This window comes from Nicotiana tabacum, chromosome 6, assembly GCF_000715075.1.
Source record: "Nicotiana tabacum cultivar K326 chromosome 6, ASM71507v2, whole genome shotgun sequence".
Classification (NCBI taxonomy): Eukaryota; Viridiplantae; Streptophyta; class Magnoliopsida; order Solanales; family Solanaceae; genus Nicotiana; species Nicotiana tabacum.
Window position 1 is genome coordinate 149,953,931 of NC_134085.1, and position 72,089 is coordinate 150,026,019.

Sequence of the window (72,089 nt, forward strand, 5' to 3'; positions counted from 1 at the left end):
GAGAGAATCAGACCCAACAATGTCTGTGTGTGTGCCTTTGATGGCATAAAGAGGGATACAATAGGAGAGATTGATCTGATCCTGACTATCGTCCAGGTAAACTTCGAAGTAACCTTCTAAGTTTTGGACATGGATATTGGGAAGGTCGTGGATTCACGCAGCGGGGGTTGTGCCTTCTACTCTCCACCAGATAGTGAAGTTCGAACATGTGGATCAGGAGATTGTGGTTCATGGGGAAGATGAGCAATCGATTTATCGGGACCCATCAGTCCCATGTCTTGAAGTAAGAGAGGCGAGTGAGCTCATAGTCTATCAGGATTTTGAGATCGTGGTCGCAGACCAGTGTGAAGAAGGAAACTCTTGCCCTCAACCCTTCCTTTCAAATGCATCAATCATGGTTGCCAAAGAAATGATCAGGCATGGTTACAAACCTGGGAAGGGGCTCGGAAAATCATTGCAAGGAATAGTTGAACCTATCACCCTGACTGCCAGTGAGAAGTTCTTTGGGGTAGGCTTCCGACCCACGCCAGTTGATGTAAAATGGGCAGACGAAAGAAAGAACGATGGTTGGGTCTTACCTCAGCCGGTTCCGCATCTATATAGGACATTTGTCAAGCCCATATACAATGAGGAAGAGGAAGATGAAGTCTTTACGGCCAAAGAAATTGAAGAAATCTATGGGGCTATGAGGAAGATACTGTATGAAACCCAAATGGTCCAACCAGGGGAAGGCTCAAGCACCGCTGAGGTGTTGTATATGGGACCTAATGCCAAGATGCATAATTGGAAGGCTACGCCATTCCCAATCAGGTGGGAGTCCTGGTAGACCAGTCCTGCCACTTTTTTTGCATCTCAAGTTATTTCAGGGTGTAACTCGGATCTTTTCTTTAGTTTCCTGTCTTTTAATTTCCAATGTAAACCCTGTTATCTTCAAATTCAATGAAATGAAATCAATATTTCATCATTCATTTTTCTTTATTCCTTCTGATTTTTGTTATTTTTTCTCTTTTATTTCTTCTTTCAGTTCTAATAATGCGGCTTTAAATAACATGACATGCTTGTGGACTTCATGCCCAGATTCAAACACGCTGTCTAAATGTGAAATAATGAACCAAGAACCAGAATATGATGAAGAAGAGGCTTTTAGGGAAATAAATCGAGAATTAGAACAATTCGAGAATAAATCTAAGCCGAACTTAAATGATAATGAGCCGGTTAACTTGGATAGTTCTGAAGAAATCAGGGAAACCAAGATAAGCATTCACACAGATGGAAAAACTCGGGATGCATTAATCCAACTCTTGTTTGAGTTCAAAGATGTGTTTGCTTGGTCATATGACGACATGCCAGGGCTAAATATTGATTTGGTGGTTCATAAGTTGTCGAATTACCCCGATTGCCCCCTTGTCCAGCAAAAGCAAAGAAAGTTTAAAACTAATATCAGTAACAAGATCAAAGAAGAGGTCACAAAACAGTTGAAAACGGGGGTGATCCGAGTGGTTCGGTACACCACATGGCTAGCCAATGTAGTTCCAGTGCCAAAGAAAGACGGGAAAACCTGAGTGTGTGTGGATTACAGAGATCTAAACAAAGCAAGTCCCAAAGACAACTTCCCTTTGCCGAACATCCACATCATTGTTGATAACTGTGCCAAACATGAGATACAGTCCTTTGTGGATTGTTACGCAGTATATCACTAGGTGTTGATGGATGAAGAAGACGTAGAAAAGACAGTTTTTACCACACCCTGGGGCACATACTATTATAGAGTCATGCCATTTGGTCTGAAGAATACCAGGGCAACCTACATGAGGGCCATGACTGCCATTTTTCATGATATGATGCATCAAGAAATAGAGGTGTATGTAGATGATGTGATCATCAAGTCCAAGACTCAGGATGACCATGTTCGGGACTTAAGAAAATTTTTTGAGCGGCTACGCAAATATGATTTGAAGCTAAACCCAGCCAAGTGTGCATTTGGAGTCCCATCTGGCAAACTCTTGGGATTCATAGTCAGTCGGAGGGGCATTGAGTTAGATCCAACAAAGATAAAATCTATTCAGGATTTGCCTCCTCCGCGAACCAAGAAGGATATTATGAGTTTGTTGGGTAGATTGAACTACATCAGCTGGTTCATTGCCCAGTTGACCTCCACGTGTGAACCCATATTCAAGTTGTTGAATAAAGATGCGGCGATCAAATGGACAAACAAGTGCCAAGAAGCTTTTGATAAAATCAAAGAATATATGTCGAATCCGCCAGTGTTGGTCCCACCTGAGCCAGGGAGGCCTCTGTTCTTGTATTTGACAGTCTTAGAAAATTCTTTCGGTTGTGTCCTCGGGCAGCATGATGTGACCGGAAAGAGAGAGCAGACCATTTACTATCTGAGTAAGAAGTTTACCAGTTATGAAGACAAGTACACTTTATTGGAAAGAACTTGTTGCGCTTTAACTTGGGTCGCTCAGAAGCTGAGGCATTATCTGCAAGCCTACACCACTTACCTCAGAACCAGGTTGGATCCTTTAAAATATATATTCCAGAAGCCAATGCCTACTGGGAGATTAGCAAAGTGGCAGATCTTGCTCACGGAATTTGATATAGTCTACGTCACTCGCACGGGAATGAAAGCCCAGGCGTTAGCAGATCATTTGGCTGAGAACCCGGTTAATGATGAATACCAACCTTTGAGCACTTACTTATCAGATGAAGAGGTAAATTCAATCGAGGCAATATCTAAAGACATCAATGCTTGGAAAATGTTCTTCGATGGGGCGGTAAAGGCAAAAGGTGTTAGAATTGGGGCAGTCTTGATCTCACCTACTGGTCAACATTATCCAGCCACAGCCTGGCTTCGGTTCTTCTGCACGAACAACACTACCGAGTACGAAGCCTGCATTATGGGTATGAACATGGCAATCGACCAAGATGTCAAAGAATTGTTAATCATGGGAAACTCGGATCTAATTATCCGACAAGCTCAAGGAGAATGGGAAACCCGAGATGTCAAGCTTATTCCTTATAGGCAACATGTGGAAGAACATGGCAAACGATTCAAGTCAATAGAGTTCAGGTACATCCCTCATTGCCACAATGAACTAGCTGATGCACTTGCCATTTTAGCCTTGATGCTGTCGTACCCGGGCAATGCCCACATCGATCCCTTGGAAATCCAAATCATGGAAAGGCACGGCTACTGTAATACGGTTGAGGCAGTATCATGACATTAAAAGATTTTTGAAAACTAAAAAATACCCCGAGCAAGCTAGTGGAGACCAAAAGAGAACCATTAGATGGCACGCAAGTGGTTTCTTTTTGAGTGGTGATGTCTTGTACAAAAGGACCCCGGACCTCAACTTGTTAAGATGTGTTGACACCGAAGAAGCCGGGAGAATCATATATGAAGTTCACGCAGGAGTGTGCGGACCCCACATGAGCGGGTATGTTTTGGCAAAGAAAATCCTTTTGGCAGGTTATTATTGGATGACTATGGAAAAAGACTGCTTCAGTTTCGTTCGGAAATGTCATCAATGCCAGGTGCATCGTGATTTAATTCATGCACCGCCTACAAAACTGCATCCCATGTCAGCGCCTTGGCCATTCGTTGCTTGGGGCATGGATGTCATTGGGCCGATCGAGCCTAAAGCCTCAAATGGGCACAGATTCATACTGGTCGCCATCGACTATTTCACGAAGTGGGTTGAAGCAATCACTCTCAAATCTGTCACCAAGAAAGCTGTGGTAGATTTCGTGCACTCCAATCTTATATGTCATTTTGGTATCCCTGTAACTATCATCACAGATAATGCTAAAAACTTGAATAGTCATTTGATGGGGGAGATATGTGAACAGTTCAAGATAACGCATCGAAACTCTACTCTTTATCGGCCTAAAGCCAATGGTGTCATCGAAGTAGCAAACAAGAACATCAAAAAGATTTTGAGATAGATGATTCAAAGTTCCAGACAGTGGCATGAAAAGTTGCCTTTTGCATTGTTGGGGTATCGCACTACTGTGCGCATATCGGTCGGAGCAACCCCGTACCTTTTGGTTTATGGCACTGAAGCAATAATACCTGTGGAAGTAGAAATCCCTTCTCTCCGAATCATTGTTGAAGCTGAAATTGAAGACAGTGAGTGGGTCAAAATTCGTTTGGAACAGTTAACCCTGATCGATAAAAAGTGAATGGCCGCAGTCTACCATGGGCAGTTGTACCAACAAAGAATGGCTCATGCCTACAACAAGAAAGTGCGGCCTAGAAATTTTGAAGTGGGGCAACTCGTTTTAAGGCGTATTCTTCCCCATCATCAGGAAGCAAAAGGGAAATTTACTCCTAATTGGAAAGGCCCATACATCATCAGAAAGATATTGCCAAGAGGGGCATTGTACTTGGAAGATTTTGAAGGAAATTATCCCGAAGCAGCTGTGAATGCAGATGTAGTTAAAAGGTACTATGTTTAGTCTTTCTACAGCGACGACATTATACAATTGGGATGACGAAGGCTTTCATTCTTGCTACCCCCAAACACTCCAATCCTTTGCTAACCCTTTGAGCCGGTTATCTTTCTTTCATCACCCTCTTTGGAACTTGAAGATATTTGTAAAAAAATGATGAAAATGAAATGATGAAAAAAAAAAAGAAGAAGAAACAAAAGAAAATAAAACAAAATGTTTCTCGTGAACTACGTTCGACTTGATTCTGAAAGGATATGTAGGCAGCCTCTCTCTGGGGTTCAGTCACACCAAAACAAAAATCCAATTTCCCCCAAAAGTGAAACTAAGGTAGACGTTATAATGGTTAGGCAATGATCCCGTTTGAACGGGTCCAAAGTTGTAATTCCATCCAGATTATTTTTACCCAAACCTTGTTCAAGTCCTTCCGATCAATCGGTGAAAGGTTTTCAACATCAGAGAACGCAGTTGTTTGGATTCGATGCAATCAAGATGAGAGAAAAAAAATGAGAGTCTTATTAGTGAAAACTTACGGGCACCATAAGTCGATGGTGAGCAGAGAAACTGAAAAACGAGAGAGTCTTGTTAGTGAAAACTCGTAAATAACACAATAAGGCGACGGCGAGAAGAGAAATGAGAGAGGTCGATTGGCGGAAACCCGCGAAGGGCGTTGTTGATCGAAAAGAAGAAACCCTCACCACCATTGGTATTGAAAGAGTCCTGGCAAGGTTTCTCGGTTTTAAAAACACGGGTCGCAATGGGTTTCTGAGAAGTTGGATAGTTGTGTAGATCGGGTATCCAGTCCAAGGAGCATGTCATGTCTATTGAAGTCTGCATGCACCCCAGATAAGTCCTTCTTTCCTCCCGAAAGGGACACTTCTCTTTAATTCACTTTCTTGTCCTTTGTTTACTTTTCCTTGAATCCCTTTCGGTCTAATTCTGCTCCGAAACTAGTACAAAGAAAAGGTGGCAAGATTGGTTTTACAGGGTTCTGCTTAATAAAAGCCAAGCCCAAAGAAAAGTACCCAGCCTCAGCGGATGCATCAAGTTGATCCCAACTGGCCATGATGAGTGATGCTCTGAAATCGGAGTCAGTCAAAATGAAAAGAAATCCAAAGTCAAAAGTCCCTAGAGGCAGAATAAAGTGAAAAGGCCAAAGCCCATACGGTTGAGCAGTCATGAGAAATCCTGAAAAGTTGAGTTCCTCGGTTTTAGGAGAGAGATCAATCCTCAGAAAAGCCAGCAAGCAGCAGAGGTTCTCACCAAAAGAGTTGGGCCGAGATCAAGTGATTAAAACAATCAACGCCACAAAACCAACTGCTGTTTCAAACTAACAATTGTTCATTGTTTGAAAAATTGAAACAGATGTAATCCAAAACAACCGTGCAAGAAGCAGGTGCAACCAAAAGGGAAAAGATGCGCAAGAGCTAGAAATAGCTTCGCAGCAATAATCAACCCAAAAGGGAAGTTTTCTCCAGATTCTTTCCTGCATTTTTACTAAAAAAAAAAGAAAAATGAAGATAAAAAAAAGGAAAGAAAGAAAAAGAGGAAAATCCAAACAAAAATGATAGTTTAGAATCTCCAATATCTTTTTTTACGCTTTTTCAACATTAGGGCTCCAATCCTTGAGTTGAGATTTTTAGACATAGGGTTGCCATTCCCTAGTCGCCTTTTTGCCAACATTAGGGTTCCAATCCCTGAGTTGAGATTTTAGAAATAGGGCCTCCAATCCCTAGTCGCCTTTTTTACCAACATTAGGGCTCCAATCCCTGAGTTGAGATTTTTAGACATAGGACCTCCATTCCCTAGTCGCCTTTTTTTTTACCAACACTAGGGCTCCAAACCTTAAGTTGAGATTTTAGATATAGGACCTCCACTCCCTAGTTGCTTTTTTTTACCAACATTAGGGCTCTAATCCCTGAGTTGAGATTTTAGACATAGGGCCTCCATTCCCTAGTCGCCTTTTTTACCAACATTAGGGCTCCAATCCCTTAGCTGAGATTTTAGACATAGGGCATCTATTCCCTAGTTGTCTTTTTTACCAACATTAGGGCTCCAATCCTTGAGTTGAGATTTTTAGACATAAGGGCCTCCATTCCCTAGTCGCCTTTTTTACCAACATTAGGGCTCCAATCCCTAAGTTGAGATTTTAGACATAGGGTCTCCATTCCCTAGCCGCCTTTTTTACCAACATTAGGGCTCTAATCCCTGAGTTGAGATTTTAGACATAGGGCCTCCATTCCCTAGTCGCCTTTTTTTACCAACATTAGGGATCCAATCCCTGAGTTGAGATTTTAGACATAGGGCTTCCATTCCCTAGTCGCCTTTTTAACCAACATTAGGGCTTCAATCCCTAAGTTGAGATTTTTAGACATAGGGCCTCCATTCCCTAGTCGCCTTTTTTTCTTTACCAACATTAGGGCTCCAATCTCTGAGTTGAGATTTTAGACATAGGGCCTCCATTCCCTAGTCGCCTTTTTTTTCTTTACCAACATTAGGGCTCCAATCCCTGAGTTGAGATTTTTAGACATAGGGCCTCCATTCCCTAGTCGCGTTTTTCTTACCAACACTAGGGCTCCAATCCCTGAGTTGAGATTTTAGACATAGGGCCTCCATTCCCTAGTCGCCTTTTAGCCAACATTAGGGCTTCAATCACTGAGTTGAGATTTTTAGACATAGGGCCTCCATTCCCTAGTCGCCTTTTTTTTTTGCCAACATTAGGGCTCCAATCTCTGAGTTGAGATTTTTAGACATAGGGCCTCCATTCCCTAGTCGCCTTTTTTTCTTTACCAACATTAGGGCTCCAATCTCTGAGTTGAGATTTTAGACATAGGGCCTCCATTCCCTAGTCGCCTTTTTTACCAACATTAGGGCTCCAATCCCTGAGTTGAGATTTTTAGACATAGGACCTCCATTTCCTAGTCGCCTTTTTTTTTACCAACACTAGAGCTCCAATCCCTGAGTTGAGATTTTAGACATAGGGCCTCCACTCCTTAGTCGCCTTTTTTTTACCAACATTAGGGCTCCAATCCCTGAGTTGAGATTTTAGACATAGGGCCTCCATTCCTAGTCGCCTTTTTTACCAATATTAGGGCTCCAATTCCTGAGTTGAGATTTTAGACATAAGGCCTCCATTCCCTAGTCGCCTTTTTTACCAACATTAGGGCTCCAATCTTTGAGTTGAGATTTTAGACATAGGGCCTCCATTCTCTAGTCTCCTTTTTTACCAACATTAGGGCTCTAATCCTTGAGTTGAGATTTTAGACATAGGGCTTCCATTCCCTAGTCGCCTTTTTTACCAACATTAGGGCTTCAATCCTTGAGTTGAGATTTTACACATAGGGTCTCCATTCCCTAGTCGCCTTTTTGCCAACATTAGGGCTCCAATCCCTGAGTTGAGATTTTTAGACATAGGGCCGTCATTCCCTAGTCGCCTTTTTACCAACATTAGGGCTCCAATCCCTGAGTTGAGATTTTTTATATATAGGGATCCATTCCCTAATCTCTTCTTCCTAAAGACACACGACCCTTATTTTATTGCTTTCAAAAAAAAGGAGAAAATAATTTAGGTTTTGTTACAAATAACTCACGAAATTTTCCTAGTGAAAACTGGGGCAGAAAAATTTCGTTCGTTTGTTTGTTTTGGTGTCTGAGCAGGTTTTACCTCGAGGCACAGGATTCGAGATGACCGAAACAATGAGTCTCAATTCAAAATAAAGAAAAGAATAAAAAAGAAGTGAACTCAAAGTTCTTAAGTGGAGAAGGATGCGGACTGTTCAAGATATGATTGAAGTCATAAGCTTCGCATGTCCCGCCTTGACCCAAAGCTGAAGAAAGAACCAATACCTACAGCTGACGAGCATCAAGATTCAGATCGGAGTCCACAGCAAGAACCAGTTGAGACTCAAGATCAAGCTTCAAGAGATTTATAGATAGGAATCTTGTAACTCGTAGTTGATAGGTTTAGCTAGCTTAGCTTTTTATTTTCCATTTTGGTGTAATAAGGAGTTCAGCAAGCAGTAGCGGCAGCAGCAGTGAAATCACAGCTTCCTGGTAGTCCCAGCTACCAAAACTTCCAGAACTACACTGACCTGATTCCTTTATAGCCAATGATAGACTCTTTTCAAAAATGCTTCTCATGGAGTGTCAAACGGGCAAAAATCCCTCATAATTGCTCATTTTATCTTTGCCCGAAACCCCTTCATGTCTCCGAGCAAGAGGGGCAGCTGTGAGCACGTGATTTTTCCCTCACCTAAATTGCTCCTACAGAATCCCAAGAATTAGATTTTTCCTTTTAATTATTTGTTATTTAGAAATTATTGTAGAATTTTTCTTTCTTTTTTCATTTTTTGTGCGCATGTTTAATTTTTGTTTAAGTCATAAAAATATAAAAATACATTGCATTTGCATTTAGGACTTAATTTTACATTTTTTCTTGATTAATTAGTAAATTAGTGTTTTACAAAAATGGAAAAAATCACAAAAAAATAACTTATTTTTGCATTTTTAATTTTAGTTTTTAGTTTTGGTAATTTTCTTTTAATTTGGCATTTAATTAGTTGTGGTAATTATTATTTAGAGTCCATTAATTTAATTTGGTAGGACAATCTAGTTTTGAGATTTAATTTAGGTTTTATTTTATTTGGAAAATGGAATTAAAAAGAATTTGAAAATAATAAAAGAAAAGTAAAGGAGTTGAAGAGGACCAAATTTTGGGCCAAATCTTTAAATTCTCCAAGCCCAAATTGATTTACACTTTGAAACCCGGTCAAATTGGCCCAAAATCATGTAATACCCGGTCTGCCCCCATAGATAATCCAAACGCCCCCGTTTTGATGGTTTTTAATCTGAGTCGTCGATCTCCCCATTGATCTAACGGCTCATAACTGAGTCCCTTTTTAATATTTAAGTGTCCGAACCCCTGCACCCCCCTCCCCCGGTCTCGTCTCTCTCAACCCCTCATCTTCTTCAGAGATTAAACGAAACCCTAAGCCGCACCATGATTCCACTGTCCTCCGGCGGCGGCGCCACCACCAAATTCGCCCAAATCAACACCATAGAACCCCCATTACCTCCCCTCTCCAAATCTCTACTCCTTTACCTTCGAATCTCCCCAGAACTTGTCGAATCTTAAATTGAAGACATGAACCCTAAATTCCCAAAACTAAATCAGTGAGTCTATTTGAAGATTTGAAGTCGAAATCGGCTTTTTTCATGTGTTTTCGTTTGAGAACACATGATTAAAGCCCATTTTGCTCAAAATCGAAAGCTCGAGGTTTAATTTCAAGATTTGGACGTCCGAATTTAGGTATTTTCACTTCCTTTTCTTGCATGTTTCCTTTTCTTCGTTTAAGTTCATTTTCTATCTCTTTTCTGCGTCTTCTTTTCTTTTCTTCATTATGTATTCACTTTCTCGTTTATTCTGTTTTTGCATAATTAGCTTAATAACAAAGTTTAGCTTATTTGTTTTGTTAATTGGTTCATTTTCCTCTGTCTTTTGTTTTTAGTTTCATTTTTAAAGGTTTCCGGGATTTTTTTTTTTGGGGAAATTTTGGGTCAGTCTGTTAAATTGGAATTTCGATTATAGATTGTTTGTTTGCTTGAAATCAAAAACCCAAAAGAAGGGATTCAAATTGGGTTTTGTAAGACGGATTTGGGCTGAATCATTGGGTCAAATTGACCTATGAATTTTTTGAGGGTAATTAACAGGGCTTAAAGGGATAATTTAGGAACTCTAGGTAGGGGGAATCTCAGCAACTGAATTAGGAAGCTGCTAGGAAGGTGTCATTGGGACTTAACTAAAAATTTAATTTTTTTAAGTGAGGGTACTTGAGCAAATACCAAAATTGCAAAAGGTCTTAAGTGTAAAAATGAGCTTGTTTCTGCAGCCCTAAAACCTTGCCTATAAAGACATCATTACTTGAGGTTGAAGTAAGATTTTAGAGATAAAAAACTCCTGAAAAACTAAAACGGCTAAGAAAACTCTGAAATATCTTTGAATTCCCTGCATTTTCTTGCTGAGAACTGCTTGAATTTTACTTAGTTTTTGGGTTTTGATCTTCATTGCTTGGTTAAAACCACTGAAAAATGACAAATTCTTGTATCTGGGTTGAAATGGACTGAGTTTGGATCTTTAAAGTTTGGGTTGGAGTTTTACTGTTACTTTTATTGTTTCATTGTTGGGTTTTTAAGTTGGTTTCTACTGCTGTTCCTTGATGATTCTTCACCCTTTCTGTTTATCTTTCGATTTCCAGGTATTCATCATACCTCTTAGTGTTTGAAAATGGACGAACATGAAGTTTGTTTGATCAAGCTAAAATCTGTAACAGAGCAGTTGATTAAATGCTATTTTTGCACCTGTAAAATTAGTTGATTGTTGCATTTTAGTTTAGTTTCCATTATGTGGATGTTTGACCCTTTTGTTGTTTAAATCCCTTTTAGTTCTGAAAGTTTCAAGTAGTCATTTCAATTTAGATGATTTGTTTTGTTAAAAGGCCATGAAACTTGTTGAACATAAGAACGTCTGGTTTTCTGTATATTTAAGTACTGAAGAGACCAATGTGAGATTCAGAAATTTTATTTTTGACTTGCTTGATAATCCCCTGTTGACTATAGTAATCAAAAGGGGGTGATGAATTATAATGTTCTGAGGCATATTCATTAGGTGTATTAGCCTTAGCCATGGCTAGTAATAGTTCTGATTCTTAAAATTGATATAGTTCTAATTTTGGCGTAAGCTTGAAATGATTGTGTATAGTTTGCATGGCTTTAATTTTGGGTATTGAATGATAAAATAAGCTGCATACGAGTTGTTGCTGATCACAGATTGTATGCTCATTTTGAATATGCTTTAAATTCGTTCAATGATTGGCAGTATTGGTGCAAATTTTAAGGCCTTTTCGTAGAAATTGTTCTTGTTTTAAGTGTTGATGCTGAAATATCAAACTGGGCTACCTGTGTTGGCCCAGTTGTGTTGAATTTTCTCATCAGCAATTGTTTCCTCAATATGGGCTTCGTATTAAGCCAACTGAGTCGTTGTGCACGCCAAGGGAAGTGGCGACGGGTAATGAAGCCCATCGTTGGCCTGGGCCTTTTTAACAAATCAAATTCTGGTGGCGTTTATCACCTAGCGGACCATTCATTAATTTGAGATTAGCCATTAGCCTAGAAATAAATTAGAAATTTCCTTTAGCCTTTCATAAATTAATTAGGTCTCTAATTAGTCGAGGTGTGCCATGCCAAATAAAATCTCAAAATGCATGGCCCTCATTTAATTAATATTTTAATTCTTAGAAATCGAGGCACGCTATTTAGTTGAATTTTTTATGGCCCTCGCAAAGTTGAAAGTGCGTAGTTGCTTTAGGCGCGTTATTTTAAAAAATTACTTTCCTAAACTCGGGTGTGCATTTTATGTGACCCAAATCCAAATCTTAACAACGTTAAATAAAAATATATCGCGGACCGCGGGTGCATTTCATGTGGCGTGGTTCAAAGACGTGTTTTAGATAACGTTGAATCTTCATAAAATTAATTAAAAGCAGTTAATAATTTAAAATTATACCATAGGCTAAAACATGTATTAAAATCAGATAATAGGTCAATTATGATAGTTTAAGCGACCGTGCTAGAACCACGGAACCCGGGAGTGCCTAACACCTTCCCTCGGGTTAACAGAATTCCTTATTCAAAATTTCTGGTTCGCAGACTTCAAAAGGAAAGTCGATTTTTCCTCGATTTGGGATTTAAAATAAATCGGTGGCTTGGGACACCAATTAAAATATTCCAAGTGGCGACTCTAAAAAATAATAAATAATCCAATTTCGAATAATGTTAGTTAAAGTGGAAAAACTCCCTTATACTACCTTCGGGTGTGTAAAAAGGAGGTGTGACTACTGCTAGTATCTAATACCCACAATGAAACATCAGTAGTAGTTAAAGAAACTTTGAAAACATTTTTCAATTAAGTCTTACCTTGTTTCTTATCATTTAGAGTTGCAAGATACTCCGGGCAGTTTCTCTTCTAATGTCCTATCTTCTTACAATGGAAACATTCAGCATTAGATTTGTCAGTTTTGCATGTCTTGCTTTTGGGTTTGGTCACACCACCCTTAGACGCAATAGGTTTCTTCTTGGGTTTATTTTTACCCTTACCCTTCTTCTTAAAAGAGTTTCCAGCCAACATGACATTTCCTCTCTTCTTCTTAGATGCAAGTTGATTCTCATAATCAATAAGCATGTTAAGCATCTCATGAAGATCACAATCCATTTTATGCATATTAAAATTAATAACAAATTGTGAAAAGGATTCAGAAAGTGACTGCAAGATCAAATCTTGAGAAAGCTCTTTACCCAATTTGCACCCCAACTTCTCAAGTTCTTCAATAAAATCAATCATACGATTGACATAGGGTCAAACTGGAGAGTTTCCAGTCAAATTGGATCCAAATAAAGCCTTAGATAGCTGGTATCTTGCTGCCCTGCTTTGTGTACCAAACATCTTATTAAGATGTTTAATGATTGCAGTTGGATCCATATCCTGATGTTTCCTCTGGAGCTCAGAACTCATAAAAGCGAGAATGAAGCATTTGATAGTAAGACATTCTTCCAAGTATTTTTGATAAATCTTAGTGGCATCATCATCATTCTCATCTGGGACTTCCTTGGCGGGCTTATCGATCACATCAATAAGTTTTTCATGCATGAGAACAATTCTCAAATTTCTGTACCAATCATCGAAGTTTGGTCCTACCAACTTGTTGGTATCAAGTATTCCACGCAGTGATATAACAGACATATTGAGAAATCTACAATTTAAAAAAAGAAAAGGCAATATTATAAGAACATATTTAAACATATCATAAAGACATGAACTTTTATCTAAATGATATTTCAACTAATATTTTAAAATGCTTACCCTCATTATAGTTTAAGAAATCTTTATTTCTATTAGTGGAGTAAAGAAAACCTTCAACAATATGTATGAGCCACTTGAAAGTCAAGTCGTTTCTCACATATATTTTAAAGGTAGGTACACTTAACAATTGTATCCCCATACAATTTTCTTAAATAGCTTTATGTCAATTAGTCCCCTGGTGGTCAGGTCGATCTTATTGGCATAGTTGAGTTCAACCATCATGATAGCAAAGAACTTATTAAATTTTATACTCCCCGGGTAGTACAGGCATCTAGTGTAAAATTAAATAATTCTTTCAATCCATGCACCTAATGCGATAAATAATTTTAACATATTCTCGAACTATAATTCTCCTGGTTGTCAGGCCGCTCCTTATAAACAAGAAGTAACTAAAATTATTTATTTTGATGGATAGCTTTACTAATAAAATATATTATTCAAGAACTCAAATTTTAGTAAGAGGGAATTGTTACTAAAATAACTTTTAATAACATGATGATCAAATCTTTCATATCACATGAATTTGGCTTAAGTTGTCTGCATGCTTTGTCCTAAATTAATTTACATCACATGTAATAAATAATTTAAAATTATATATCGAACAAGCATGTCACATAAAAATGAAATTCAACATACTTCTACATGTTTATCTAATATATCACATATATCACATAAAATAATACATGCCAGAAAATTATTATTAGTTAATACCTTATAAACTAATAACAACTAAAACAACTATATAATTTAATAATCTATTACAGATTACCATCGTATCTTATATGAAATTTCAAATTCAAGTTACGAACTATCTTAGTAGTTTAACTTATATAAATATATATTTTATTCACAATAAAATAATATCAATTCATGTATTCAAACAATTTGTCTATTCCACAAGATACATGTATTATGGTTTGAACTTTTCAAATGCAAAAATATTCGTAAATAAATTTTAGACACGAGAAACCAAGGCTCTGATACCACTATAGGATTGCATAGAGGTGTTCATAACACGCAACGGAAGATAATAACAATCCTCGGTAGAACTTTTCGTGTTTAAAATTTATTTACATATCAAAGATCGGATCTAAGACATACCTAGTGAAGAGAATCTTTTTTCAAAATTTCTTCGATAGTGCGAAGACCCTATGCGTATCCACACCGAGACCAATCCTTGCTATCAACTCTTTGATCAATGAAACCCGTGAACAAATTAAATGAAAATTACAGTGCTAAGTTTTTAAAAAACTTCAACCTTACTGTAAGTATAGTATTTTCCTTGAAATGAATATTGCTCTTTTTTATTTTTGTAGCTCTGCCAAACATTTTTTTTCTTTTTCACAGCTTAGTGTATATTTTCACCGTGATATATATATATATGCATATATGTAACACCTTTGTAATACTTTTCAAATAGGTAGGAAAGGAAAAGTCACAAACGTTGATTTTTTCCTTCGTAAAATCCATTCCAAACGTTGGAATTATGCAACCTTTTTCATTTGGAAAAATTTGAATCCCATTCCAAATGGGCATACGGCAGTTAGCTAAAAATTCAATTCACGTTAGTCCAATTTGGACTTTCACATTGAATTAATTGATCCAATTCAAAATTGGATTACAAGAATAAATTGATAATATATAATACAACCTATTGATCGAGGCCAACCCAGCACTACTATTGAGTAGCGAGAGAGGTCGAAGCAGCTTTTACCCGATTAAGGTCGGGATCGATTTCCACAAGGAGCTAGAAGTTGGAGTCGGGTGTCTATCTAAAGTGGAGTTATGTATTTACTCTTAGTTGAACTTCTAAACATTTTGGGTTTTGATTTACTTCTAATTGTATAGAACTACAATGATCAATTAAACTAAAATAAGTTAAGATTAAACTATTGCGAGTTTTCAAATGATTAAAAGGCACTAGGGTAGTGACTTTCGCCTAGTTGGTCAATTGACGGATACTTGAGTCTAAAGCATAATTCTCACATTTGGGGAGTATGATATAACCATTGCACGATTCTACTCACTCTACACCTCTCGGTAGTTCGAGTGATTCTGCCCGAATTGACTTTCTCAAGACCAATTGGGTATGCAAATTTGCACAAGCAATCATGGTTCAAGTCAGATATTACTATCTCTAGGTTTAATCCTTCGATTGAGGCTATCAATCTCTTGAGTACGCCCCAATTCCTTGATGGGCCAATTTCAGAGACTTGGGCTCTCTTTCTCAAGAAGAGCCAAAGTCAACTAAATATAAACTAGTATTTGCAACCACTAATTCAGCAATTAAACATGAAATTAGTCCAAATATCAAATACTCATAATCAATCAAGCCATAAAACACAAGACCCATCAATTACCCACACTAGGGTTGAGCCACAACCCTAGTTATGGGTCTAGCTACTCATAATTAGAGAAGAAAACAAAGAAATAGATGAAGAAAATCTCTCCTCCTCTAAACAACTAAAAATATCGAAGTCACGAGTGCAGCCTTCAGTACAAACTCTCTCCTCCTCTAAAAATGGGAAAAGAAGCTATCTATACTAAGCTGAAAAATCTGGACAAAAATACCCCTGCGGGGCTAGTGCGGACCGCACAAAATCACGTGTGGCCGCACTAAGGCTCTTGACTTGAATATCCAGCTCTCTGAACTTGGGCAATGCGGACCGCACAAAATCGAGTGCGGCCGTGGTGGCTTCTAGTGTGGTCCGCATGAAATGGATCGCGGACCGCATTAGGCTTCAATCCTCAACTGGCAACTCTCTAAACTATGGCCTATATGGATCGCACTAAATCGAGTGCGGCCGCAATGACTCCAATGCGGATCGCAGAAAATCAAGTGTGGCCGCAGTGCCCTTTTTACCTGAGTTGCATACTCTCTGAACTTCACTTGTACGGACCGCACAGAATGGTGTGCGGTTGCACTGGCCCTGTTTAACTGAACTTTGCCTTGTTTTGGTACTTGTGCAAGTTTCACTCCTTTTTGAGCTGGCTTTTGACATCTTGTCACCTTGTTGACCAAACCTGCAATCAAGCATAACTTGTGAGCCTTTTGGGACTATTTTGTACACATTTCTAATCAAAACATAAGCATGAAGGAGTGTAAAATGCATCATAATTCCTATTTATCAACTCCCCCAAACTTAAGCTTTTGCTTATCCTCAAGCAAACAAAATAAGACCCACCCTTTAAGAGAAAATCCAGAAAAATTCAGATGTCCTAAAGTGATCTCATCTAGCATCAATTGGGAATTGCCCTCAATACAAATGAATCATTAACAACATTTACTCTTTTAAACACCATGGATTAAGTGCGACACAATAGCATCAAGAGTTGACTCAATACATCAAAGAAATCTTTATATTAATTTGGTCATTGTGGAACCCAAACTCACACATCCTCAGCATCTCCCTAAGCAAACCCACCTTTAGAATAGTAGCACTCCGAATGAGGTTTATGGAAATTCACTCATCTCTCTCAAAGAAAAGTCACAAGTCCGGCTCTAAGTACCATATGCTTGCCCCTCGTGTGAGTCACCACTAATGTAAGTTTCATTCAATTAGAAATCATATAGGGCTTTTGTGGAGATATTGTGAAGGCTTTTGGTTCCAGGTAGGCAATGTTTGGTCTAAGTAGGTTCCATCTTCCCTTAAGCACTTCTTTTGTTTCATTTCGGCACACATTCACTTGACTTTTTGAGTCTTTTCATTTCTTTTTAAGTGGTTAGAGAGACACAATGTCACTCTTTCTTATACATTTCAAATCTTTTCTCCTTTCTCAACTTTTCACACCTTTCATTCTTTGCTTTTCTTGAATCCCTTTTATTCATTTCTACATTGAACATTCTTTTTGTCTTTTTGCTTTTCTTTCTTTTTCATTGCCTTTCCTTTTCTTCATTTTGTACCTTTTTACCACTTTGTTGTCATCTTCGTCTCTCCCCCCAAACTTATACTTTTGTCATGTGCTAAGGAAAGATCGGGTGCCAACAGAGGGTATCTTTTAGAATGGGTAAAGGCTTGTATCATGGTTCTTGAAGGAAAAAGGTCTAAGGCTCAAAAAGGTTGACTGGGAATTTTATCATTGTTAGGCTATGGAGGTGTTCAAGCTATCATTTGGATCAAGGAGAGCCTATAATCATATCTCAAGTCAAAATTCACTTAGGATTTTGCCTCAACAAACATTCAGGGCAGGTTCTAGACCAATGGCTCAGGACTTGGACTTGCAATGCAATTTCTCACCACACAAGCTATGGGATCACTAAAGACATAGATTCAGGGGCCCACAACGACCTTAGATAAGTTTTGAGCACACAATGGTCCCAAAAAAACACTTGATAATTATCGGTCAACACAAGAGTCTCAAGGTCACGACTTTTACCATCCTAAACACAACGATTTGTTTTTGACCATGAGATCAAAGACAAATGTGCTAGGCCCAAGTGAAGCTTTGCTTGAGGCACCCTTACCACTAACTACTAAAAAGCAAAAAGAAAAATGGACTCAAATCCTTAAGAAGGTTGTCATGTCAAGAGCCACCCGGTTTACATAAATCGAGTGCGGCCGCAGTGACTCCAATGCGGACTGTAGAAAATCAAGTGCGGCCGCATTGCCCTTTTTGCCTGAGCTGCATACTCTCTGAACTTCACATGCGCGGACCGCACAGAATGGTGTGCGGCCGCACTGGCCTTGTTTGACTGAGCTTTGCCTTGTTTTGGTACTTGTGCAAGTTTCACTCCTTTTTGAGCTGGCTTTTGACATCTTGGCATCTTGTTGATCAAACCTGCAATCAAGCACAACTTGTGAGCCTTTTGGGACTATTTTGTACACATTTCTAATCAAAACTTAAGCATGAAGGAGTGTAAAATGCATCATAATTCCTAGTTATCACCTACATATAAATCAATATTAATATATATCACATATATATTATAATCAAGAGATACAATTCAATTTTCTATTCTAAATAGAAAGCTTCAATTTGTTTACAATATTAACTTTGTCATCTGTGCTAGCAAAGGATATAATAATATTTCATTTGGACTAATAAATTAATTTATTTGACTAATTAAATTCTTTAATTTAATTATCAAATAATAAAGTAATTAATCCCCTAGCAAAGATTAGAACACTCGTTAGTGTGCGATCCTATAGGTTCAATATTAAGTCGGTAGTAAATTGATCACATCAGTATACTAATCAAGGGTGGCGTCTAGAAACACTCCTTAACGACCGGATATCATGAAGTATACAATTTACTCTCATCAACCCGTAGAACAATAGTGTATTAATTCTGTCTGTCCTTATAGCTCTGGTCACCCTAGGATATGGTTTAACTGTCAAATCCTAATAGGCGACCAACTATGTGTTCATATCATATATAATCGACCATTGAATGACCTAATAAACTCTTTTCTTCTTTCATTCAATCACCCTGGCCAAGGTCTTAATTTGGTCGGTTATAATTCATGACAACATGGAGTTTAAACTCATTACCAAGAGTTGACATATTCCATCTTGATCAATCACTAATTCTTCAAGTATTTAATCATACCCAATATCCTTTCAACTATCGCCGTAGGGCCATACGTGTCTAGCATCAAAGTACAATAAATAACTTGTCTATTACTATGATGATATCAGGTCAAAGGAAGCTCTTACATCACATTCTTCCTGAGAATATCCCATTGACAGTTTATGGTAATTCTAACCATTAAGAATTATTCAATGAGTCGGTTCAATGATCATATCTCTATATGCATCATCTATCTATATGATTTAGTTAATGAGATCAACTAATCTTTATCCCATAAAACAATCACATAGATATTGATCTAACCGGATTATTAGTGTCCAAATTAATAATCCTATGATCAAGAATAAAATTTAGATCAAATTATAAGAAACTTCACTCTCATTATCATGATTTCAATCACGATGACAAGTCTCAAATTTAATCAAGGACCTTATCAAATTAATCAAGCAATTAATAATAATAATAAAATAATAATAATAATAATAAAAGAATATCAAATTACATATATATTTTATATGAAATAACATTCATGAAAAATATATTCAAATTATCAAACATGAGATTAGATCTAGGGCATATCTAATATATCCCAACAATTGTTTCTTTCGTTCAATCTTTGACCTTTAATATTTTTTATCACTTGATATAATCATATAATACTCCCAAACGTATGCTCCAGCTTCAAAATCTGTCTAGTCTACCAGCTCCCAATTGGTTATGAACTAATTATGTTTTTCTCTCACTCTTGCAGATGACAGTGAATTCAGCTACATATAAAATTTGGCAACTTGCAAAGTGGGTTCTTGATCGGAGAGTTGAGGAGCGTTTTTTTTCTAGCTGCTTTTATAAGTTCGCAGCATTTTTAATACCAAAGATTAGGAGTGATAAGCCTCTTTTAAGTCTGATGTTATCTAAATATGATAAGAAGAAAGAAGCCTTTGTAATAAAATGATAAAAAAAAAAAATATAGGACTAGATGATATATATTTTCTAACACGGCTACCCTGAGGCGGATGTAGTGCATTTTCGACGGGTTCAATTGGACCCATAATTTTTAACGTTGAGTAAAAATTTATATAAAAATTTATTAAAATTACAAAAATAGTAGATATGAACCCATAACATTAAATATATATAATGAGTTTAATGCTAAAAACTTCAAAAATTAAACCCATAGGATTTAAATCTTGGATCCGCCTCTAGCTACCCATTAAGGGTGAACTGGTAGACGGCAGAACCGGCCGAGTTGATTACATATGCGACAAGTTGTTACACCAAATTTCTCCACAAGAGGATATTAAAAGTGGGTTTTTAAGTTTAAATTGATTGCGTAAATTTTTCCTCAGTCCCTGAACCTTGTAATAATTTAGACTCATACATTAGGATGTACTATTTCTACATCCTAGGCATCATAATATGCCATGTATTCACAAAAGATGTTGTAATGGTCGATATCTTATATGCATTAGAACATACCAAAAAGTAAATGATTATGCGTGAGATCAGCAGTTTGGACCCACTCGCTATTTGCTTTGCAAGAAGAGGGAGGCATTAGTCATCTGCTAATGCAGGTAAGAAATTGATTCTTATGTTTTGTACGTCTCTTTTTTATTTCATAATTTCTTTTTTTTTTTGTTTTTTAAAGCTCTTTGCTCTAGAGCATATACCAGATATGGCAAATGCTTATTTTGAAAATGATGATACAGTTTTGCCATGTGAAGTCCCCCTTGCCAAACAGTGGTTTAAACTTTTGGAGAAATATCACGCAAATAAGTCATAAGGTACTCGAAATTAGATACATGGACAAGGTATTTGAATACAATAGTTTTAATTTGAATATTAGTGAATAAGTATATAATAAATATTTTTCGATATTATATTGGCCCGATTATCTAAATATTGGAGATAATAATGTTAGTTTTAATTTAACTATATGTGTCTTGTTTTTGTTTTTTTGTGATGAAATAAATATAGTATTGTTGGCATCAAGAAGATGCAGTGGTTACAAAATTAAGCTTAGTTCCATAACAGTAAGCTCTAGAGCATAGGGAACTAACCAAAAGCAAAAGAGGCCGTTAAGTCAGGTTCTAAGAACCCAAGAAATCTAAAAACGAAAAGAGGTTGTTAAGTGAGGCTCAGACGACCAATGAAATCTACAAAAGAAACAACATCCTTTACAGGGGCAAGAATGCTCCAACTATAGAGCTGTTGCAGACACATATCCTTTAGCACATAGTTAGGAGTAGAAATCCCATCAAAATATTAGTATTCTTTTATGTCAAACACACCAGAAAATATAATTTGGAATCATTTGCCAGATGTACTTGATGGCGTTGTTAACTTTTCAAAAGTTCCAACTTTCAACTGCTTCCTTGATATTCAGGGGAAGTGTCCACCTGATACAAAAAGTTGTCATGAACATGTGCTAGAGATTAGCAGCCAATTTGCAATATAAAAAAGATGGTTGATAGATTCTAAACTTGATTGGCAAATGTGACATCTATTCACAAGCTGGATTTTTCTTCTACATAGGTTATCTTGAGTCATGGTGCCCCTTTCAGTGCTGTCCAAGTGAAACAGATGATCTTTGGAGGTAGTTATGTTCTCCATATTAACTTCCAAGGCTAGAGGGCTATCACTTTATTTTGGGAGCACATTCTGTGATTCTCTGCTTTGATAGTGTATGAGCTCTTCCTTAGAGCTACCTCATCTCATTCTGCCTAAATACTAGCTGTCTACTGTACAACTTTTTAATCTATTCAGCAAGTAAAAGCATCTTTAAGCTCCCAATCTTGCATGTTCCTACTAAATTGAACATCGCATACATTTTCTGATCTGTTTTGGCCAATAAAAATAGAGAAGGATCTCTGGCAAAGCAGAATCTCCATGCCATTTTTCATTTCAAAATTTTACCATAGAGCCATTGCCAACTTTGAAGGATATATCTTGCTGGAAATATACCTTTAGACTGTTTTTATTCTTCCAAGGTCCCACCCCATGGAGATCACGCGAATTCAATTAAATCGTCTATTGTTAGTGTTTACTCTTTCTGTTTATTTCATATTTTTTGTATTTCGTCACTACACCCTCTTGTAATAATTCAAATAATTTAGATGGTAATTGTTAGGTTCCTTTATTTGTGGTATTTCTGTCCATTTCATTTTAGATAGTTAGTTTTTGATGTTTAGTGGTTTATGTTTCACTTAATTTGATTGGTGAAATTATTTTGTTGTGTCATATTATTTTAAGACAAATTTGGTTGTTATTTTATTAGAGAAAAGCACTAAGTTAGAGTGATTTTATTGATACAAAAGAAAGTATAGAATTACTGAATCATATTAACACTAGATACCATTTTGTTACCGGTAAACTGCATGGTCCCATCTTAAAAAGGACACGTGGTTGTCCCCGATTAGATAAAAAAAGGTCCACCCGTTTATAATTAAAACTCACCCCGACCCATAAACACACGGATAGTGCTTGTTGTGAATGACAATGTGAATAACTCATTATTTGTCATTCATTTGTGAAAGGCTATTCAAATTTTAGATTGGATTTGGTTAAGGCTTGAAATATGCTAAAAAGATCATTTTTCTTCTAAACTTAAACCATCTAGGGTTAGAGTTCACTATCATCTTTGTTTGATTTTTTAATTTATCCAGTCACTATCATGGTGATAACCACAGTCACTATTTCGACAACAATGGGTTTATATTGTTGTTGGTGGTGGTGGATAGTTATTACATGGTTGGGTAACGCCACTATGGTCAAATATTTCAAACATCTGTTAAAATATTTTAATTAAGACTATATGAATTCAATTAAATCATCTATTGTTAGGGTTTACTATTTCTGTTTGTTTTTCATATTTTTGCATTTCTTCTTTACAATCTCTTGTAATAGGTTCAAATAATTTAGATGGTGATAGTTAGGGTTCTTTTACTTGTAGTATTTTTGTCTATTTTGTTTTAGATAACTAGGGTTTGATGTTTAGGGTAGTTGAGAGAAAACATAGACATCTCTTCACCAAATAACCACACCTCATACCCCACAAAAAATAAGGTAGTCGAGAGAAAATACAAATATTTATTAGAAACATCTAGAGCCTCACTTTATTAGTCCAATCTTCCCACCAAATATTAGGGTGGTTGTGTGTTACCAGCCATATACATCATTAATAAGATGCCCTTCTCTATTTTGGGAAACATTTCCCCTTTTGAGAGATTACATGGCACTTCCCCTACTTCTTTGTTTTGCCACTACTCCCAAGCTTGGGAGGAATAAGTTTCCGTCCAAGGCCATTAAATGTGTTCTTCAGGTTATCCTTATGGTAAGAAAGGCTACAATCTTCTTAATCTTACCAATAATTCCATTTTTTATCTAAAGATATTCCATGAACATGTATTTCTCTATTCTTCTTTTTCATCTATTAATCCTTCTATTCTTCTATACTTTTTGTTGATATTCCTCTCCTCTTCCTCCTTCATTCTCTACCGATCCTGCTCTTTCTTCTGCACTCTCTGAGTCTTCTTCTCTTTCTCCACATTCTCCTCCTTCTTTTACTTCTTCTCCTTACTCCCTGAACCTTCTTCCTCTTCTCTTTCTCTACCTTTTATTCCTCTTATTAGGAAATCTACTAGGGTTTGTCATACTTCTTCCTACTAAAAGACTATGTCTGCTATTCTGCTCTTTCCAATCCTACTTGTGCTCCCTCCAAGGTCTCTGCTACTGAGTTACAACTGAATGAACCTCAGTTTTACCAGCAGGATACCTCTCATCCTGCCCGGCAAGAGGCTATGTTGAAAGAATTTCAAGCTTTAGAGGTAAACCACACATGGGAGATTGTCCATCTTTCTTCTCACAAAAAATTCATTCCTTGCAAATGAGTTTATAAGATCAAACAGAAGTCTAATGTGTCTATTGAGAGGTATAAATCAAGGTTTGTTATGAGAGGTGATACTTAGAAGGATGGGATTGAGTATACTGAGACCTTCTCTCCAGTTGTTAAGTTTACTATAATCAAAAGCCTCATTTCTCTTGCTACCAAGAGAGACTGGACTGTGTATTAGCTTGATGTAAATAATATTTTTCTTGATGGTGATCTCCATGAAGAAGTATACATCAAAATTCCACATTGTCTTCAGATTTCCTCATTTCTTCCTTCTACCTCATCTCCTTTGATTTGCAAGCTTAGTAAGTCTCTTTATGGTCTCAATCAGGCTTCCATGCAATGCTTTTCAAAATTATGTGAAGCCGTATTATCTAGAGGCTACATCTCAAGCAAGAATAATTATTTCCTCTTCACCATATCTTCTAATGGTTCATTGAAAGTCCTAGTTGTATATGTTGATGATATCTTACTTGTTGGGAATGACATTTCGGAGCTTGACAGTTTGAAATCCTTATTGGATGCACAATTCAAGGTCAAATATTTGTGATTTGTTAACTATTTTTTGTATTTGGAGGTCACCAAGCATCCTGAAAGCTTTTTGATTAGTCAGCACATATGTTTCTAGTTTGTTGGATGAATTTCACTATCAGCATTTTCATCCTATAGTCACCCCTCTTGAGTCCTCTGTCAAGCTTACAGCTGACATGGACCAGCCTGTTATTAATCCATCTCTGTACAGAAGACTTCTGAGCAAATTCAATTTTCTCCAGCATACCAAGCAAACATTGCTTCTTTTTTTTTTGTATATTTAAGCACATTAATTCAGGCTTCCCAAGTTCCCCACATGCTTGTTGCACTTTATGTTCTTAGGTATTTAATGAGTGATCACAATCAAGAGACCTTGCTCTCTAACTCAATTGAAAATTCTCTTTAGGCCTTCTTTGACTCTGATTGGGTTGCTTATGCTCAATCTAGGAAGTCTATCACTAGTTACTTTATTACTTTTGGTGGATGCCCTATTTTTTGGAAAAGTAAGAAACAACTAACCATTTCTCTTTCCTCTACTAAAGCAGAGTATCGAGCTTTGCGAGATGTCATGGCTGATATATCTTTGTTAGTTCGTATATTCAGTGATCTTTGCTTGGTTTTCACCCCCACTCCCCTCCCCCCCAAAATCCCATTCAGGTTTTTTGTGACAGATGCTCTCCATATTGCTAAGAATCCAGTTTTTTCACAAACGAACAAAACATATTGATATTGAATGTCATACGTTCATAATTGTTTGCATTCTGGTTTAATTTCTCTCCACCACCTTTTCACTACTGACCAACTTGATGATATATTGACCAATCCATTTGCAGGTCCTACTCATCACCATCTTCTTCGCAAACTTGGAGTGGTTTCCCTTCCCCCTCCCCCGCAGCTTGATGGAGGGTGTTGGCTGTGAGCACGTGATTTTTGCTTCACGAAAAAACTACTCCAAAAGAAATCAAAAAATAAAACAAAATTCTCTTGGTGAGCAATTTTTAGGATTTGCGTGACATTTTTGGATAATTGTTTGTGTTTTTATCCTTAAATGTTTACTTTGTTGTAGTTAATTGAAAAATACAAAAAAATAATACATGTTGCATATCTAGGATTTAATTATGCATTTAAGAATTAATTAAACCATTAATTGTCTCTAAAAGGAAAATCATAAAAATATGCGTTTTATTCTATTTGTTGTCATTGTGTGATTTTATTTTAAGGTTTTAATTTATGTGTTAATTGTTGTAAGTGTTAATTAATATTTGTGTAGTTTTATTTTTGATTTTACAATTTAATTAGGAATTGTGTTTAAATTAAAAATTAAAGAAGAAAAAGGAAAAGAGTTCAAAAATGAAGAAAATTCGGACTAGGCCAGTTTTTAAAAGAGAAGTCAGGCCCAAAGGTCGCACCCCTACTCGGCCCAGGTCTGTCAACCCAAAAAACCATCAAACGACGTAGTATAGGGCAAGAGCTACGTCGTTTTGATGGTGCCCGTCCGGGTAATCTCAAAAGACAACCAAACGACGTCGTATTGGCATTTTCCATCTGGACCGTTGATCAAATAGATCTAACGGTCCAGTTCAGTTCTTTCATTAAACCAAACGACGCCGTGTGATTGTATTTAATCGAGACCGTTCATTGCTTTTGATCTAATGGTTCCCAGGCCTTCCCTCATGACCCGACCCACTCTCGTCTGAGACCGACCCAAACCCCCCTATTTAAACAAAACGGCACCGTTCCCTTAAGTGAAGAGATCCTGGCCATCAATCTCACCTGATCCAACGGCCAGGATCCATCCCTCCTCTTTGTATATAAGCCCCAATTCTCACCCCACGCCCCAAACCAAACACCCCCCTTTGCCATGTTCATCATCGTCTCAGAGACGAAGCCCCAAACTATAGCCGCCCTAGCTCCCCTTCGCCTGAAACCCGGCGGCAACAACGCCGCCAGTTACCACCTTAACACCATAAGACCATCTGACCACCCCCGTTCCAAATATGTTACTCGTTTGGTTCGAATCTTCCCCCATCTTCGAGCCAAACGGAAACCTAAACCAACCAACCCCAAATTCACACCAGGCAACCCCTAGACCTCCCTCATACCATAAATGACTTTGGTTCCGTTCAAATCTGTCTAGAAATGTTCGAACCTTAAATAGAAAACCAGAAACCCTAGAAATTCCAAATCAGGGAATTCGTCCGAATTAAGTGAGGATTTGGGGTCTAATCGACCTTAATCGAAGTGTTCTCAGTTGAGAACACTTCGACTAAGGTCTGTTCGACCTCAAAGTGTCCGAGTCCGAGTTTCGAGCCTGGGTCCGTATAGTTCTGGTATTCTGAGGTATTTTTCTTCTTTCATTTGTCTGTGTTCATGTTTTTTTATCTATGTATCTGTTTATTTGGTTGTTTGGTTTTATTGTTTTAAAATTCTTTTTGTCAATTGATTCTGTTCATCTTCAGTGGACCTTTTTATTTGGTCTGATTCTGTCATTTGTTTATGTTTGCTGTAATTATTATGTGTTATAAATTGTGTAATCGATTAATAAGTTGCGTCGATTAATTAGTTTCCTATTAATCTATGATTCTGTCAATAACACTGATTGCCTATTGCTTTGTTGCTGATTTGTTCAGTGTCAATTGTAATATGTAATCGGTTAATTAAGCTTCGTTGATTAGGTCGTTCGTATAGTTTGAATCATTCGGCATTCTGTTGTTATAGTTTTCAAATTGTTAGTTATCCGATTAATTCAGATTCAATTTTGATTATGAGCATTGTTCTGAATCCTTGGAACCTTTATATTTGATGTATTTTCTGCCTTAAAGTACTAGCTGAATTGGTTATAGCTGTAATCAAATCAGTTTTGGTTAATTGTTAGTTAAACAGATTTCAGAATTAAGATTTTAATACAGTTGAATAGTTGTATTAGGAGGCAGTAATATTAAGGGGTTTTCAGGGCTGGTTTAGGAATGAAACAGTTATGTTTATATTTTAGTGTTAGTGCTTTGTTAGTGGGGTATTAATTAATACACTAATGGAGAACAAAAGGGAATGGGGGCTGAAAATAAGGAAAAGCTTCCTTAGTGGAATTTAAAGTGAAAAAAAAACAGATTTTTAGTGGAAAATTTCTGATTTGAATAAGGAAAAGGGGTCAGGCACTATGTTTGAAAGGGGGGCAGGTTTGTATAAAAAGGAGATTGAGGACTGAATTTAAAAAAGGAGAAAAATTCAGAACAAAAGAGGAGAGAAAAAACTTGAATACTCAACTGGAAGAAAAGGTTGAATTCTAAAAGCTGGAAAAAGTTGAAAAAGAATAGCTATTTTCATTATTGGGCTGGTTTAGGATCTGAGATTAGCTAGAACTGTCTTCCTTTTACTTCTGCTCTATACTTGGGGAAGTATATAGTTGCTGGCTATTTGTGGCTGCACTGCTGGTTACCATTTCTGTTTGCTACTACTGCTGCTGCTGACTCTCTCCTCCTTCTTCTTGTGTTGTCAATACCAATAATTGTTTGGCATTGTTGTTTATCAAGTAGTAATTTCCTGAAGTGTGCTATTGGACATCTGTTACTGTTTCGTTGCTTTTTCTGGGTTTTCCTCCATTGATTTTCGGGACTGCTATTTGCCGGATTTTGTTCCATTGGTTTTAAGTTGCCTGTTGGTTATTGTTGTTGTTGCTGTTGTCTGCTACTGATCTACTAATTCTCACCTCGTTCTTCAGTTCTATTATCAGGTACACTACTTTAAATCACCTCGACGTTTGATTATTAAAGTTGAAATAAAATGGACAAAAGATTTCTGTATTTAATTATAGAATAATTGTATTTTAGTTAGATATTAGTTATGTGTTTCCAATTATATGAAGGTTAGAGGCATGTTGTATTAAGACTATTCTTGTAAGATCGTTGATTAGCAGCTAGATAGGGCATAACTTTAGATTACGGACCTAAGATCCTTAAAATGACGTGAATATATGTCAATACAATATGCCTATTTAATTTGAGCAGAATTGTTAGATTGTTGAACTATTGGACGTATTTCCGTAGGAATTGCATAGTTATCAGTTTCAGTTTGGTTAATTCATATGTTTAAAATAATGTAGCTTCGGAATCACATCCAACTCTAAATTGGTAATTAGTTAATGTGGTGAATCGATTTAATTGGTTGGTAAAATCTAGCTTTGAACTCGCGAATATAGGAATAGAAGTAACTTGAAGTTTGTGATTTTTTGAATCTTGTTAGTAATAAAGATCCGTAAGTATTAGGCAAATATAATTGGTTAGTAATTTCGTATAATCCGTAGGCTTGATATATTTGAAGCGCGATTCAATATAGTAAGGCTAAGAATACTAATCCCATAGGTTATTTAAATTAATGATCAAGCTTAAGCAAACTTTCGTAATCATTAGTAATTAAAGTTGGTTTAGTTTCAAGTATTTGAAAACCATTAGTTCTATCGGTTCATTTCATCTAACAAGGTGGGTTTAAATTAGTTATAGGATGATTAGTTGTTTTTTTTGAAAATATATTGTTTATTAATTCCGTCTTTATTTATAATTTCAATTTCAGTAGTATTGGCTTATAGAATAGGGTATGAAATAATCTCCTTTTACGCAAGTTTGATTAAAATTTTCCGGTGCGTTTTGCTTTAATCCGATAAATAAGTGATGGCCTTTTCAAGCATGTAATTAACTAGGATTTTTCTTCTTTTATTTTAGAGACAAACTAAAAATAGAAAATGTAGTCACTTTAGGATTGTCCTTAAAATAAAGGAGGTGTGCCTCGCCACAGTAAATCACAAATTGTGGGGCCCTCAATAAAAGGACTCAATAACCGAATGGACTTTGGAGTTGGCCGTCTAGTGAATTTTCACGGCCTTTTCCCAAAAATAATGAAACGATAGTCTCTTTAGGACGCGCCTTAATTAATCTTACCTTCTTAAACTCGGGTGTGTATTTATGCAACCCAAATCCAAATCTCGACAGAGTCGAAATGTGTCGACAACCACGTGTACACTGGTTGTAATGTGGTTCGAGATGCATTTCCACAACATTGCAATTCTCCGTAAAATAATAACAATAATAATAAAATTGATAAAAGAGGTTCAAAGTTAAAATTTGCATATAAGTTCTTAATTGTTAAAAATCAGATAAATAAGCCGAATATAACAGTTGAGCGACCGTGCTAGAACCACGGAACTTGGGAATGCCTAACACCTTCTCCCGGATTAACAGAATTCCTTATCCGGATTTCTGGTTCGCGGACTGTTAAACAGAGTCAATCTTTTCATCGATTCGGGATTCGACCGGTGACTTGGGACACCATAAATCTCCCAAGTGGCGACTCTGAATAAAATAAACAAATCCCGTTTCGATTGTTCTTTAATTGGAAAAACTCCTTTGTACCCCCGTGGGTGCCGGAAAAAGGAGGTGTGACACCAGGAAACTCTGCTGGGGACCGAGGCCCAATGCTTGAAGGCTGTCTAGTCCTAGTCTTATTAGTTTCATGTTTCAGCTCGTTACAATGTAACAAATAAGTGAGCCCAAGTGTATTATACCCGACCTAATTATAATAAGTATATAAGTATGAGAATTTTCTAGAAATTAAAAAAAAAAAAGAGATATTCAATTTCTAAAATAAAAGATTTTTATTTTCTATCATTTCTCTCTCTTCAGTTACCGGATTTGGAACGCAATTGTGGTTCTTTTGGACTCAAAATATATAAATAGGTGGGGAAAAAAGTTACATTTTTATATATAGCGCCACAATACCTAGCGCTAAAGCATTCAATAGCAAGAATACCTCATCTTATAACTCTCTAATCGGACCAATTATTTAGTGTCACACCTCCTCTTTGCGCGCCCCGCCCCGAAGGATAAATGCGCGAGGAGAGTTTTTCCAATTTAAGTGACAATATTCGAAATGGGATTATTTATTTAATTCATAGTCGCCACTTGGGAAAGGTTTGGCTTTTGGTGTCCCAAGTCACCGGTTTATCTTGAATCCCAAATCGAGGAGATTTTCGACTTTTCCAAATGAAGTCTGCGAACCAGAAATTCTAAGTAAGGAATTCTGTTGACCCGAGGGAAGGTGTTAGGCACCCTCGAATCCCGTGGTTCTAGCACGGTCGCTTAAATTGTTATAATGGCTAAATATCTGATTTAAATACATGTTATGACTTACGTGCTTTTATTAAGTTTAAACCGCTTTTATTATTATTTTTATAGAATTGCAACGTCGTGAAAATGCATCTCGAACCACGTCACAATCAATGCACCCGTAGTTGTTAACACATTTCGACTCCGTTGAGATTTGAATTTGGGTCACATAAATGCGCACCCGAATTTAAGAATGTAATTTAATTAAGTCGCGCCTAAAAAGTCTAACGCGTTATTATCTTTGGGGAAGGCAGTGAAATTCACTAAACAGTCCATCCCAAATTCTAAGTATTTATTATGACCAATTATTGAGGGCCCCGCAATTTGCCTTTTTATTCGGCGAGGCTCGTCTCATTATTTTAGAAGGGTACCCTACAATGACTACGTCTTTACTACATTTATCTTTAAAGAAAAGGATGATGCCGAATTTTGCTGGTTTGGACAAATACAGACTGAATCCTTATTATGTTTGCCGAACCTAAACTTGTTTGATTACCTGATTGATTGTTCATGAGGCGAGGGTCACCGCATGCTTTGTCTTCAACAGGTGAATATGCTTATTAATTCGCTAAGTGAGATTGCAAACAAACTAACAACATATATTGAGTTATGTTTAACGACCTCCAAGTTCTATTCTTAACACTCTAAACTATTTGAAATTGATAAAAGAAATCGGCTGTTTTATTATGAAAATTACTACTAATTGAACTCAAAAAGGATTACTAGTTTTTCTCAACAATCATCAAAAGAATCTATACCGAAACCCAGTATCGAACCTGCATTGGAACGAATAAACTGACAGGAGAACTGGAATTCATAGCCAGACTCTTAATGTGACTGTATGGGAGTTTGTTCGGGATACATTTATTCCGGACCCAGTACCACAGTTTTGTCAATTCAGTGGTCTAGGCGAAATGCATACAAGTGCTACCATGACTCTATGCTATACAGTCATACTAAATCAAACAAGTGTTATACTGAACTGAATGTATACTAAATCAAAGCATGCTGTCTATGTCATACTATCATTACTGTTGAGCCATGCTATCTAACAGTTCATCTTAAACAGAATGTATGCTAGTTTATACAGAATATTTGCAGTTCGCAGTAAAAATACAGGCCCAACTAACATTCGAACTATCTTTTTACACCAATGCTATAACATAAACTGGTATTCATTTCTTTATTTCTGCTTCAACTTCAAACTTTCAACAATACAAGGTTCAAAGATTGTGTACCTGGGGATATTTGCAATTGAAGAAAGGGGCAATTAGTAGAGTAACAATGAACAAATGCAGCAGCAGTAACAGCACCAACAGTAGCAGCAGGGCAGTATAGCAACAGCAACAAGAAACAGTAGAGTAGCAACTACAACTTTCAAACAATTGGAGTGAGATCAACCTCAACTAAACTAAACTTTCGAGTAGAACAAACAATAAACAAGCAGACTCAGTTTTTGTGAGAACTCAATATTGCACAGAATAGGTCCGGATTTAGTTGAAGTCAGAAACAGAAGGAAAGGAAGCAATTTTTGGTTTTGTTTGTCTGAGTTATCAGACAGATTCTTTTCCAGTTTTTGGATTCAAAAATTTGAACTTCAAGATATTCCCTCTTAGTATCTCTCCCTATCTCTGTGTGCTCTATCTGTGTGTCTCTAATTAGTGTGTATTCCAACTCTCTATTTGTGTACTCTCGTTTTGATGCCTGGGGAGTGGGCTGTGTGGACCGGTGGATTGGGCCATCCATTTGGGCTTCAGTTTTCAAATGTTTTGTAACCTAAATTCATTTTAAAACAAATTTTCCCCCTTTCTTGTTTATTTCTAATTTCCTAAATACACACCCTAATTAAATAAAACTAGACCATTAATTAACCACTTAACATATTTATTTCAAGCATATAAAATGTTAAAAGAAGGTAAAATTAAACAGGGTGGCGAATCAGGACAAAAGAAAAATGCGTATTTCTTTGTAATTTTCCATCTAACGAACGGGTCATGGTTTAAATTATGCATGACACATACATTTTTAATTCTTTTGGAGCGATTGTCGCGTAAAACAAAAATCACGTGCTCACAGCTGACACGGCACAAGTATAGCGCCACAATACCTGGCGCTATACTCCTTTTTCCTGGCCCCACCAACAATTCCGGACTTCAATAATTCAAAAGCATATAGTGCCAACTTTTTGGGCGCTACATATATATATATATATATATATATATATATATATATATATATATTTTTGGGCGCTACATATATATATATATATAAAAAAAATCCCGGCTAGCCATTTCCTATATAAAGAGGTTAGGATTGTATAAAAATTCATTCAAAAAAATTTTTAACTCTTGTTGAAACGTTTATTGTTGTTAAATTCTCCAATATTTTTTCATTATGTCTGAAGAGCGTAGAAGAAGAGTTTCATTATATTGGGGAGGTGAGGTTTTGATAGGAGAATAACTCTGTGGGCTACAGTTTACCTGCTCAGTGTCATGTTAAATTGCCACTTACAATAGAGTACGATAAATTGATATCGTTGTTATGCAAAAAAAATGAGTGTAAGGAAACGTTCAGTGATACTTAAAGTAACTGGAAGATATCCGTATTCCGTCACTCCGCAAGGGGTTGCTTTTTACTCGAAGTTTAACATCGACGATGATGAAACTTTGAGTGATTTTCTGAGGACTCCGGACGAGTGCCGGGAATTTTTTGTAATCACAATGTTGGAGATGTACGTGAAGGTTGAAGTCGTTCCAAAAAACGAGGTTGTGCGTAGTAGAGATAACCCCCAGTCATCGGGTGGTTATTCTGGAGCAGTTTTTGCCGGACAGGTTCCGGATGAAAGAGTTTTCCTTCATTTAAACTTATCACCGCCGGCGAATGAGCAGCGAGAAAATAATTTATACCATGCTTTCCATAATTCACAAGACGAGTGGTAAACTTCAATTTTCATTTGTGTTAATTATGTATATTTTTGGCGTATTGAATTTGTATTAACGCTCATATATTTAAAGCAGGGTATGGGCAGTAGAATATGTTGACAGCATATGATGTCAAACCATTTTTTTAAAATTAAACAAAGGACCTTTATGCAGGCCACAGGCTGTGCACAAAGCACATTAGATGCACCAATGCACATGCTATGCACGAGTGCACATGCCTTCTAATTCAGAATCTAAGCACAAACAATCCAACAGCTATAAGTGAACTAAACTGGCTCTTAATTGATTCAGGCAAATGTTCAATAGAAGCAAATCGATTTAACTTTGTTCAGACAGTTGAAACTAATTGACGACACATGTCGACTCGACTATATTAGCATTAACATACACAAACGTAGCCAAATCAGACATTCAAAAGCATGGGACACATGACTCGACTTATACTGATTAAGCAGGATTATACTTTGAGGAATCAGTAAGTCAGTACAAATTTGGGATACAACCAATACACATGTCTTATCAGAATAGGAGGGGAGGGATTCAGACAAACACAGAGGTTTAAGCATAGTGGACAAACAAAATTTGATAAAATCAAAGCAAATATGAACAAACTTTTAAAAACAAATCACACGGAATAAAACAAAAATAAAGAAAAGAAAACAAGACTCACCTCAAATCTTTTTAGGGAACAAAATCAGAAAAATCCACTGGTGTTTGAACAGACCTTCTTTAAGGTTGAATGGACTTTTAAACGAAGTGTTTCTCGGATGAGAAACACCTCGATTAAGGTCCATTAGACCTTAATCTCCTCGGTTTGAACAAAGCACGGAACATGCACAGGGAAAACTAGAGTTCAAAACTTAGATCTGGGATTCGTGTTTCCCTGGTTAGATTCGGACCAAACCAAGTATGGTTTGGTCACGAGGAGGGTCCGGGGAGTGTCTGGTATGAAACTGGGGTTGGTTGGGTTAGATCGAGTTTTGACTCGAATCTTCAAATGAAGATTCGAGGACCTGGGGGTGTTTCGAAGCATGGGGTTGATAGAATTGGGTTCAGGATGGCATGGGGGTTCTATGGTGTTCAGGGGAAGGTCACCGGCGTTCATGCCGCCGGGTTCCTGGTGAAGGGGAGATGGGGGCGGCTCTAGGGTTCCGGGGTTCTTTGTGAGGATGATGAAGGGCAGGGGTATTTGGACAGGGGGTGGGGTATGAGGGGCAGCTTATATATGGAGTGAGTGGATGGACCTCAGCCGTTGGATGAGGCATGACGAAGGGCCAAGATCCTTCCACTTGAGGGAAACGGTGTCGTTTCGAGTGTTAGGGGCAGGGTTGGTTCGGATAACGGGTCGGGCAAATGGGGTTAAGGGTGAGAGATTCGGACCGTTGGATCGGCTTGGTTTGGATGGTTGGGATGGATTGGCCTTGAAACGACATAGTTTTGGCGTTAAACTACGTCGTTTTGATGCCTGGGGAGTGGGTTGTGTGGACCGGTGGATTGGGCCATCCATTTGGGCTTCAGTTTTCAAATGTTTTGTAACCCAAATTCATTTTAAAACAAATTTTCCCCCTTTCTTGTTTATTTCTAATTTCCTAAATACACACCCTAATTAAATAAAACTAGACCATTAATTAACCACTTAACATATTTATTTCAAGCATATAAAATGTTAAAAGAAGGTAAAATTAAACAGGGTGGCGAATCAGGACAAAAGAAAAATGCGTATTTCTTTGTAATTTTCCATCTAACGAACGGGTCATGGTTTAAATTACGCATGACACATACATTTTTAATTCTTTTGGAGCGATTGTCGCGTAAAACAAAAATCACGTGCTCACAGCTGCCCCTCTTTGTTCGGAAACACGAAGAGTTTTCGTGCAAAGATAAAGTGAGCGTGTATGAGCGATTTTTGCCTATGGACTACTCCGTATGAAGCATGTTTTTTTTTGAAAGATCTGACCGAATCTTGCTTCAAAGATTTCCTGCATATCCTGGGCTAAACAGGAATCAGGTCAATGTAGTTCGAGAAGTTTTGGTAGCTGGGACTACCATGGGATTGCAATGCTTGCTGCTACTGCTGTTGCTGTTGTCACTGACCGCCTTATTACAACCAAACGAAAATTAGAAACTGCACTAACTACTTATATGTATGTCAATTGCTAGTTACAAGATTCCTATCTATGATTCTTTTACGACTTGATCTTGGGTCTTAGCTGACTCTGCTTGTAGACTCTGATCTGAATCTTGATGCTTGCGAGTTGCGGCGACTTGTGTAACCTTTGGGATACTGAGTGAGACGCGATTGGCAAGGTTCAGGCCTTTAATTAAACGTTGGAGTCAATCCGCTCTCCATTCACTCTGATATCTCGGAATGTCTTCTTTTGTCTTTTTCTTCTTTGATTCTGAGTTGAGACTCATCTCGTAGGTCATTTCGATCCGTGTGGCTCGAGGTTAGACCTGCGGGAAAAAACAAACAAACGAACGAAATTTCTGCCCCAGTTTCACTAGGAAAATTTCGTTAATTATTCACCAGGAAATTCATAAAATTGATGAAAGAGGATATGCATGCTCAGTTTAGGGTTGGAGCCCTAACACCGGCTAGCTGGGGAGAGGTTCGGTTTGGGGTAACAAAGGAAGAATTCAGTTTAGGGTTCAAAACCCTAATGCTGGCTGGAAGAAAAAGTTCAGTTTAGGGTTTAAAACCCTAATGCTGACTAAAAGGAAAATTCAGTTTAGGGTTTAAAACCCTAACGCTGACTAAAAGGAAAATTCAATTTAGGGTTTAAAACCCTAACGCTGACTAAAAAGAAAATTCGGTTTAGGGTTTAAAACCCTAATGCTGGCTAAAAGGAAAATTCGGTTTAGGGTTTAAAACCCTAATGCTGGCTGAAAGGAAAATTCAGTTTAGGGTTTAAAACCCTAATGCTGATTGCATGGAAAAGCTCAGTTTAGAGTTTAAAACTCTAATGCTGGCTGAAAGGAAAATTCAGTTTAGGGTTTAAAACCCTAATGCTGATTGCATGGAAAAGCTCAGTTTAGAGTTTAAAACTCTAATGCTGGCTGAAAGGAAAATTCAGTTTAGGGTTTAAAACCCTAATGCTGATTGCATGGAAAAGCTCAGTTTAAAGTTTAAAACTCTAATGCTGGCTGAAAGGAAAATTCAGTTTAGGGTTTAAAACCCTAATGCTGATTGCATGGAAAAGCTCAGTTTAGAGTTTAAAACTCTAATGCTGGCTGAAAGGAAAATTCAGTTTAGGGTTTAAAACCCTAATGTTGATTGCATGGAAAAGCTCAGTTTAGAGTTTAAAACTCTAATGCTGGCTGAAAGGAAAATTCAGTTTAGGGTTTAAAACCCTAATGCTGATTGCATGGAAAAGCTCAGTTTAGAGTTTAAAACTCTAATGCTGGCTGAAAGGAAAATTCAGTTTAGGGTTTAAAACCCTAATGCTGATTGCATGGAAAAGCTCAGTTTAGAGTTTAAAACTCTAATGCTGGCTGAAAGGAAAATTCAGTTTAGGGTTTAAAACCCTAATGCTGATTGGCCGAAGAAGCTCGAGAATGCTACCGATCTATTTTTTTTTTTTTTTTTAATAGAAGATAAAAGGGAGTTTCGTGGAAGCTTACCTTTCGAGTGAATTCATTATTGCCGAAGTACTTCCTGTACCCATGCACCTTCTTCTTTGGGCGACACCTGCTTCTTGCACGGTTATATTGGATCGGACCTGTTTCAAACTTTCAAACAAAGAATCTTTTGTTAGTTTGGAAATGACAGTCGGTTTGGTGACCTTGATCGTTCCCAATTGCTTTCTTGCGTCTTTATTTCTGTTGCGAAATTCCGCCATTGATTTGATTCGAATGGCGAAATCTTTAGACTACTCAGGCTTGTATTTCCAGATTCTGTGATGACTTGCCTCGTAAGGCCTCTTTTTTTCTTTTTGTCCCGTTTTGATTGGAGGTTCTCAACGGGGATTTTATTGGGGGTGTTTTGTGGGAATTTGTACAAAAAGGAGGCTCTGTGGGGAATATTTACAAAGTGGATTCTTTGTGTGGATTTTGTACAATGGGGCATGCTGGGGATTTATTTCAAAACGGGATTTCTAGGATTTGTTGGGGTAAGCTTGTTGGGGAATATTTACAAAAGAACTCGCTGGGGCGTGCTGGGGAGATTCTATTTTTTTTTTTTATTGGGGAAGCTCTGTGGGAGTTTGTATAAAAGGAAAGACTCTGTTGGGATTTGTACAGGGGGAGATTCTGTGGGGATTTGTCCGAAGGCGGACTTGCTGGGGAAGATTTCAAGATTTCTCTCTTTCCTCTTTACTCTGAAACACCATCAAACGTCATGATTCATCATGCCTGGGCAATCATACCGTGCAAACAAACCATGCCACCTGAGACGGGATTCCGTGCAAACAAACCATGCCACCTGTCCTTTTCGGTGTGTCCTGAACTCGGGGTTAAAATGCAAAAGGGATTCGAAAAGAAACAAAGGAAGGGGAAAACAAATCAGAAAAGGAATACCTTTTTCGGGACGAGAAAGACTTATCTGAGGAAGATAACGCTGGCTTTAAATGACATGACATGCTTTTTGGACTGGACGTCCGATCTTCTAAGAGCTTGCGTTTTCCTGAACCAGAACGGATCTGTGATTCCAAACTGGTGGCACTCTGCCAAAACTTTCTTGGGGTGGCGTCAATCTTTTTCGGCCAACAGCGCCCTTTGCGGGTTTTCGCTGGCTGACCTCTCTCATTTCTCTTCCTGTCATCGCTTGATAGCACTCTTTGCGAGTTTTTACTAAGCAAGCTCTCTCATTTTGGTTTCTCTACTCCCGTCGCCTCGTGGTGCCTGAAGGTTTTCACCGCCGAGACTCTCTCATTTTATCTCTCTCGATTCAGAGTGTGCTGGTCTCTATTTGTGACGCTTATTGGTTCCCCATCATATTTGGTAATTGATTTGAAGGCTTGTGCTTGGTAAAGAGAGGTAGATGATACTAACTCCTAAACTGCTCGACGTGCCCCAGTTTCAATTTCAGGGTGAATGGGATTTTATTGTTGGTGTGACTGAACCTCAAGGAGAGGCTGCCTACGTATCCTTTCGGAATCAAGTCAAACGTAGTTCAGGCCTCAATCAAATTTTTTTTTATTTTCTTTCTTTGTTTTTTTTTTTTTTTAACTTCTTTTTGTAGAGAGGATTGGGTAGTGTTTAGGGAGTAGTGGGGAATAAAACCTTCGCCATTTTCAAATGTGTCAGGACCACCGGAGTATGATTTAGGCGTAGTACCTCTTGACTGCATCTGCATTTACTGCTGCGTCGGGGTCATTTCCTTCGATATCACCTAAATACAATGCTCCTCGCGGCAGTATCTTCCTTACAATGTATGGGCCTTTCCAATTTGGGGAAAACTTTCCTTTTGCTTCTTCATGATGCGGCAGAATACGCCTCAGTACTAGCTGACCTACTTCGAAATTCCGGGGTCGGACTTTCTTGTTGTAAGCACGGGCCATCCTTCGTTGGTATAACTGTCCGTGACAAACTGCAGCCATCCGCTTTTCATCAATCAACGTCAATTGCTCCAGTCGAGTCTTAACCCACTCGTTGTCCTCGATTTCTGCTTCGACAATGATTCGAAGTGAAGGAATCTCTACCTCTGCCGGTATTACGGCCTCGGTCCCATAAACCAAAAGATAAGGAGTCGCTCCCACCGATGTGCGTACCGTAGTGCGGTACCCCAATAATGCAAAAGGTAACTGCTCATGCCACTGTCGGGAACTTTGTATTATTTTCCTCAAAATCTTCTTGATGTTTTTATTTGCAGCTTCCACAGCACCATTGGCTTTTGGCCGATAAGGAGTGGAATTCCTGTGTGTTATCTTGAATTGCTCACACACATCTCCCATCAAGTGACTGTTCAAGTTTGCTGCGTTATCCGTAATGATAGTCGCAGGAATACCGAAGCGACATATAAGATTTGAGTGTACAAAATCCGCCACAGCTTTCTTGGTGACCGATTTGAGAGTGACAGCTTCTACCCATTTTGTGAAGTAATCGATGGCAACCAGTATAAACCTGTGTCCGTTCGAAGCCTTTGGTTCAATTGGTCCAATGACGTCCATGCCCCAAGCGACAAATGGCCAAGGTGCGGACATGGGATGCAGTTCCGTGGGAGGTGCATGAATCAAATTACCGTGCACCTGACACTGATGACACTTCCGGACAAAGCTAAAGCAATCCTTTTCCATGGTCATCCAGTAATAACCTGCTCTAAGGATCTTCTTCGCTAAGACATACCCGTTCATGTGAGGTCCGCACACACCTGTGTGTACTTCGTGCATGATCTTTCTTGCTTCCTCGATATCGACACATCTTAAGAGATTGAGGTCCGGAGTCCTCTTATATAACAATTCACCGCTCAAAAAGAAACCACTTGCATGTCGCCTAATGGTCCTCTTTTGATCTCCAGTAGCGTGCTCGGGGTATTCTTGCGTCTTCAGGAACCTCTTGATGTCATGGTACCAAGGCTGCGTATTTGATCCCGCCTCGATTACACTGCAGTAACCGTGTCTTTCCTTGATTTGGATTTCCAAAGGATCGACGTGGGCGTTGCCTGGGTAGGGTAGCATAGAAGCCAGAGTAGCAAGTGCATCTGCCAGTTCATTGTGACACCTCGGAATATACCTGAACTCTATTGAGGTAAAGCGCTTGCTGAGGTCCTCCACATGTTGTCGGTATGGGATAAGTTTGACATCCCGAGTTTCCCACTCGCCTTGAACTTGCCGAATGATCAGGTCAGAATCTCCCATAATCAGTAAATCTTTGACATCCTGATCGATTGCCATATGCATGCCCATAATGCAGGCTTCATATTCAGCTGTATTATTTGTGCAGAAGAAACGAAGTCTAGCTGTGGCGGGATAATGCTGACCGGCAGGTGAGATCAAAATTGCCCCAATCCCTATACCCTTGGCGTTCACGGCTCCGTCAAAGAACATCTTCCAAACATGAGCTTCCTCCGAGATCACTTCTACGGTGTTTACCTCTTCATCTGGAAAGTAGGTATCCAATGGCTGGTATTCCTCATCAACCGGATTTTCGGCCAAATGATCTGCTAACGCCTGGGCTTTCATCGCCGTGCGGGTGACATAAACTATGTCGAATTCCGTAAGCAAGATTTGCCATTTAGCCAGTCTCCCAGTAGGCATTGGTTTATGAAATATATACTTCAAAGGATCCAACCTGCTTATGAGGAATGTAGTGTGGGCTTGGAGGTAATGTCTCAGCTTTTGTGCAACCCATGTGAGAGCGCAGCATGTCCTTTCCAGCAGAGTGTATATGGCCTCGTAGCCGGTGAATTTCTTGCTCAAGTAGTAGATTGCTTGCTCCTTCTTTCCGGTTACGTCGTGTTGCCCGAGGACGCAGCCGAAAGAGTTCTCCAAGACTGTCAGATACAAGAAAAGTGGCCTTCCTGGTTCTGGAGGTACCAAGACTGGGGGATTCGAAAGGTATTCTTTGACTTTATCAAAGGCTTCTTGACATTCAGTTGTCCATTTGATCGCCGCATCTTTCCTTAACAGCTTGAATATGGGTTCACACGTGCTTGTCAGCTGGGCAATAAACCGACTGATGTAGTTCAACCTGCCCAACAGACTCATCACGTCTTTCTTTGTTCTTGGAGGAGGCAAATCTCTGATGGATTTTATCTTAGTTGGATCTAGCTCGATACCTCTCCTACTTACGATGAAACCCAAAAGTTTGCCCGACGGAACTCCGAAAGCGCATTTGGCTGGATTTAGCTTCAAGTCATACTTCCTTAGCCTCTCGAAGAATTTTCTCAAGTCTTGGATGTGATTATCCTGTGTCCTGGATTTGACTATCACATCGTCCACGTACACCTCTATTTCCTAGTGCATCATGTCATGGAAAATGGCAGTCATGGCCCTCATGTAAGTAGCCCCAGCATTCTTTAGACCAAATGGCATGACCCGATAACAGTAGGTGCCCCAAGGCGTGGTGAAAGCGGTTTTCTCGGCGTCCTCTTCATCCATCAGCACCTGATGATATCCAGCGTAACAATCTACGAAGGACTGTATCTCGTGTTTGGTGCAGTTATCAACGAGGATGTGGATGTTAGGCAGCGGGAAATTATCTTTAGGACTTGCTCTGTTCAGATCTCGGTAATCTACACATACCCGAGTTTTCCCGTCCTTCTTTGGTACTGGAACCACATTCGCCAACCATGTTGTGTATTGGACTACCCGGATCACTCCTGTTTTCAGTTGCTTGGTGTCTCCTCTTTAATTTTGTCACTGACCTCAGTTTTGAACTTTCGTTGCTTTTGTTGAACTGGAGGACAATCAGGATGAATCGGCAATTTGTGAACCACTAGATCGACACCTAGTCCCGGCATGTTATCATATGACCAAGCAAACACGTCTTTGAATTCAAAAAGAAGTTGAATTATCGCCTCTCTTGTTTTCTTGTCCGTGTGAATGCTTATCTTGGTCTCCCGGATTTCTTCCGGGGTTCCTAAATTTACCGGTTCAGTGTCATTCAGATTCGGCTTGGGTTTATTCTCAAAATATTCCAACTCTCGGTTTATCTCCCTAAAAGCCTCTTCCGCATCATATTCTGGTTCTGGGTTCATTAATTCACAGTTAAATAGCTCATTGTGATCTGGGCGTGAAGTCCGCAAGCATGTCATATTTAAAGCCGCATTATTAGGACTGAAAAGGAAGATAAGAGGAAAAGTAATAAAAATCAGAACAAAAGAAAGAATAGGAAAGCAATGATGATTCTTTTTTTTGTATTTTTGTATATTTCTTTTGGAAAGTTGGAAGACAACAATGTTTACAACTAGGAATTCAGACAACAATCGAAAAGAAGAAAACGTTCAAGTTATGTCCCGGGGATAACTTGTGATACAGGAAAGGTGGCAGGGCAGGTCTACCCGGACTTCTGTCTAGTCGGGAATGGCGTGGCCTTCCAGTTTTGAAGTTGGGCGTTCGGTCCCATGTACAGCATCTCAGCAGTGCTTGTGCCTTCACCTGGTTGAACCATGTGGACCTCGTAGAGCATTTCTCTCATCGCCCCACATATTTCCTCGATTTCCTCAGCTGTGAAGACCTCATCATCTTCTTCTTCAGCGTACCTTGGCCTGACGAAAGTCGCATATAAATCCGGCAGCGGTTGAGGCAACTTCCAACCCTCATTTCTCCTTTCCTTTGCCCATTTTTCGTCTGTTGGAGTAGGTTTGAAACCTAGTCCAAAAGGTTTCTTGATGACTGGTAAAGTAATGGGTTCTGCTATTCCCTGAAGGGTTCGTCCAAGTCCCTTTCCTGGTCTAAATCCGTGTCGGATCATCTCTTTGGCCACCATAACCGAAGCGTTAGACAAGAAAGGCTGAGGGCAAGGTACTCCCTCTTCGTGCTGCTCTGCCAGTATCACCTCGAAAGCTTGATAGACCGTATGTTCGCTCCCTTCTCTCGGTTCAAGATACGGGATGGATGGGTCCCGATAAATGGCATGTTCGTCTTCCCCATGGACCACGATCTCTTGGTCTTCGTACTCGAACTTCACCATCTGGTGAAGAGTGGAAGGCACGGCTCCTGCCGCATGGATCCAAGGTCTGCCAAGGAGGAAATTGTAGGATGTGTCCATGTCGATCACTTGGAAAGTGACTCGAAATTCGACTGGTCCTATGACCAGCAGCAGGTCTATTTCTCCCATGGTGTCTCTCTTGATGCCGTCGAAAGCTCTTACGCAGACGTTGTTGGGTCGGATTCTTCCGGTCTCAATTTCCATTCTTTGCAGCGTGGAGAGCGGGCAAATGTCAACACCTGATCCCCCATCCAGCATTACCCGATTGACATAGTAGTCCTCACATTTGACTGTTAAATGCAATGCCTTGTTGTGTGCTGCTCCTTCTGGGGGTAGATCGTTCTTGCTGAAGGAGATTTGGTTGACGGCGAAGAATCTTTCTGTCATCCGCTCTAATTGCTCCACCGAGGTTTCAACCGGCACATATGCCTCATTCAGGGTCTTCAGTAAGATCTTTTGATGCTCGGCCGACCTTGTCAATAATGATAGCATGGACACCTGCTCAGGGTGCTTGCGCAACTGATCTATCACTTCGTAATCCGGCATCTTCATTTGTTGGAAGAACACTTCCGCCTCTTCAACACTCACAGGCTTCTTTGGAGGAAAGCGCCTTTGTGTGGCGTTGTTCAGTTCTTGGGTATTTGAGTACCCTCTAATGAAAGTATTTTCTGGAAGTTCTCCCACGACCTCTTTTCCTTTGTACATCACCAAGGTCTTTTGATAATTCCACGGCACTGTGGTCGGGTTGGTCATTGGCTTTTGTGGCACGCGTCCGATAACCACTGGCTCATTCAGCCGAGGTGGTTGAATCGTCCCCCGGACCACATAGGCCCCTTTTGGCACGTACATAGGTTTTGTCTTTTTGATCCCGGATTTATGCGTCTTCTCAGCTTGACCTCGCGGTACGTAAAGAACTCCGCCCTTTGCTGGTACCACTTTCTTTTCCACCTTCTTTTCAGACTTGCTCTCTGTAACCTTGGCCTCCTCCCCCTTTTCTGATTTTTGGTCTATTTCAGGCCTCTTCCCCGTGTCGACAATGGCAATTATGGCTTTCAAAGCAGGGTCGAACTCTTTGTCTTCACAAATCATGCCGATCAGCGGCCCATTATTGTGAGCGGGCAGTGGATTGTTTGTTACATTTGGGATCTCCTCGTCCCTTAGCACTACTTTCCCCTGCTCTATCAAATTTTCGACCACTCTTTTCAATGACCAGCAGTCGTTTGTATCATGTCCCTCGGCCCCTGAATGATAGGCGCATCTGACTCCGGCTTTGTAAGAAGGAGATGTCGGGTTTTGCCTTGTTTGAGGGATGGGTTGCAAGAAACCCAACTGGACCAACTTTGGGAACAAAGTTGAGTATGGCTCACCGATGGGTGTGAAAGTCCGTCGTCGAGGTGGCTCTTGGGGGCGATAGTTATTCTGCGGGGGTTGTGGGTTATAGTGGTTGCGGTAAGGAGGCTGATTTCTGGGAGGTGGAGCTTGGCCTCGGTTGGCTTGTTGTGGTGGATGGTTATAAGGTTGGGCATTCATGACCATATAAGGTTGATGAGCATATGCCGAATTTGAATGGGGGTAATAGTGTTGTGGGGCTCTTTCCGGAAAATGGGGCCTGGGATGACGATACTCCCTTGCTTCAAAGGCTGCCATAGTCGTTTCTTCTTTCTTCTTCCCCCTTGTTGTTCCTCCAGACCCGCTTTGGACGGCCTGGGAGGTTGCCCTTATGGCTGCTTGACTCAAAATCCTTCCCGTTTTCAACCCATTTTCCACCATCTCTCCAATCTTGATCGCTTCCGCGAATGGCTTACCCATGGCCGACATCATGTTCTGGAAATAGTCAGACTCTTGAGCCTGGAGAAAGGTAGTGACCATTTCCACTTCATCCATGGGAGGCTTCACTCTCGACGCCTGTTCACGCCACTTAATAGCATACTCTCTAAAGCTTTCCGAAGGCTTCTTCTTCAAATTTGAAAGAGAGTTTCGGTCTGGCGCAATGTCGATGTTATACTGGAATTGTTTTACAAAATCTCTGGCGAGATCATCCCATATATGCCATCGGGACATTTCCTGATCCATATACCATTCCGAAGCTATCCCTACTAAACTTTCCCCAAAGTATGCCATTAGCAGTTCTTCTTTTCCGCCGGCTCCCCGCAATTGGTTGCAGTATTTCTTAAGATGTGCGATGGGGTCACCGTGCCCATCGTACTTCTCAAACTTGGGGGTCTTGAAACCCGTTGGCAGGTGTATGTGAGGAAACATGCATAGGTCGGCGTAAGAGACGCTCTTTTGCCCGCTCAATCCTTGCATATTCTTCAGACTTTGCTCAAGGCTTCTCATCCTTTTGGCCATCTCATTTTGTTCTACAACTCTGGGGTTCTGATCCTGCCCTGGTACAAGCTCGCACTGAGGCGGTAGAGGATTAGTACTGGTAGCGAACCTAGTTTGGTTCCATTGAGAACGACGGTGCTTGGAATGTAAAAGAGGATGAGTCAAGGCTTGGCTTGTACGTGGCAGGCTGTGCCGTAGCTGGGCAAGGCGATGCAGTAAAGATGTTCATGCTTGCATCATTGGCCGACATTCGGGGATGAGGCTCAGAAGGTGATCCTGCAGAGAAGGCGGAGGTGGCTGGGTACCCAAATGGGGTAGCAGGGTAATTTATGGAAACATTAGAAGTCCCACTTGACCTGGAGAATAGTTCAGGGAATCCGGGGACGACACTTGGCGGCTCTTTCCCATTGTTCCAGTCATCCAGCATTTCCAACATGCGGAGTCGTAGGATCCTATTTTCCTCCGCAGTTGCGGATTCAGGTGTGAGGACGGCTGAGATTGAGCTTTCCTCAGAGACGGGGACTGTTTGCAATGGAATTTCCGAAGACATTTCCACACTTCCTTTTGACCTGGTGAAATAAGTGTGAGTACTGCTTCTGGTCCTAACAATAGGTAGTTGAACACCTCTCCTTGACCTCGTGAAGTATGAGTGCGAGGCCAGACTTTCACCAAACCAACCGTCTTTTCAAAAACCCTGGGAAAAATGCTCAATGACAAACGCACGGTTAATTCTGCAGCAAATAATAGATAGTTAATCTCACGTTGGGCATGATGCACCTATACAGTTAAGTGGATTACTATATGTTTGCTACGAGAGCATGCGTCATTCCGGCATTTTTCTCTTATTAGTTTTTCCCCCTTTTTTTCTTTTCCTTTTCTCTTTTGTTTTCCTTTTATTTTATTTATTATATATATTTTTTTTTTGTAGTAAAAGAAATGCGACCGGATCCGATGAGGATTGCCTACGTATCACGATGCCTACGTGAATCAGATCATTACGTAGTTCGAAAAACACAAATGGACGTAAAAGAAACAACCTCTTCATTGTTGAAATGTTCTATTACAAGCTACATTCTGCAAAAGAAAAAGCAAACTTGGAAAATGAACCTAGACTCAAAATAGACTGAAAATCACCTTGATGAAAAAAAACAGGCAGAAGATGCTAAAAATACAGATTTGACCTATGAATGCATTATGGTTTTAAAAATTGATTTCCGCGGGGCATCGTTCGGCCTCGCCGCGGTCCTAGGCGTGAGATCCCTCTCAAGTTGCTCCAGCTCGTGCATAGTCTGCTTGACATAACCCATTACTGCCGAGAGGACGGTAGCGCTGGACATGTTCTCACATCGTAGACATCGTCTGGTGATGGCATGGGCAATGGCCTTGATCCTATCTCTGGTTTGCTTCTTCTCTATGAGTAGGTGCCTTATCTGATCGCTGCTCGTCTTGAATACCTGTGAGTCCTGTATGTGCTGATCCCTCAACTGCCGCACTTCTTCCTTCATTTGGGCCAACAAGTCGTAACAGTATCTACTCTCCATTTGGAAATCCCTGGCCTGCTTAACTGCTTTAAACTCAAGTGTAGCCATCTCCCTTTTTATTTTGGAAACAGCCTTCTCGTGATCACGTTTCAATTGGTTCAAACATCGGCGATGCTTATCTACTCTTGTTTCCCACCGTGCCTTGAATTCTGTCATGACTTTTTCGGATTCTTCTAACCTGTCTCGCCATTCCGTGATCTCTCTTTTCAAACCCTTTTATCAACCGCTGGTCTGATTGACTTCTGGGTTGCTCATCAAGAGACAATCTCAATTTTTGGACTTGGGCCTTAAGTTCTTCATTCTCTTGGATCAACCTATTCTTTTCGCTTCGATCCGCCGCGATTTGTACGCTGTTATCGAATTTCAAACTATCTATTTGTAGCTTCAAATCGCCAATCTCTGCTCGATAACCCTTCTCTTTTGCTAACCAGTTCCATTGCCCTTGGGATGATTCTACGAAATCTTTGAGATGCGGCCTCTTAGCCGGTCTTTCGTAAGACAGGCTACCTCTAAACCAAGCGTGATATCCTGGGGTGACTTCCCCTTTTGCCGTATCGATCACACAAGTGTTTGCTGTCAGATGTTGGCATTCACTCCAGATTTGGCGAACTTCTTCTTCAGGGAACTGACCGTGCGGACTGATTTCAATCACTTGGGTACTCAAATCTTCATCTTTCGGTATCACTTGGTACCTCCCAAGTTGCCTCAAAACCCGATACGGTGCATAGGGTTGGATACTTTTCAGTCCCATCAACAGAAAGTGAGGCCGGGTTGCTGGCATGTATATGATTTCCTCGATAGGTGACCATCCGAGCGTCCATTGGATTTGGCTGGCAGTGAGAGTTCGGAGAAATGAGGTCCATGATGTGACTCCCTCAGGTAAATTGAGCCCTTTGATTCTCGTGTAGAATTCTCCAATACAAGTTTTCTCTGGCGAACCATAACCCACAAGTGAGGAGCGATGACATAAATGATCGGTCATCCATACTTGCAACAGTAGGTTACATCCTTCGAAGAAGTCACCCCTGGCTCGACAAACAGTGAGAGCCTGGAAAATGTCAGCCATAATCATAGGCGCCAGAGTACTTTTATCTTGGGTAAGCAAAGTACTGACAACCCCAGTTATTCTTAGATCGATGTTGCCGTCCTTCCTTGGGAACACTATAAGACCTAAGAAAGCCGTCATGAAAGCCAATTGCCTGTGTTCGTCCCATTTTTGCCGGTTGCCTTTACTACATAGTTTGAAATCCGGCTTATTGAACCCACCCTCATGACCGTATCTAGCATACATGAGATGGAGACTGCAGAAGCCTTTGGCAAGATCTGGATGGTGAAATGTTCGGGGTATTTTCAGAAAGTCCAAAAATCGGTGTACCGTGACGGCTCTAGGTGCAATCAAGTACTTGAACCTTAACGGAGCTTCATCACCCCCAATGTATCCCGCTATTTCCTCCAGCGTCGGGGTGAGTTCGAAGTCTGAAAGATGGAATACATTGTGCGTCGAGTCCCAGTAAGTGACCAATGATCTGATAATATCACCCCGAGGCTGAATGTCTAGTAAATCCGGGAGATTTTTCAGATATTTCCTCACTTTGCCTTGCCCTTCTTTGCCTAAGTCGTTCCACCATAATCGCAACTCAAAAGGGATCTTGGTCATTATTGAAAACGATTCATTTTGTATCGTGCTCATCCTGCACATTTATTTAAGGCGATAAACTTTATTAGACTCGAAAAATTAAAATTATCTAGATTTTTTTTGAAAACGGGAGGTTGGACCCGCCGAGGGTTGCCTACGTATCTCACCCCGTGCGAGAATCAAACCGGCGTAGTTCGGTCATATCGCGAATAGAGAAAATCAAATAAACCTATTAATCAAGAATAAGCATTTTTATTGTTTTTGGAGAAAGATAAATACTAAAAAATATTTTTTTTTTGTTTTTTTTTTGCAATATTTGGACTATTAGTCCGAATTTATAAAAGGGTATTACAAAAGAAACAACACATTTTTGAATTATGAGTTTTCCATTTTTTTATTTTATTTTTTTTGAAATAAATACCCTCTTTTTTTCTTAAAAGAAAAGAAACAATTTTTATATGTTTTTTTTAATCAGACTAAAAGGCAACTTTTGGTTTTATTCTTTTCTTTTTTTCTTTAGAAAAATTCCGACGAGGTTTCGACACTACTTGGACATTGGTTTTATTTTTCCAAAATAAGTAATTATCTCCCTACGCTGCTATTTTTCTTTTTTTTTTTAGAAACCGATCAACATGCGGAACCGAAGCAAATAAATGCGCAAAACAAATAAGATGCAGCAGGGTGGCCTTTTCATTTCTGGTTGCTTGTCCTAGACGGACCCAACCCCTGTGTTGAGCCCCGTAAGTCAAATGCAACATGATGCAAATAAGCGTTCCTACTAGGGATCCGGCATGAAGTCGAGTTATACTAGGTTTAAACCTTGGTATTTGTTCTAGACTGTGTACCCGAGCGGACAACTCGAGTCGAGGAGGGGCAACTTACCGGGAACCAAAAGGCCGTCCGGCTTCGTAACTTATCCGTCCTCTTTCTTATTTCGGGTATTGACACTAACAGAATAGGGAGTCTCGACCAGCGAGCTTCTCCCCGGAGGTGAAGAGAGAAGGGTTTCGGCACAGTTTATACACAGTTCAGATAATATCAAAGCGGTAAAAGACAACATTTAGCACGTTATGCAAAAATATGTAATAAAGATCAGATAATAAAGCCAAATATAACAATTATTCTAAGCTCGAATTCTTGAACCCTGAACCAGTGGTTCTGGGTTTTGTTCCCCAGCAGAGTCGCCAGAGCTGTCACACCTCCTTTTTGCACGCCCGCCCCCGAAGGGTTAATGCGCGAGGGGAGTTTTTCCAATTTAAGTGACAATATTCGAAATGGGATTATTTATTTAATTCAGAGTCGCCACTTGGGAAAGGTTTGGCTTTTGGTGTCCCAAGTCACCGGTTTATCTTGAATCCCAAATCGAGGAGATTTTCGACTTTTCCAAATGAAGTCTGCGAACCAGAAATTCTAAGTAAGGAATTCTGTTGACCCGAGGGAATGTGTTAGGCACCCTCGAATCTCGTGGTTCTAGCACGGTCGCTTAAATTGTTATAATGGCTAAATATCTGATTTAAATACATGTTATGACTTACGTGCTTCTATTAAGTTTAAACCGCTTTTATTATTATTTTTATAGAATTGCAACGTCGTGAAAATGCATCTCGAACCACGTCACAATCAATGCACCCGTAGTTGTTAACACATTTCGACTCCGTTGAGATTTGAATTTGGGTCACATAAATGCGCACCCGAATTTAAGAATGTAATTTAATTAAGTCGCGCCTAAAAAGTCTAACGCGTTATTATCTTTGGGGAAGGCAGTGGAATTCACTAAACAGTCCATCCCAAATTCTAAGTATTTATTATGACCAATTATTGAGGGCCCCGCAATTTGCCTTTTTATTCGGCGAGGCTCGTCTCATTATTTTAGAAGGGTACCCTACAATGACTACGTCTTTACTACATTTATCTTTAAAGAAAAGGATGATGCCGAATTTTGCTGGTTTGGACAAATACAGACTGAATCCTTATTATGTTTGCCGAACCTAAACTTGTTTGATTACCTGATTGATTGTTCATGAAGCGAGGGTCACCGCATGCTTTGTCTTCAATAGGTGAATATGCTTATTAATTCGCTAAGTGAGATTGCAAACAAACTAACAACATATATTGAGTTATGTTTAACGACCTCCAAGTTCTATTCTTAACACTCTAAACTATTTGAAATTGATAAAAGAAATCGGCTGTTTTATTATGAAAATTACTACTAATTGAACTCAAAAAGGATTACTAGTTTTTCTCAACAATCATCAAAAGAATCTATACCGAAACCCAGTATCGAACCTGCATTGGAACGAATAAACTGACAGGAGAACTGGCATTCATAGCCAGACTCTTAATGTGACTGTATGGGAGTTTGTTCGGGATACATTTATTCCGGACCCAGTACCACAGTTTTGTCAATTCAGTGGTCTAGGCGAAATGCATACAAGTGCTACCATGACTCTATGCTATACAGTCATACTAAATCAAACAAGTGTTATACTGAACTGAATGTATACTAAATCAAAGCATGCTGTCTATGTCATACTATCATTACTGTTGAGCCATGCTATCTAACAGTTCATCTTAAACAGAATGTATGCTAGTTTATACAGAATATTTGCAGTTCGCAGTAAAAATACAGGCCCAACTAACATTCGAACTATCTTTTTACACCAATGCTATAACATAAACTGGTATTCATTTCTTTATTTCTGCTTCAACTTCAAACTTTCAACAATACAAGGTTCAAAGATTGTGTACCTGGGGATATTTGCAATTGAAGAAAGGGGCAATTAGTAGAGTAACAATGAACAAATGCAGCAGCAGTAACAGCACCAACAGTAGCAGCAGGGCAGTATAGCAACAGCAACAAGAAACAGTAGAGTAGCAACTACAACTCTCAAACAATTGGAGTGAGATCAACCTCAACTAAACTAAACTTTCGAGTAGAACAAACAATAAACAAGCAGACTCAGTTTTTGTGAGAACTCAATATTGCACAGAATAGGTCCTGATTTAGTTGAAGTCAGAAACAGAAGGAAAGGAAGCAATTTTTGGTTTTGTTTGTCTGAGTTATCAGACAGATTCTTTTCTAGTTTTTGGATTCAAAAATTTGAACTTCAAGATATTCCCTCTTAGTATCTCTCCCTATCTCTGTGTGCTCTATCTGTGTGTCTCTAATTAGTGTGTATTCCAACTCTCTTTTTCAAAGAATTCCTCAAAGTCTATCTGTTTTTCTCTTCCCTTTCTCTGATTCCCTCTTCTTTGTCTGGTCCTCCCCCTTTTATAGCCTCAACACCATCTCTTTTAACAGCCTGTTTTTCAAAATGTCACCGTACCCCTCCCATGTGTCTTTTTCCTTTTCAGATCCCAATTAGTTATTTAAGTATATAACTCCCATCAACATTCCCTGGCAGATTTACTTTTAAAGGGTTTAATACTTTTTAAACTTAAAGCAGGGTATGGGCAGTAGAATATGTTGACAGCATATGCTGTCAAACCATTTTTAAAATTAAACAAAGGACCTTTATGCAGGCCACAGGCTGTGCACAAAGCACATTAGATGCACCAATGCACATGCTGTGCACGAGTGCACATGCCTTCCAATTCAGAATCTAAGCACAAACAATCCAACAGCTATAAGTGAACTAAACTGGCTCTTAATTGATTCAGGCAAATGTTCAATAGAAGCAAATCGATTTAACTTTGTTCAGACAGTTGAAACTAATTGACGACACATGTCGACTCGACTATATTAGCATTAACATACACAAACGTAGCCAAATCAGACATTCAAAAGCATGGGACACATGACTCGACTTATACTGATTAAGCAGGATTATACTTTGAGGAATCAGTAAGTCAGTACAAATTTGGGATACAACCAATACACATGTCTTATCAGAATAGGAGGGGAGGGATTCAGACAAACACAGAGGTTTAAGCATAGTGGACAAACAAAATTTGATAAAATCAAAACAAATATGAACAGACTTTTAAAAACAAATCACACGGAATAAAACAAAAATAAAGAAAAGAAAACAAGACTCACCTCAAATCTTTTTAGGGAACAAAATCAGAAAAATCCACTGGTGTTTGAACAGACCTTCTTTAAGGTTGAATGGACTTTTAAACGAAGTGTTTCTCGGATGAGAAACACCTCGATTAAGGTCCATTAGACCTTAATCTCCTCGGTTTGAACAAAGCACGGAACATGCACAGGGAAAACTAGAGTTCAAAACTTAGATCTGGGATTCGTGTTTCCCTGGTTAGATTCGGACCAAACCAAGTATGGTTTGGTCACGAGGAGGGTCCGGGGAGTGTCTGGTATGAAACTGGGGTTGGTTGGGTTAGATCGAGTTTTGACTCGAATCTTCAAATGAAGATTCGAGGACCTGGGGGGTGTTTCGAAGCATGGGGTTGATAGAATTGGGTTCAGGATGGCATGGGGGTTCTATGGTGTTCAGGGGAAGGTCACCGGCGTTCATGCCGCCGGGTTCCTGGTGAAGGGGAGATGGGGGCGGCTCTAGGGTTCCGGGGTTCTTTGTGAGGATGATGAAGGGCATAGGTATTTGGACAGGGGGTGGGGTATGAGGGGAAGCTTATATATGGAGTGAGTGGATGGACCTCAGCCGTTGGATGAGGCATGACGAAGGGCCAAGATCCTTCCACTTGAGGGAAACGGTGTCGTTTCGAGTGTTAGGGGCAGGGTTGGTTCGGATAACGGGTCGGGCAAATGGGGTTAAGGGTGAGAGATTCGGACCGTTGGATCGGCTTGGTTTGGATGGTTGGGATGGATTGGCCTTGAAACGACGTAGTTTTGGCGTTAAACTATGTCGTTTTGATGCCTGGGGAGTGGGCTGTGTGGACCAGTGGATTGGGCCATCCATTTGGGCTTCAGTTTTCAAATGTTTTGTAACCCAAATTCATTTTAAAACAAATTTTCCCCCTTTCTTGTTTATTTCTAATTTCCTAAATACACACCCTAATTAAATAAAACTAGACCATTAATTAACCACTTAACATATTTATTTCAAGCATATAAAATGTTAAAAGAAGGTAAAATTAAACAGGGTGGCGAATCAGGACAAAAGAAAAATGCGTATTTCTTTGTAATTTTCCATCTAACGAACGGGTCATGGTTTAAATTACGCATGACACATACATTTTTAATTCTTTTGGAGCGATTGTCGCGTAAAACAAAAATCACATGCTCACAGCTGACACGGCACAAGTATAGCGCCACAATACCTGGCGCTATACTCCTTTTTCCTGGCCCCACCAACAATTCCGGACTTCAATAATTCAAAAGCATATAGTGCCAACTTTTTGGGCGCTACATATATATATATATATAAAAAAAATCCCGGCTAGCCATTTCCTATATAAAGAGGTTAGGATTGTATAAAAATTCATTCAAAAAAATTTTTAACTCTTGTTGAAACGTTTATTGTTGTTAAATTCTCCAATATTTTTTCATTATGTCTGAAGAGCGTAGAAGAAGAGTTTCATTATATTGGGGAGGTGAGGTTTTGATAGAGAATAACTCTGTGGGCTACAGTTTACCTGCTCAGTGTCATGTTAAATTGCCACTTACAATAGAGTACGATAAATTGATATCGTTGTTATGCAAAAAAAATGAGTGTAAGGAAACGTTCAGTGATACTTAAAGTAACTGGAAGATATCCGTATTCCGTCACTCCGCAAGGGGTTACTTTTTACTCGAAGTTTAACATCGACGATGATGAAACTTTGAGTGATTTTCTGAGGACTCCGGACGAGTGCCGGGAATTTTTTGTAATCACAATGTTGGAGATGTACGTGAAGGTTGAAGCCGTTCCAAAAAACGAGGTTGTGCGTAGTAGAGATAACCCCCAGTCATCGGGTGGTTATTCTGGAGCAGTTTTTGCCGGACAGGTTCCGGATGAAAGAGTTTTCCTTCATTTAAACTTATCACCGCCGGCGAATGAGCAGCGAGAAAATAATTTATACCATGCTTTCCATAATTCACAAGACGAGTGGTAAACTTCAATTTTCATTTGTGTTAATTATGTATATTTTTGGCGTATTGAATTTGTATTAACGCTCATATATTTAATAGGGGGTACCGCCCGGATATGAATTTTACAAGTGGCCCATCTGGTAGTCATCACCTAATTAAAAACGTCCATCATGGAATTTCATCACATTACGACTTGTAAGTAAAGTGATATAGCCATATGGAAAGCATTTATTAATTCAGTAGCTTATATTTTTGTTGGTTGTGCAGTGAAAACGAGCAAGTTGAACCACCCGTACTCACTCAATTGACCGAAAACGACGTATTGCATCGGGATCTGACAGATGCACAAAGTGAGGAACAGAACAGTAATTACGATAACAATGCCGATGAATCTGGAGATGAGACACCCATTTTTTGTGAGGATGGTGATGAGCAGGATGAGGAGGAAGGACCTGATTTGAAGAGAGACCCCCTAGATGAAGAGTGTACGAGTCTGAAGTGACGTTTCATTCAAGGGAGATTCCTTACATTGATAACTTGCCAACCGTGTCGTGTGTGGAAGCTCTCACAAGGGATTTTGATGAAATCCGAATAGCAATGTGGGATGAGTCTAGACCAACGGTGCTTGCAAAGGGGATATTTTTCCTGATAAAGCGCGCTTAAGCGGGGCTTGTACAATAAACAACGTAAAAGAGTGTCGTGAGATGCAGGTATGGGAGTCAAGTCCGATAGTATACAAGGTTGTTTGCCGCAGGTGGTTTTGGCCATGTAATTAGATGTTGCGTGCGACCAAGAAGAAGACAGGTATGTGGAAAGTAGGTAAATACATTCTCACCCACACATGCGAAATGGACACATTCAACGGGAATCACTTCAACTTGGATATTGACTTGATTTCTCTTGTACTTATTCCGCACCTCGAAGCGTCCATAAGGTATATAATCAAAAAGTGCATTACATCAGTCCACCAGGAATATGGCCTTACCATTACAAAAAGAAAGGCATTTCTCAGGCGCAAATGAGCGTTTGAAATTGTGTACGGTAATTGGGATAAGTCATTTGCATCTCTGCCAAAGTACATGGCCGCACTGCAGCACTTTAACCCCGGGACAGTTGTTGAATGGAAGCTTGAGAAGAGTTCGGGAACACCAGAATACATATTCAATTATATGTTCTGGGCGTTTAAGCCAGCAATTGATGGTTTTTCGCATTGCCGGCCCGTAATATCCATAGACTGAACTCATGTCTATGGAAAGTACGATATCAAGCTATTGATAGTCGTGGCAGTGGATGCTAATGGATAGATATTTCCTCTAGCTTTTGCTATTTGTGCCAATAAAAGCACAGAGACGTGGACGTTGTTTTTGAACCACCTGAAAGAGCACGTTGTCAAATAGCGTTCAGGTATTTGTCTAATATCTGATCGGCACGGTAGTATATTAAGTTCTGTGGAGAACTTTCCTGCATGGCAAGAACCTTATGCATACCACCATTGCTGTGTGAGGCACTTTAAGACCAATTTCCAGAAGGCACATCCCAATAAGGATCTACATGATTTGATGTGGATGGCAGCAACAGACCACCAACAACATAAATTTCGGAGGCATATGGATTCTATTAGGCAAGAAGACGAGGCAGCCTATCGTTGGTTAATGTAACATGACCCTGAAAAGTGGACGTTGCATGCGGATGGTGGCAGACGATGGGGAATTCTTACTACAAACGTGTCAGAGTCCTTCAACGGGTTATTGAAATCGGCAAGAGGATTGCCCGCCACAGCCATGGTGCGGATGTCGTTCAAGCAGATGGCGGAGAGGTTTGTTGAACGATCTGCAGCTACAACGGAATTGATGGAGAGGGGTGTTGAATTTATGCCAGTGCCGATGCAGATATTTGAGAAATACAGACGGCGATCACATTTGCATTCATTTTTGCAGTATGATAACGAAAGAGGTGTTTTTGAAGTTCGCACCGCTATTCATAATAATTGGGGTAATAATGTACATACCCTAAATGAATCAGCAAGGTTATGCTCATGTGGGAAATGGTCCATCTACCACATGCCTTTCTCACATGCCATCAAGTTTTTTCAACGTGTTGGTTATGTGGAGACCAACTATGTTGATCAACAATATAGTGTTTCCAAGTACCTAAACACATATAGTGGTCAGTTGCAGCCAGTGGTTGCTGAGCATTATTGGCCTCCGGAACCATTTAAAATGGTGTGTAACAAGTCCTATTTGCGTAAAAGACAGGTGCAGAAGAGAACGCGTATACGGAACCAAATGGATGTTAGTGACACCGTTTATGCGCGCAAATGTGGTATATGCTCGCAAACAGGACACGACCGTCGTAAATGTCCTTCAGCTGGTTTGGGTGGAAAAACTAATCAAGTTCGTGGTGGGTGTTCTTCTAGTGTACCTAACTACCCATGAGTTGATGTTGTAATAATTAGTTGTTATGTCTATGTTGCAAGATTTATGAAATAAAATTATGTTTGTTAACTATGATTTGTACTTTTCCATTTTACCTATTTAAATAATAATTTAATAAAATTATCTGTATATTTATTATGTGTATTGTCTTGTCGAACTGAAAAGCTGACCAGCTGACATAAAGTTGTCTTGTCAACATCATGATATTTAACACGCAAAGTATAGCGCCATTAGATAGTACGTTATGTGTGTGTTGTCTTGTCGAACTGAAAAAGCTGACCAGCTGACATAAAGTTGTCTTGTCAATATCATGATATTTAACACGCAAAATATAATGTGTGTGTTGTCTTGTCGAACTGAAAAAGCTGACCAGCTGACATAAAGTTGTCTTGTCAACATCATGATATTTAACACGCAAAGTATAGCGCCATTAGATAGTACGTTATGTGTGTGTTGTCTCGCCTATAAATAACAGGCTCATTGTAGTTATTTTGTGTGCTCAAAATTTACTAAAAGCAAATATTTTATTAAAAGTAAGGGTTTTTTTTTTTACTAAAAGCAAATATTACACAAATGGCTCAACCTCTTCGTCCACCAAAGTGCAATTGTGGAAAAGCATGTTTGATGCAAAATTGTTGGGACGGTGGTGAAGTTGGACGCCGCTACTGGCACTGTATGAACCAGTTTTACAAGGTTCCCGGCGAACCTATTTGTGATTTTCAGGAAAGGGTTAATGAACCATATTATCACGAATGTTACAGAGAACAACTGCAGTTTCTTCATAATATGTGTTTAAGACAACGGGAACATGAAAAAGAAAGCAATAGAATTATTGCAGACTTGAGGGCGAGCCTGAAGGAGGTGGGAGAAGAAAAATGGAAAACACAATGGAATTGTGAAGCATAAAAGGAACGTAAAAAAAATATAAACTGGAACTTGCGGAGGTAAAGGCAAAACTGAAAGAGGTAGAAGAAGAAAAAGAACAACTGGAAGAACGATTTAAGTGGTTGGAGCGGAGAATAAATAGCAACCGGGGCTAAACATTGGCATGTATGTGTTTATTGTATTTTTCATATTTCATGTATTTTTATTATGTTGGCATGCTATGTTTGTGTTTGTGCTTGTGTTTGTGTTGTAGTAATGTTTTCCTTGTTTGTTGTACTAAATTTTATTTCAATTGAAGTAAAAGTTAAGTTTAAGTGCTTGTGTTGTACTAAATTTTATTTTAATTGAAGTGGAAGTTAAGTTTAAGTGCTTGTGTTGTTCTAAATTTTATTTTATGAAACTATCAAACGAATGGAGAACTAAAAAAGGTAATGGGCATATTCGATTAAATATTGTTGTTAATGTATACAAAAATATTATTTACACCATGTCAATGTGTCCCGCATCCGGTGTGTCTCAATGCAGCCGCTGGCCTGAGGCGCATCCCCTCCCGCCCAGGTACGCTATCAGGATCATCATCATCAAATCGTCTCCTTATAACCGGATGCGGCGCAGGATGACATGTATCGGTGGTGCTGTTTGCTCCAGTAGAAGGCTACATAATAATATGAAACTTAGTATAGAAAACTACATAACAATTCACAACAATTTATATTGTCTTACCATCATCGTCTCTAGATCCTGAATGTAGTCATATGTCGCTGCGCATGAAGCCTTAAAAAGGAAATTAATAAAGTTAAAGAAAATAAATAAGTTACAGTTAAAACAAATTCAAATTCAATACTAATAAACTCATACTTGCGCATATGATGTGGATCCATAACTCAGTCGGTGCCCACTATAAAAATCTCGGGTCGGTCGATCCTCAATAGTGGTAGACGGGCCTGAGAAGTATCTACCCCAATCCACTCCTTGAATATCCGAGCCCATGATCAACAATTGACCCGATGAGGTCACCTGCGATAGCACTAGAGTGCGATAAATTCCAAGGCTGTAAGGCGGCATGTCCGTCTCATGCATCCCACCTGCCATATCAGCAGCAACATCATCAGCAGGAGCCTCAACGCCCCCTTGCTGGGGACCACCTCCTCTCCGCCCACGACCACGTTGTCCGACACCACCAGCTCGTGGGATACTACGACCTCGATGGTACTGCGCTGGGTCCATATAATCAGCCTCGTGTGCCAAACGCTAATCCGATCGGGCTCGCTGCAGTGTCTGGGCAGCCACATCCATGAATCGACGACTATACTCCTGCATGGCCATAGGATCGTGGACATAACTCTGCATCTGCTACCCCATATGATAGACGGTATGCAATCCAATCGCCTGCACAAAGTAAAAAATATAAACTACATATTTGGCACTAAATTACAGGTATATAAATAATAATAACAGAAAACATACCAGGGCCTCGTGTCTCCCGGCATATGGGACGTACCGACCGTGTGCCTGATGAACTGGGTTCCCGATAAAAAGTCAGAAAACAGTGCGGTACCATGCCATATAACGTTGAATAGGAAAGTGTTGCGGAGGTGGGGTCAAGTCCCCTCGCCTGTCCCAAGTACCCAACTGCTCGTTAAGCCATGCCATAAATGTGTCGTCCGCCCTGGACCGATCATCCCTCTCATAATGTAAAGCATGCCATGCAGGCGGAGTCGGTATAGGTTGCGGCAGGCCAAACTGAGGAAATACCCGCTCGGAGGCATGGTGCTCGACAATATCGAGGCATATGAGCGGGACAGAATCCCTCCAAATATGTCGGCCGAACGTGCAATACGCTGGCAGGGTACCTATCACCTCATCGATGTACGACATCCAGATGAACTATCAAATAAGAACACAAATCGTTAGTATGCACAATACTAAGTTAATCTATAACAAGTAAGTTTAGTTAGATATTTACATGTGTGTCCCCCAGCAGATCCAACACATCCCTACAGATGGGGAGATTATGATAGGCATCATACTCTCGTGCAAGAGTACGACACATAACCCACCTACAGGCTAGAAGGAGTTGCGAAATTTCTACATTAGCCGGTAGCTATGGTAGAGGTGGCTGAAACTGCAGAAATTGCTCCCAGACTCAAACCTAACATACAAAGTTAACGTAAAGTATAAGATTAACTATAACTAGGTAGAATTGTAACTAATGGACATATTATTTGAATATGTTGTCACCTGTAGAAGCAGCAAAAAGCCACCAACGTCTCTCTGTGTGCCGATGCAAGCCCGGCACATCTGCCTGTACAGATATGAGATGACAGCATCACCCCAGCTGTAGATGGTTACATCCTCGAACCGGGCAATATGATGCAGAAAACGGAGGCTCACTAGGTTCCCCGAAGTGTTCGGGAACAAGACCTCCCCAAATAGAAGGAGCAACAACAGCCTCGTATATTACTGTACATCCACCTCCGTTGACTCGTCGGTGATAGTATGGTGGATCTGCACCATGTGGTCTCTAATGGGGACCAACTGTAGACGACTGGACCCAGACGCTACCGCCTCGTCCTCCGGCATGAAACCCATGAGCATGTGCAGCATATCCCAATATGCCTGCCGCAAATAATATCTCATGGTCGCAGGCAATAAAACTGGCAAGCCATCAGCGGACATGCCATATAAAATCTCAGCGTCCTGGTGTGATGGTGGCCTCGCCGATGGGCAAATGAAAAGTGTGCGTCTCCGGTCGCCACCGCTCAATCAAGGCCGTGATCAAAGCATAGTCGAGTTGTATCCGGCCAATCCTAATAATCCTATATAATCCCATCTCCTCCAGGTAATGGACCACGTGGGGAGGACTCTAAAACTCCCACAATAGATCCACTCTCCTTATTATAATTTAAATTCATATTTTTAATAACTTAATTGTACAAATTATATATATATATATATATATATATATATATATATGGGTTCAGGGCTCGATATTTTGAGGACCAGTGACACCAAACTATCATTAATAATTATGTGTTTTTATTATAATTTAAATTCATATTTTTTAATAACTTAATTGTACAAATTATATATATATATATGTCCCATATATACTCGGATCTATGCTGGGGCTGTAGGGCTAAGAGATCCAACGTCTGAGGGCCGGGATGTATAGTCGCGTCCATGTCGTCAACTGTAAATTCATATTTTTTAATAACTTAATTGTACAAATTATATATATATATGGGTTCAGGGCTCGATATTTTAAGGACCAGTGACACCAAACTATCATTAATAATTATGTGTTTTTATTATAATTTAAACTCATATTTTTTAATAACTTAATTGTACAAATTATATATATATATATATATATACATGGGTTCAAGGCTCGATATTTTGAGGACCAGTGACACCAAACTATCATTAATAATTATGTGTTTTTATTATAATTTGAATTCATATTTTTTAATAACTTAATTGTACAAATTATATATATATACATGGGTTCAGGGCTCGATATTTTAAGGACCAGTGACACCAAACTATCGTTAATAATTATGTGTTTTTATTATAATTTAAATTCATATTTTTAATAACTTAATTGTACAAATTATATATATATATATATATATATATATATATATATATATATGGGTTCAGGGCTCGATATTTTGAGGACCAGTGACATCAAACTATCATTAATAATTATGTGTTTTATTATAATTTAAATTCATATTTTTTAATAACTTAATTGTACAAATTATATATATATGGGTTCAGGGTTCGATATATATATATATATATATATGGGTTCAGGGCTCGATATTTTGAGGACCAGTGACACCAAACTATCATTAATAATTATGTGTTTTTATTATAATTTAAATTCATATTTTTTAATAACTTAATTGTACAAATTATATATATATATATATATATATATATATATATATATATATATATATGGTTCAGGGCTCGATATTTTGAGGACCAGTGACACCAAACTATTATTAATAATTATGTGTTTTTATTATAATTTAAATTCATATTTTTTAATAACTTAATTGTACGAATTACTAATTATGTGTGTTGATACAATTATTAACTTAATTGTACAAAGTTTGCATTTTCGACAACCAGTATAAGATACTTAAACAAAAGGAATTCTAAGCTAAAATACTATACATTACTACGCTACAAAGCTCTAAATTTTACTACACTAAAAAAGTCTTTATTTTACTACGCTAAAAAAGTGTTTATTTTACTACGCTAAAAAATAATCTAAACTAACCATAAACAACAAATAAATTTAATTGCAAATAAAACACAAAACGGCATGAAAACACATATATATAAATCAGGATATTAACAGACAAATTTATTTTACAAATTTATATTTTTTTAGAAAACACTAATATTAAATCCGGATAAATTTAACATGCTAGTTTCGAAAAAAATACAAACCGAAATAGAACACATACAAATCAAATAATATGCATTATTATAAATGTTTCAACGTAAAATAAATCAAAATACCTCGATTTAGAATTTTGGGAAAGCAAAAAGATTGAAATTTTGACTCCGGAAGTGTGAATCAACAATAACACAAAGCTCTACTCGAATGTAGGACCTACGTTCTTCAAGTTTTATGTGTCGGGGGACGCAAAATTTTATTTTATTTTTTTTAAAAGGGGGGCAGAAGCGGGTATGGGGTGGGGGCCAAGAAGAGAGGGGAAGGTTAAAAAAAATGGAGGATGAATCGATGAAGAAGACGGAAGGGATTTAAAAAATGTATGTATAGCGCCAGGTATTGTGGCGTTATACCTGTGTCGTGTCAGCTTTTACAGTATAGCGCCACAATACCTGGTGCTATACATTAACAGTGTTGTTACTGTTAATGTATAGCGCCAGGTATTGCGGTGCTATATATAAAAATATAACTTTTTTTCCCACCTATTTGTGTACTTTAAGTTCAAAAAAATCACATTTTGGTTCCGGACTTGATCTAGGGTTCTTCAAAATCTCAATGTCGATCGATTGATGTATATCACAAAATCTAACAGCCTTCTAGGTGGCCAACGAGGTACCTGCTCCTACATATGGGGCGACTATTACAAAATTATTTGAGTTTCTAATTAATTACAACCAGTATTGATAATGAGTTTGAAGGTCATGGAATGAGTTCTCCCACCTAATATGCTAGTCTTTTGAATTGGATTCTCTGCATCACTCTATAACAACAGTAGTATAAAGTGATTCAGTTTCTAATGTACTCTATTTATGCAATGACGAGGAATTCCACTGGTTGATTGGCAAGCAATTAACTACAAGTGAGATGAGTAGCTTGAAAATGAGGCAAAATGACAGCTGAATTGTATGTTAACAGTTTTTGCCAATCAAAACATAAACGGTTGTTTGTGCCACAGAAAGCGAAGAAGATGGGAAAACTGAATAGCCAACATAAGTGGCAACTATTTACAAAGAAAAGTTACATTAATGCTCACACATTCCTTCTTTTATGGCGGGGCAAGAGGGCACGTAATTTTAGAATGAGTATGTTCTTGTGAAGGCCTTTTTTAAAGCTCTCCAGCTTAGAGATCGAGTCCTTAAGAGAGCCAAAGGTGGTGCAGAGGCTCTAAATCTGTGCCGAGAAGGTGGGGTTGATGAAGAATCTGAAGCTGTTTCCGATTCTTGCATTACACCAGCCTTGTCCTCAGCATTCCAGAAACGAGCTGCTTTTCTTTTGCTTCTTACTGTGGTTAGCACGTCATACTTGTTGCATATTCCCCATACTGTCACCTTCTGTTGTTCGAAATCCACGTTCACTGAGTATATCCCTGTAGTTTGATAGTATATCACTGCTATTAGTACAAGTTTAAAGAGTAACTATGCCAAAAGTAAGTCGATGCAAAGTACCACAAAATCCATCATAAATGGGCTAAATTCAAGTGGAAGACAGTGAGTATATTAGACTGATCTGCAAATAACTTCTATTTCTATCGCCAAGAAATATTCCATACCATTGTAATTTTCGAATTATCTATGTCTCACACATAGAAAATAAAAGAAATGAAAAATGAATGAGCATAGAACTCGACCAAATGGCATTACATAATTCAGGCCAGGTCATGAACATGTTACATAGTCACAGGCACAGAGATTACACACAGTAATTCCTTTAAAGAAAGCCCATTTCTCTATCTTATTGGCCCTTGTTGCTTAAATCCACTGACCCAAAACATATTTGGTTGGGTATTTTCCTCTATTTGGCCCGTACATTTGGAAAACTCCATGCAAGTGTTATTCAAGAAGAGACTTAAAAACAGACAAATCAGACCTCTAAAAAAAATGACATCTTAAGATCATTAAGAACTTATTTGTGAATTTTAAATGAAACTTTACTATATATATATATTAAAAAAAAAGTTATACTAATGCATTGTTGTGTTTACCTTTGATATGGGAAAGAGCTTTCTTGACTTTTCTCTCACAACCATAAGAGTAGAGAGGCACCATCATTTCCACATACTGAGGTTCTACATTTCTGCCAGCCGGTACTATCTGCATGTCCGCCATCCCCAAATTCGAAGTAACTCTAGTTCTTGTGTTATATATATAGTACTATGTAATAATAGAAGTTGAGGTTGCATTTGGCCGATAATGAGTTATATATAGTGCATTTAGAGAGTATATTGTGACATTGATGACGACGATCTCTGTTAATCCAAAATCAAAAGCAGCAGACAAGACACGCTAGATTCTTTCTAAAAAAGTTGGATGAAAGAGCTAGCATCACTTTTACTTTTCGCTTTTACATTCTTAATTGACATATTCTGTCCAAATTAATCCTATTTCTTAGCATTGTTGTTTAAGGTTGGCTGCTGAAAGTCATATAGAAGCTATAGCTCCAGAGGCTTCTATTTTGGTTCTCCGAATAGATGAAATTTTCTTTAAAAAATACGTGGATTGTGACTAGGACAAGTGAAAAAGAGTAGTGGCATCAACTCATATCATGTTCCTAAGTCAATCAAGAAAGATAAAGTGGTGGTTTTGCATGCAATATGTTGCATTATCTTCTTTTCGCGGGATTGGATAATTCAGTTACTTTGTTCATAACCCATGTGGCCTGCATTACTTAGCATGTAAGTTGTCTTTCAAAATTCCAAAGATTATATTGTTAGTTAAGGATTTAAAAGTGTTTTTGGAAGCATAACTACGAAAGTTATTGTTTAGTATAACTTTGTGGTTGCTCGTTGATGTAGATAGAGAAGTTATGATTTTAATTCGTAAAATAAGTGAACCAACGTAAGAGATCGATTAATTTTGTCTCACCTAACTGAGAAGGATTAATAAAATGAAACGATAGTGAATGGAGTCTTAGTATTTATGTGCTAGGATCACAACAAGTAAGGTGTCATGCGGAAGTTCGTGAAGTAATAATTGAACGACAATAAATCAGACAACAAAAGAGAAATATCAAAAGAAACACAAATATTTAACGTGGTTCGGTCAACTGACCTACGTCCATCGCGGAGATGAGCAATCCACTATATAAGAGAACACAAAATATTGAGAGAACAACCTCACGAAGAGGCAAACACAAGTGACACACTAACACTTGTCCCGTAAAGTTCTCCCACTAAACATGTCCCGGCCTGGATTTCTCACCCTCGAGAATCGTGATGGCGCCTACTAGTGAAAGCTAGGCAAGCCAATTGTTCCAATTACTTAACCTTTTTCATTCTTATAATCCTTTCACAATGGTGAACAAACATCATATAAACAGCGAAAATATAAAGCGAAAAACTGAGACGTAACAATTTAATAATGATATCAATGTCAATCCATAACATAAGCTACCCAGAACTGGTGTCACAATATCACAGACTATCTAGGAATACTACAAATAAGAGTCCGAAAGATAAATACAACGTTGTCTCTGAAATAATTAAAAGAAACAGAATGGAAAGATAGAAGGAGATGTCAAGGCCTGCGGATATCTGCAGGACTACCTCGGGTCGCCTAAATGGACTAAAGGCAGCAACCTCACTGTGGTCTAAAAGTTGCAGCACCGAGATCTGCACACAGTGCAGAGTGTAGTATCAACACAACCGACCCCATGTGCTGGTAAGTGCCTAGCCTAACCTCGGCGAAGTAGTGACGAGACTAGGACCAGACTACCAAATAAACTTGTGCAGTTAAATCACATACAGCGGAAAAATAAAAGCAGATATTTACAGTTAAATATGGGAGGGGGAAAGCATGTTGCGGAGAGTATCAAACAACAACAGAATACCAAAGCGGAATGTAAAGAAACCACAATTCAATTGCCAACAAGAATAAGGAAAATCAGAAACAAGTGCACGACATCACCCTTCGTGCTTTTACTCTCATTCTCACCATAAGAATCAATATACACTTTCATTCTTTCTTGTTGCGACGTGTAACCCGATCCCAAATCATATAATACCGTTGCGGCATGCAACCCGATCCCATTTCATATAATACCGTTGCGGCATGCAACCCGATCCCATTTCATATAATATCGTTGCGGCGTGCAACCCGATACCATTTTATATAATACCGTTGCGGCGTGCAACCCGATCCCATTTACAATTCAACATCAATCATAAAAGAATCCCGGCAAGGGAACAAGAGTATAACAACAACATTTCGGCAAGGGAAACAATATCATAAACAATAACATCCCAGCAAGGGAGATAATATCATAAACAATAATATCCCGGCAAGGGAACCAATAATGGTAATCATCATATTAAGCATGAATAAATCACAACGGAGTCGCAACAATTACAATACAAGACTCACGGGCACGCTTGACACCGACGTATATATACTCGTCACCATGCCTATACGTTGTACTCCATAATTAACACATAGCAAATAAGACACAACTCTTAATCCCTCAAGCTAAGGTTAGACCAAACACTTACCTCGATGCCACGAACACAATTCAAGCCTCAACTACCGTTTTACCTCTTTTTTTCACCACCAATTTGCTTATATCTAGCCATAATTTACTTAATGATATCAATAAATGCTAAATGAATAAATTCTAATGCATGAAAATAGGTTTTCCAATGATTTTCCCAAAAAGTCAAAAATTGACCCCGGACCACATGGTCAAAACCCGACGTTCGAACCAAAACCCGATTACCCATTCACCCACGAACCCAAATATATAATTTATTTTGAAATCAGACCTAAAATCGAGGTCCAAATCCCCAAAATTTAAAAATTCTAAGTTCTACCCAAATCACCCAATTTCCCCCATGAAAACCCTTGATTTTGGATTGAAATCATGTGAAAAGGTGTTATAGATTAAAGAAAATGAGTTGGAAATGACTTACAAACGATTTGGACAAGAGCGTTTCTTTAGAAAATCGCCCAAGAGAGTTTAGGTTTTGAGAAAGTTTGAAAAATGAAAAGTTTTCGGCTAAGTTATGATTTAGCAGGTCATAGATATCGCAATTGCGAACTCCTTCAGGACCTGCTATTTTCGCATTTGCGATCAGATGTTCGCAATTGCGAACTCGCAATTGCGAAGGGATTGTCGCATTTGTGACAGCTAGGGATTTCTGAGGTATTCGTATTTGCGAAGAAATTCTCGCAATTGCGAGCAAGGCTGGCCAGGGCTTACTTCACAATTGCGAAGAGCCCCTTGCAATTCCCAAGTTCACAAACTTCGCATTTGTGATCCCCTGATCTCACAATTGCGAGATCAGAAGCCAGCACCAGACCTGCAACCTGCAACTATTTTCCCTAAGCCTAAATTCACTCCGTGCCTATTCAAAACTCATCCGAGCCCTCGGGGCTCCAAACCAAACATGCACGCAAGCCTAAAACCATCATACGGACTTGCTCGTGCGATCAAATCATCAAAATAACATCAACAACTATGAATTAAACCTCAAATTCATGAAATCACTCAAGAACATCAAATTTTCCAATTTCTCAAGTTTAGGTCCATTTTATACCAAACCAACTCCGATCTTTACCAAATTTTACAGATTTATCTTAATTATTATTTTAAACTTGTATCGGGCTCCGGAACCAAGATACGGGCCCGATACCATCAAGAAAATGCATCAACTCGCTTCTAAAAACCTTTATATTTTTCAGAAAATAATTTCTTCAAAAGTTTATTTCTCGGGTTTGGGACCTCGGAATTCGATTTCGGGCGTACGCCCAATTCCCAAATTTTAATACGGATTCTACGAGAACGTTGGATCACGAGTCCGGGTCCGTTTACCAAGAATGTTGACCAAAGTCAACTTTATTCAATTTTATAAGTCAATTTTCATATTTTTCTTAGTTTTCACATAAAAGTTTTTCGGGAACGCGCCCGGACTGTGCACGCAAATCGAGGTGAGACAAAAAAGATTTTTAAGGCCTCGGAACATAGAATTTATTTCCAAAACAAGTGATGACCTTTTGGGTCTTCACAAAATATGACTCTCAAACCTCATATGGCTACATTGTGGATGCTATTGAATGAGAAGGAAGAATCCTCAATTTATAGAAGTCCAAACCTTTTCCTACAAGAAAAAGGACTAGTCAAATATAAGAGAATTATAATTTCCTTCTATAAAAAGGAAAACCCAATTATGGTAAATATATTTCAAAAGATATGAAAACCAAATATGATAAGAAAAACAGGACAACACCGAACATTATGTTTATACCAAACTAAAATTTAATTTGTTGACAGAGAAAGGATTATTATAGAACAAAAGGTAATAATCGGAGACATATTTTTCTTTTTCAAACTTTACCATTTCTATTTTTTATATTTTTTGGCTGAGAGGGTGGCGAATACTGAATAGTGAGGGAACCAAAAATAAAAGTGAAAGTGATGCCCCAAAAGGATTTGCTAAATTCCTTTTACTGTCATAGAAAGGTGGTTGCGCTTTTGAATAAGCCCATGGCAATACCTGATGCCAAAGTAGTCTTTTCCTGGATTAACCTAAAGGAATAAGGCTGCACTTTCTTTTATCCCGTTTCGAGTTTCTAGGTCACTATCTAATAAACTTCTTTTAAATTTCATCCACAAAGCATCCCCATACATTGAGTGTTCTCATTAATAATTACTCCACCTCTAAAAGGCAGCCCGTTGCACAAGGTATTTTGTGTTCACGTCGGATCCGGAGAAAGATCGTATCCCAAGAAGTATGATGTAGATAGCTTATCTCAATGTAAACATTAGTAGCTGCTTCCACGGCTCAAACCCATAACCTATAAATTTCACGAAAACACAACTTTACTATTGCTCCAAGACCCTTTCAAAATAATTACTCGACTTCTGATTTAGAATTATCAAGCTTGGTTAAACAGCCAACAGACTTTGACAAGCAGCAGCTACTACAGAAGTAAGGCCAATGTTGGTTGATTTGGTTGTTAACCAATTGATATGGATCTCCTTATCCTCAAGTTCACTTAGGCCTATATAGTACTTAACTATTGGTCCTTAGCTTGCTGCATGATTTAAAGTTGCAGTAATATTTGAATAGAACCACAACAGGACAAACCCCTACCCCTGCTTATTTAAAATGACAAAGACAAGAATTTGAGTTAATAAAGCATGTTCTTCTTTTAATCAAATGAGGGCTGATCGTATTAAAGCGACTTCTTACAGATTCCCTTCACATGATCCCCGATCATCTTCTTCAGCAATAATTCTGCCTGATTACGACATTAATTAATTACTTCTAGCTATTCCTAGTGTACGTCCTCATGGCTGTTACTCATCGAATAAACAATATTGTTAAAAGAATATTAACAAAAGTTCTAAGTGCTACATTGTTAGTTCAAATTAAATGGTAAAATTTGATATTCAATTGAAGGAACATTTTTGCTAGAGATAAAACTTGTACTAACTTTAACAACCGGAATCATGGTGAGATCAGCTAGAACTCCAAATTTATATAATGTGTTGTGATTTTCAATTTATTGGCTTGTGTTTTTGTTGTAACCATAGAGCAAACATTAATAAAAAGAATTTATTCAAATACCTGAGCCTCTGTGACATCAACACTATAAGAGAATAATACGAATGTCGTGTCATTTTTAATTCCAAAATGGTGAAAAATTATTGCTTCTATAAGATAGTATTTCTTTAGTTCCATTATATATAACATTTTTTTTTCTATCTATAACAACAAAAAAAAAACACCTTTTTATATTTGAAATTTTTTTCATTTTAACTTTCAATTTAACCTTCAAAATACTTGTAACATTATAAATATCACAAATGTTAGAATTAAAAGTTTAAACTGTTAATATATGTTAAAATTCATTTTTTTTTAAATTTCGTACCTAAACAAATATTGCCACAAAAATAAAACGGGGAGGGTATGTTCCAATTAAATTGTACCTAAATATTTTAGATTGTTCTCTCTTAGGTTGTTCTCTCTCTCCAAACGCTCACTGCCAACGCCCAACGGTAACATAACAAAATTTCTAACAGCGACTAATCCAGTCGCCGGCGACCACCCTCCGCCCAGGTAAGTCCCCTCGCCCCTCTCTCCTCCCCATCATCCAACACCCCTCCTCTCTCTCTCTCTGCCCATCTCTCTCACCCCACCTCTCCTCCTTTCCCGTCTTTGTCTTCTCCCCCTCTTACTCCGACGAGACACGAATCAGTCGCCGGCGAGTGGAAACAACCACAGTCAGGTTTCAGGCCTGGTTGCGGTGCCGTGGTGACACATAAACCAGATCCGTCTTCAAGCCAGAGCTTTCCGACACGACGCAGCAAGACCTGTCTGACAGTTTCAGTTAGGACCGGTGGCTTTGGGCGGCGAGCGAGACGTGCACGTGCAAACAGTGAAAAACAACACGAGTATCAGCACGGAACAACATGAGTTAGACGCGAACGAGCTAGGTGGACGCAATACAGTCGAGTATACCAAGACAATTCCCAGGTTATAGTCACAGGAATTGGTACCTCCCATTTGCCTATTTATTTCTATTGTGTTAATAAAATTGTTGTCCTTTAGTTCTTATTAGTTTAGTCACCGGATTAGGGCGCCTGTAGTGGCATCTTGTCTTATTCTAGTTTGTTCCGTGGTGTCTGGTAGTGACTCCCCCTAGTCCGTGGAGTTACCGTGGCTGTAGTCTGGGATGGTCGAGTGAGTCCATGTCCTCGGGGCATGCGGGGGGTGGGTCGGTAGGTAGGGCGGGGGCTAGGAGGTGGGTTGGGATGAAAGGGAGGTAAAGGGAACAAGGGTGTCCATCGGTTGAGAATTTGGTCATGGAACGTAGGTTCATTGACAGGTAAATCTATAGAGCTGGCGAAGATCCTCAAGAAGAGGAGGGTCAATATAGCGTGTGTCCAGGAGACAAGGTGGGCAGGGTCGAGAGCAAGGGACGCAGATGGGTATAAACTTTGGAACTCTGGAACCCAGAAGGGTAAGAATGGAGTGGGTATTTTGGTGGATAGGGAACTTAGAGAGTCTGTTGTTGAGGTTAGACGAGTGAACGATAGATTGATGATTATTAAGTTGGTGGTTGGTCAGTGCACCGTAAACGTTGTTAGTGCCTATGCGCCTCATATGGGCCTAGATGAGGAGGTTAAACTGCACTTTTAGGAGGGGTTGGATGAGATTATATGTCAGGTATCACCTACTGAGAAGTTATTCATAGGAGGGGATTTCAATGGCCATATTGGATCGACCGCAGGTGTGTATGACGAAGTGCATGGAGGCTTCGGCTTTGGGGAGAGGAACGGAGGAGGAACCTCGTTATTGGACTTCGCTAAGGCTTTTGGGTTGGTGGTTGCTAACTCTTGCTTTCCGAAGAGGGGAGAGCATTTGGTTACTTTTCAAAATGCGGTGGCGAAGACTCAGATTGACTATCTCCTCCTCAGGAGGCACGACAGAGGGTTGTGCAAGGATTGCAAGGTGATTCCAGGCGAGACACTCCTGACGCGACATAGGCTCTTGGTGATGGACGTTGGTATTATGGTGAAGATGAGGAAAATTACTGCTCGAGGAAGGCCGAGCATCAGGTGGGTAAGCCTTAACTAAGGACAAAGCTCAAGAGATGGAAGGGCGGTTGTCGGTTATGGGAGCTTGGAGGAGCAGTGGTGACGCGAACTCTATGTGGTCAACAACAGCAAACTGTATAAGAGAGGCTGCGAGAGAGGTGTTAGGGGTCTCAACAGGCATCTCCGGCAGGCATAAAAGAGACTGGTGGTGGAATGAAGTGGTACAAGGTAAAGTGGAAGCGAAAAAGGAGGCGTACCGAAAGTT

At 39.1% G+C, this 72,089-nt stretch overlaps 1 protein-coding gene and 1 long non-coding RNA gene across 2 annotated transcripts; both read right to left on the reverse strand.

The window, feature by feature from the left end:
- Positions 1–12,668: 12,668 nt before the first annotated feature.
- LOC142181506 (uncharacterized) lies at positions 12,669–14,703 on the reverse strand. Its single transcript, XR_012710164.1, has 2 exons — positions 14,468–14,703; positions 12,669–13,256 (listed from the first exon to the last, which is right to left on the reverse strand). It is a non-coding gene; the product is annotated as an uncharacterized LOC142181506 (long non-coding RNA).
- Positions 14,704–63,139: 48,436 nt separating this feature from the next.
- LOC107829832 (heavy metal-associated isoprenylated plant protein 30) lies at positions 63,140–64,511 on the reverse strand. Its single transcript, XM_016657293.2, has 2 exons — positions 64,272–64,511; positions 63,140–63,656 (listed from the first exon to the last, which is right to left on the reverse strand). The coding sequence occupies exons 1-2, from the start codon at positions 64,393–64,395 to the stop codon at positions 63,364–63,366; spliced, it is 417 nt and encodes a 138-aa protein (XP_016512779.1). The 5' UTR covers positions 64,396–64,511; the 3' UTR covers positions 63,140–63,363.
- Positions 64,512–72,089: the final 7,578 nt, after the last annotated feature.

Coding starts and splice junctions, on each gene's coding strand:
- LOC107829832 (XM_016657293.2), bottom strand. CDS start 64,395: ATGGCGGACATGCAGATAGTACCGGCTGGCAGAAATGTAGAACCTCAG. Junction 63,657..64,271: donor AGCTCTTTCCCATATCAAAG/GTAAACACAACA, acceptor ATCAAACTACAG/GGATATACTCAGTGAACGTG.